The 72,089-nt window shown below is 37.6% G+C and overlaps 1 long non-coding RNA gene across 1 annotated transcript; it reads right to left on the bottom strand.

Moving 5' to 3' along the window:
* Positions 1-26,048: 26,048 nt before the first annotated feature.
* Positions 26,049-47,451, bottom strand: LOC136701681 (uncharacterized). Its single transcript, XR_010803841.1, has 3 exons — positions 47,314-47,451; positions 46,739-46,830; positions 26,049-26,322 (listed from the first exon to the last, which is right to left on the bottom strand). It is a non-coding gene; the product is annotated as an uncharacterized lncRNA (long non-coding RNA).
* Positions 47,452-72,089: the final 24,638 nt, after the last annotated feature.

The following is a 72,089-nucleotide window of genomic DNA, read 5'->3' as shown; positions in this document are numbered from 1 at the left end:
CAGCAGCAATTTAAGAAAACTTCAACTAGTTCAAAATGCTGCAGCTAGGGTCCTCACTAAAACTAGAAAATTTGAACATATCAGCCCAGTTTTATCATCACTTCATTGGCTGCCTGTTAAATTCCGCATTGACTACAAAATTTTGTTATTAACATATAAAGCTCTACATGGGCTTGCTCCTGAATATCTTCAAGATACAATTTCCTATTATGAGCCTCCACGTTCACTCAGATCACAGAATACTGGATTTTTAATTGTTCCCAGAATTCAGAAGGCCTCAGCTGGGGGAAGAGCCTTTTCTTATAAAGCCCAGACTCTGGAATGATCTTCCAGAAAATGTTCGGGACTCAGACACAGTCGCAATCTTCAAATCTAGGCTAAAAACACATTTGTTTAGTTTATCTTTTGGTAGCTAATGCTCCCCCATAGATAAAGGCGGCAGATCTGGGGGGTCCATGGACACAGGGAATTATAGTAAACTGAGACGCTGGTGCTGTCGTCCCGCCGCTTCTCGCGATCACTCAGGTTTGTTGACGGTGGAGCGGAGGGATGCCAGTGTTTCAGGATGCTCCCGTGTCTGTGTGTCCTCCTGGTTCTCTCCTTTTAGTTAAAGCTGTCATAGTCAGATCTGCCGGAGTCATTAGCCACACTCTGGAAATTTTCATATTTTCTACTTTACAAACACAAAACAGTTCAAAACTAATTCCATCCCTTTACATCTTTCCGAGTAAACGACTGCCCACCTGTCTGTCTGGACACTGATGGATGACTGTCGAGACCCTCCTCCACGCTTCAGACCAGCTGCCCACGCTCCAGCCACCACCAAGTGCCTTGAAGCTGTCCCTACACTGAAGTTCTCATGGACTACTAACTATCATCACCAGTAGATTGACCAGAGGAGGATGGCTCACCCCTTGTGAGCCTTGGTTCCTCCCAAGGTTTCTTCCTCAGCTGGGGGAGTTTTTCCTTGCCACTGTCGCCCCTGGCTTGCTCACTTGAGGGTTTACATTTGTTTTTACATTTCATGTCAAATCTTTGTCTTACTGGAATTCTGTGAAGCTGCTTTGTGACAACATCAGTTGTGAAAAGCGCTATATAAATAAATTTGATTTGATTTGATTTGATACCTGGAATCACTGGGCGCAAGGCGGGAATACACCCTGGAGGAGGCTCTCAGAAATCAGAGTGTGCTTTTTACATGAGCACTTGACAATTAACTGCATGTAAACACACTCATTGTGTGATTCGTTTTGGAAAAGAATGCCACTACAAGTCATCCAAGAAATATAGGATAGACCTCGGCTGTCACAGTCCAATGCTCCGTATTACCCTCTAGCAAACCCTTGGCATTGAGCATTGTGACCTTACGTGATGTGCTGCTGGAACAGAGTCTGTTTACCTTAAAATAATAATTTTATGCATAACAGCCCCTGTGTATAATTGAATGAACAGAAGAAATGTAGACATCCATTGCATCTGAGGTTGGCAGAAACACAATAAGCAGAGTCTCATACTGAAACATGTTCCAGCTTTTACAGCTGGTCAGAGACTTAATGTTATTAGTGCACTCAAGCCAGCCTACTGCTTACACATGGCCTTAGGGAGAATATCCTTGCATGTTTCTACATGTTTAAACCTAGTTGGCTCATAACAGTGCACAAAATATTGTTCTCACTGGCTGAGTGTGGGCAAAGGGAGGAAAAGCCATGTGCTTAGCAACACCACTTTTCAGCAGCTGGCCAATGATTAGCCCCACTGTGAGACTGCAAATGAGCACTTAAGCAATATAGCACGAGAAGGGCTGTGTTATCTATAACACTAAAGCTGTGGTGTTACCTACCAAAATGTAAAACCTAGAGTGTTGAATGATTTTTATACAACAATTCTGCATATTAAAGGACAATGTTAGGCAAAGAAATCCCATAAAGTAAAAATAATTGCCTCTTATTCATCAGCTTGTTAATCAGATTTGCCATTCCACCTTAAATGGTACGGCCAGCACAGCTGGTGCTCAGGCATCAGAATGTAACTGATGCAACATTTAAGCCATAATAAAGGCAGTAGAACTGCTGCATAATTTAAGGTGGAATGGACGTACCAGAATGTGACTGCTGCATTATTTAAGGTGGCATGGAAAATTCAGATAAGAAGACTTTTTGAGAATCCTTTCCAGTTGAATGTGTGAAAACCAAATCCAGTTAACAGCAGGATCAGATATAAATGTCCAGCTGCCGTCCCACTCTCTTTAAGAGTCTGAGCAAATAAGCTGCAGGTAAAATTATATCTCATAAATGTATCTAATGTAGGCATCTTTTGTTTATGTACATGGTAAATATGTATATGTACTCTATAATATAATATAAGTATATGTTATTATTCCTGGCAGAAATTATAGAATACCCCCACAATTGTATGTTAAGGAGTCCTTATTTAAAGCAACACAATATATCTGGTTCTTTTACACCTGTTTAATGTTTATTGTTGAGTTTATAAGTTTAAGTGTAAATTTCTAAAATGTCATTAGAATCAGTGTCAGTTCAGCACCATTAAACTGTAAACAGAGCTTGAGCCCCTTTAGAGGCTTGTAAACATTGATTGGTTTGGTATTCAGCAGCACTTTGCATGAAAGAGAAAAGCTCAGAGAAACTAATGTACTCTGACATTATGTAACGTAATAATATAGTAAGTAGTAATGTAATAATAGTTTCCAAGCAGTTAGATTGTTACATATTTGATGTCACTAGGACAGCAGTTGTAATTGAATAGAAGTGGCATTTACTTGGCAGTTAAAAGTGATGTAATATACAGACACACTAAATGGCCTTACCTCCTGAGCTCCTTTAACATGTCTTCTGAAATCAAGGCAGTCTAACACTGACTACACTTGTGGTTTCAGCCAATGAGCATCCAGGACTGGAACAGTCCAATTTAGGCAACGGATTGCCTTTTTTTTATGTAACACAATTTTCAGTAATCCATAATTAATATCAGCTAAAATTCCTTCATACACTATGCTTTATATATGTTTTATAAAGTGTTATATACAAAAAGATTGTCTTGTAATGCCTAGCATAAGCTTGGAGTTTTTACTACATTCAAAACAAATCAAGAGTATGTGAATATCACTGCTGTCCAAGAGGAACAGGAGAAGTGGGGAAACAAAACATCAATGGAAAAAACTAAAATTTCAGTGAAAGTCAGTGTAAAAAAAAGTAATAAAAATAAACAAATAAATAAATAAAAAGGTGGAACGGTGTGTTTGAGGGGGGAAAAACACAATTTTTTATACATGGATGAAGTTTAACTTATCTGTAAGTTTTTATTCACTATTTGAACTCAAGCTCTTAAATTTTGTAGCACTTTTGGTAATGCAGTTAGCTGTCTCTGGAATTTGGAGACATTTCCACCTTAAGTGATCTTAAAGTGGTGTTGCTCAATTTCTTTCTTTGTAAACACATTAGACCAGTTTTGAGCAGGCAAACAGACTGGAGAGCTGGCAAATATCTGAATTTTACGAAAACTGTTTTTTGATTACAATCATGAACTACGGCTTAGTTAAAAGGCATAAAAAATGAATTCCTACATATTTGATTAAAGATCATGCCCATGATACATACAGTGTGTACCAAATGTAGTTAGTCTTTCATGGGTTTACAAATTAATTTCTGATTCTAAACCAAGGTAAAACATGAACAGCCTAATATTTGCCAATAATACAGTCCTAATCCTAGCCATAACCCTAAACCAAGGTCTAACTCTAAGCTCCAAAGGTTAGAAATGGCAGAACTGTCTCCTGTGAGACATTCTCCTACAACAGTTTACAGCACTGTTTCTGTGACTCTTCTTCAGGACAGTTTGCAAAACACTGTGACCTGTGGATCGAAGCCTGCATAGTGATTGTAAAATAATTATGAATTTAAATGAATCATAACGTAGAAATGCAATTGATACCAGGGCTACTACTTTTTGTATCATATTTACTAATATTTGAAGATCTAGTGTATAATGTATTATACAGTATTTATAATAATATAAAATATTATATTTTATATGGTATCACATATTCCATATAGCACATTGTGAACACAGAATTCATAGCATGTGTTACCATAGCGTCTAATGTGTATTTTAGAGAAACAGCGTTTACAGACCCCTTTATACAGCCTTATGCAAAGGTTTGGACAACTGTGGTTCAGTCATATATTTTACAAGAGAAAACGTATCTTCTACTGGAAACATAGTTCAAAAAATATATTTTATACCCAAAAGTTTCAATCGAAACCCCTCAACAGAGGAAATATGCCTTTACTCCTTTACAGAACACATTTAATATCTTTTTTTTCCCCTCCAACATGTTACATTCAACACATTAACAGTCGTTGTTCATTAAAATCTTTAAAATATTGTTGTGTAGATGTGTACTTATTCTTAGTTCCACTTAGACAACCAAAAAACATGTTATTTGACCTGGGCATGGATAGTCCCTCCAATTAAGCCATTGTTTGCTGGAAAACCTGATCTCTTGTCTTTATTGATAAAGTGATGGCTGATGGCAGTAGCACAATGTCCAGAAGCCTCTTAATTGGTTTGATGAAGTGTCTCAGCACTCAGCAGACTTTGCAGCAGTACAGCTAACACTAACTAGGCAAGTAGAAATATATTGTCAGTGGACTATATATACACACAGACACACACCCTAAGTGTTTAACTGAATTCACTCTTTAGGAAGAGTACTGAGTTCTTTTCTACATATTTTGTATGTAGGAGGGTTTCACATTCGCTCATCCCTACTGCGAACAAAACCAGAGTTCTACCGCTCTATCAGCGATGCATTTAATTTAGGGCTGAAAAATCTATTAAACTTGACTGACTGTCAGTCACTTTTCCCAAGCTGCAGTCAGCATACATGTCACTTACTGAAAACAAGATTGACATAAAGCACCTGAAATAAGCAGCAGCTGAAAATGGATGCATTACAGGCCTAGCAGCATGTGACTATTATGGGTTGCATCCGTCAGACAGTTATCAGCTTGCAAGTAATAAAAGAACACTAGGCAGTATTTTACACTAAAGTTACTGCTTCCAAATCATTGCAATGCTCTGGACCCACTGCAAACCTGGTTAACATGAAGTGGTTACAGAAGAATGAATAAATTAATGTTTCAGCTGACAGTGATACATTCAACACTAACCGATGCAGAATATCACATCTTAAACAATGTCAGAATATATACTACTATGTCATGGAAAGAAGGGCAAAGGACTGGCCTGTGTCAAGTGAAAGCAAAATAAAAAAAAAATTTGTTCAAATGTGATTGGGAATAAACAGCTGTGTTCCTTTAAAAAAAACATTATCCAATCAGATAAAAAGGCTTCAGTTTGATAGGGAGAATTAAGATAAGCCTCTAGAGCAGTGAAAAAATATAATGTGGTTTTTTGAGCCTAATTTTACACTATTGGTGTTTTCTGCTGCAACTCTACTCGAATCTACTTGCTTTTTAGGGACAAAACATAGCTCTGTGCATCAGTTCAGACAGATCAGTACAGTTTTCTATTCCTTGTTGCACTGTCCAGCTATCACCGTCTTTCAACAGCCAACAATCAAAGGAGCATTTGAACTGCAAGGCATACAGGTCACATTTAGTCCCTACTCGGCCAAGTACAATAGGTACCATGCAGTGGAAAAGCACCATAAGTGGAAATAAAATGAATTAAACTCTGACAGCATGGAGCAGGACAATGATGAAATTCATCAGGCTCAGTTTGTGAAAGAGTGCTTCTGGGAAAAGTAGGAATCGCATGAATTAGCCACTTCTGAGGTCTGACCGTGAACCCACTGAAAGCCTTTGGGAAGTGCTGGAGAGTAAAGAGGACTTAGTATGCCATCTCAGCCAGAAATTAATTACATTTGTAAAGTAAAATTTTGTGATGTTGCTCAAGTTCATCTGAATAATGCCACAGTGAATACATGCCGCAATCAAAGCTAAAGAATTTTTATTTTATTATTATTTTGGCAATGCTGTTCAGCTTGGTGATATATTAGCATGCGGAGTTGGAACTTTCTATGTTCTGTCATGTTTAATATCACTGTGTAAAAGATGCATAGTGCTGACTTTATTGTTGGAGGCATTGAGTTTCTGAGCTTATTCAGAATAAAACCATTTATTCAATTAGATTAGCAATAAAAGCCACAAGGTACAAATTATGTGTTTGACACAACATTACTGTCACACCCTCGTCCTGTCAGGTCTGTTGTTCCTGCCATGTGCTCACTTAGCACATGGCCCTGTTTGTTATTGTTCATGTCTCCGCCCTATTTCCGCCTATTGTTCCTCCTCCTTGTCCGTGTCTCATTTGTTACCCTGCCCTCTCATTATCTGTTCCAGGTGTGTCTTGTCTGTGTCGTGTATTTAAGTCCCCTTGTCTCTCTTCCTCGTATCGGTCATTTGTTATTATTCCTAGTCATGTTGCTTCTCGTTTCTTTCCGCCAAGTCGTGTTGTTTCACTTCCAGTGTTTCCGTGTCTCTGTCGTTTCCTCGTTCCAAGTCTAGGTTTTGTATTGTTTAGCTCATTAGTCGGTCTCTGCTGTTTCTCGTTTTGTTTCCCAAGTCATGTTTTTCAAGTTTGGTCTGTCTTTACTACTATTTGTTCCATTTCTCAAGTTAATCAGTCTAGTTTGTCTATCTCTGCAGTTTTCCGTTGTTGTTATTGAGTCTGTCTATCTCCACCGTTGTTTGTCTTTGCTTTTGTTATATCTTGTTAAAATAAACATCTGTGTTATTAGCGTGTGTGTCTGACATCCATGAAACATGACAATTACAAATCTATACATATACAGTTGTAGTAGACCATGTGAAAAAATATATCTTTAACTGCCAAAATATAAGAAAGACTAACAGAAAAATCATGAGTGACAGAGTAATCTGTCAAGGCAGACAATTGTTTTACTTGTGCTGAATCATTGTGTACTTGTGCACAGGTCCAGCCCAACGAACTTCAAGATCTCAACACCTTTAAGGCATTCCTGTGCTTAAGGGCAAGGCAGCCCTATACCGCCACTTTGGAGTTTTCCCACATCAGAGGATTCCCTCTCGGATTTCAGAGTTTGAGTGTTCCTCAGTGTCCAGTTGGACTGAATCTGTGGTTGAATAAACAGACCAGTGGTTTCGCCATAGCATAAACAACTAAAGAAACAGAAATAATACAGTTTTGGCTTGGTATTGATGTTAATGGAAAATATCTAAAGGTATGTATCAAAATTAACCTTTTTTGTGTCTCTTTTGGAGCTTAAATTCTATGTTATTTATGTTTGTTACTATATTGGTGGGGCAAATGTTAAAATACTTTTCTCTTGTCATTTTAACATCTATAGCTCATTCAAAAACAATTACAGGCAAGCAAAAACATATAAAGCAAGACATAAAAACTGAAAAGGCTTTGTCTTTTTATACTATTGGCAGCTGCTACAAACTGCATTGGTGTACACAAAGCTTAGCTCCTTTCTTTGTTGAACAATACACAGTGTGAACTGTGTCAGAGAAGTAAATACATAATAGAGAAAGTTGAGAAAGCCAGCAAGGCTCAGAAAGTCTTAAAAAGCACTTGCCAAGCTCAGTTTTCAAGTAAAAATGCCTCAAATATCACTTTAAGGGTCCCAGCGGTGGGCTATCAAAACAATTTAGTGCTTGTCAGCACTTTTGAAACCCTTGGTACACAGATGTGACAACACAGCATGTTGTGTTTCAAACCTTCTCATAATGTGGATATCATACCGCTGTCAAACGTGCCACAAAAGCCCTTCAGATTGCTTCAAAATCGTTCATGCTTTGTGCAACACATGCAGGAAAGCAACTGATGTCGCTGTGTTTGGTGAATTAACCAATCAGGCCAATGTCTTCTGAAGGAGCTCCTTTACATCTGTAGTGTTCACTATAACAAAACACAAACATGGGTATAACAAACCTCATTTTGGAAGGATTGTGAGCCCGATTACAGTTGGGGGAATTGAGCATTACATCTGGAAGATTGAAAAATCAGGGCTATAATAAGATGATTTTCTTTTTTTGTAACCAACATATAAATGTAATTCAAAATTAAAACATTATCATTTTCTGTTTTTATGGTAAATGATACATTCATTCATTTACTGTCTGGAACTGCTTATCCAATTCAGGGTTGCAGTGGGTCCAGAGCCTACAATACACAGAATCCAGTCCTTCACATGGTGACACACACTCAGACATACATTCACTCACACACTCACCTCTAGACACATTTTGAATCGCCATTCCACCTACAAACGTGTGCTTTTGGGTGGTGGGAGGAAACCATAGCACCCGGAAGAAACCCACGCAAACACGGGGAGAACACACCAACTCCTCACCCGGAGTGGGACTAGAACGCACAACCTCCATGTCCTTGGAGCTGTGTGACTACGACACTACCTGCTAAAAGTCAAGAGAAATGGCAAGAGAAAAAATAAACAAAAACGAATTTTATATATATATATATATATATATATATATATATATATATATATATATATATATATATATATATATATATATATAATTTAATACTACCCAACAGTTACCATAAAATGACAAATGAGCTGGAGAATGTTTGAATTTTAAATTACGATTATATGATGAACAAAAACAGTTTAAAACATATTTGTACACAATACTTAGAAGAACACCATCTTCTAATCATTTTCTGGAAGGTTAATTCGTTAGAATATGACCTGTCCCAATTACCATGACATGTGGTAATGGGTAAAACCAATGTTCTTTATGTGGCAGACAAGGGTTTGATTCCTGAGTTGGGTAGGCATTACCATAATAGGTAAGGCAAGGCAAGGCAAAATTATTTATAGAGCACCTTTCATACAAAAGCAATTCAAAGTGCTTTATAGAAGAAACAGTTAAATTAAAAGCAAGAATAAAAATAATAAAAATCCAATAAAACAAATAAAATATTGCAATAAAAGGAAACGCATAAAAAGAGTAAAAGAAAACATGATAAAAATGATTAAAACAATTTAAAATGATACAATAAAATAAAAGAACTAAAGTGTCGTTACTGAATAAAAGTGCAGCGTTTTTTAAACTGAGCCGTGAGCCTGCTCAAACAGAAATGTTTTAAGTCTTCATTTAAGTGTCTAAAATCCGGGCTCTTCTAATATTCTCAGTCAGCTGGTTCTATTTAAGAGCGGCATAGTAACTAAACACTACTTCTCCATGTTTAGTTTTCACCTATTATACAGGCAGGACTAACTGACTAGTTCGTAAAGATCTGAGATCTCGGCTCATATCTTTGTAGCCCATCTGATAAATACACTGGTCCTATCCCATTAAGACATGTATAGACCAGTTAAAACAGCTTAAAGTCTATTCTGTAACAGACTGGTATCCAGTGTAAGGATTTGAGGATGGGGTGATGTGATCGCTTTTAGTGATGGGGTGATGTGATCGCTGCATTTTGAATCAGCTGAAGCTGTTTAATGGTCTTTTTTGGATGTTTAGTTAAAAGACCATTACAGTAAGCAATCCTGCTAGAAATAAAAGCATGGATAAGTTTCACTGATGTTAGAATGCTGATATAGTAACCACTTTAACATGACTACTAAAACAGAGATCTGAGTCCATAATACACCAAGGGTGCGAGCCAGTTCTTTAGATTTGAGGGCTCTCAAGTTCAGATACACAGCCAATCTTTGTCTGTCATTGCTGTTCCCAAGTAGTATAATCTCAGTTTTATCTTTATTCAGCTGCAGAAAGTCATGTCCCATCCCGTTAGTGATGTGTTCAAGACACTTGCTTAATGAATCAACTGGACCAGAGTTGTTTGGGGACAGGGCCATATAAATCTGAGTATCATCTGCATAGCTGTGATAGGACAGCCCATAGTCCTGTAGTGGACCAAGAATAGAACCCTGGGGGACACCACAGGTCACTGGCATGTTCTCTGAAATATTATTTTATATTTCTACAAAGTAGTTCCTGTCTTCCAGGTAAGAAACTAACCACTTCAGGACTGTTCATGAGAGTCCAACTCATTTTGTGAATCTATCTATGAGAATCTTATGGTCAATGGTATCAAAGGCAGCACTAAGGTCAAGAAGTAATAGAAGAGATACCTTTCCAGCCTCATTATTTAAGCAAATGTCATCAATTACCTTGATTAGAGAAGTCTCAGTGCTATGATTAGAATGGAACCCAGACTGGAATGTGTCTAGGCTACTGTTTATGGACAAAAAACTATATTCTCAACGAATTTGCCAATAAACAGTAAATTAGAAATTGGTCTGTAGTTACTTATCCGAGATGATTCTAAAAAATTTTTTCTAGAAGAGGCTTTTCCACTGCAGTTTTTAGAGAGCTCGGAAAGACCCCTGACATGAGTGAGGTGTTAACAATGTGAAGTTGGTCTGGTGATACAGTGTGAAACACACTCTTTAAAAATTTGGTTGGTAGTGTGTCAAGACTGCAAGTGGATAGTTTGAGATGACTAACTGTGTCAATTAAAATTTCACTGTTTAAAGTCCTGTACTCTTTATGAGGTGATGTAGAGGGTACAGATTCATTGTTGGATATAGATTTACTAATTCAGGGCCCATTTGTGTGGGTGAGTTTGTAAGTCTGTCGACCACGGCGAAGAGGATTTTGCTGTTGTTAATGTTGTTGTTGTTGTTGATGCTAGAGAAATAGAATTGTCATGTTTTGCATATTATCGTGTTGTATTCATGTAGCCTGTGTTTGTAGATTTCTTTGTGAATATGAAGACTCGTTTTATGACATCTGCGTTCTGCCTTGCGACATTCCCTCTTTTGGATTTGAACAACAGAAGAATTTCTCCATGGTGCTTTCTGTTTGCAAGACATAGCCATCACTTTACTGGTGCAATCTCATCCATAACACTGACAATTTTGAATTAATTCTATTCAGCAGAACATCAACAGAGTTGGGTTGTTCACATGGTGTAGTGCACATTTTACTCACGAAAAGTGTAGCCGTGCAGTTCTTTTATAATCCTTTTCTTGACACAAACTCTTCTGCCCGTGATGACTGGTGAGGCCCACATATCAAAGAACACACAGTAGTGATCTGACAACGTGACATCCTTCACAGTCGCTGATATGTTGAGACTCTTTAAGATAACGACATCCAGTGTGTGACTATGACAATGTGTACTGCTTGTAACACGCTGTGAAAGACCAAATAAGACAGGTAGTTCCTTGGGAAAATAGTCATTGGGATTGTCAATATGTATGTTAAAGTCACCAGCAATAACAAAATGGTCAAAGCCAGTAGAAATAAAAGACAGCATCTCTGTAAATTCATCAATAAAATTAGCACTGTACTTCAGAGGCCTGTAGACAGTTACTAGTAATATCTGTGGTGTCCCTTTCAAAACTGCACAGAGCTACTTGAATGTTATGAAGTCACCAAATGATAACTGCTTGCACTGAAAAGAACCATGGAAGAGAGCAGCTACAATAAACCAATCACAGTCCTAGGACATTGCTTACATTTGTCTGTATCTGTAACAAGCTTCAACATATTTAAGTTGTTTATGGATAAGTGTCAATCAAAGGCCCCACACATGAATCACATGGACAAGTTTATGAATATGACACACAACACACTGTGACTTATTTCACAATTATTTGGCTATTGATAGTCTCTTGGCAAAATATACTAAGGACAAACCTGTAATCAGTATCATGCCAGGGAACTACCTTCTTGTGCACCATAGATCCAGTGCCCTGGGCCCTGAGGAGCTCTGTAAATCTCAGAGGGTTAAACTTGGTAGGACACATATTTTTAATCAGTTTTCAATACGTTTTTTTCAATATGTTTTTTTTTTTATAAAATTCAAAGAATGTTTCCTCAACATTTGCTACGAAACTCAAAAGCTAGAGTTTCAAATGAGATTCTGTTGTAATTTAAATGTTAAACATGCAGTTTAAACATGCAGTGCTCCTTACGGAAACTTGTACGAACACTTTCCAACTTTAAAAAAGAAATAAAAGAAAAGAAAACTCAAGCATAGCAATGGGTTATGTCTTTAGAGGGTGGAGCTTCTTATTGAGCACATATGGGGGGGGGGGGTTACTGCGTACTGTGAGAACAATAGCTACCCAGAATAATATATATATTGCCTTTAAATGCCAGAACAGCAACCTGTGGACCTTGAAACTGGAGAAACAGGTGGTCTTGCTATCAATTAAGGTCAAGGTTGCGCTTCTCCCCTCAGTTTAGAAATCCTTAGGATGAGACGCATCCCCTTACTTAATGGCAATGCCACCTTTTTGGAGATTTCCCTCATCAGAGGAGTTCTGGGTTTCAAAGTTTCTGAATTCCCGGGGTTCCATGACACCAGGTTTTTCATGTCTTATTTTTCAAAATTCTACAAGGAATCTGGCAAATGAGAAGCTTAGGTCAATTCTGCAGTTTCTTCTCTTGCAATGACGCAACACACTTGAACAAAAATGCTTGGATGATTATGATTGCTGCTTCTGTTTGTGAAATGCTGTAGAATAGTGTACAACTACATCTAAAAACCTCACCTCTGTCAAAAATGTTTGACCTCACACTTAATGGCCAGTAGGGGCAAATATGGGCAACACGTTTTTGCCTGTTGTCATGTGGTAGTGTGCAGAAGGAGAATGATCTAGGAAAGTGTGTGGACACAGAGGTCTTCATGTGTCAGGAAGAGCCAGTGTTAATACATCTGGAATGTAGCAAAACCGCTCTCAGGGCCAAGGAATTCCAGAAGGAGCCTCTGTCTGGATAAATCCTTGTGTGCTCTGCTCACTGATGCTTGTTCATAAGACAGAGGATTGTTCAAATCCCTTCAGTGAAATGATGTGGAAAACCCACCAAGGACCTTGATTTGTGCTAAGCTATTGATGTCCTGTCTTTGAGGTCCATTTTTTGTGTTTCCTAATAATGCATCTGGGGTACCCTTGTTGGTATCATGACCTATTATGTGTTCTTTTTGTGTCTACACCATTGCACTCTAACCACAGACATATTGTCCCCTTGGATTTATATGGTTATATCCAACATTTTTGTTCTCTGTAACAAATCCTTAACATTTAAGGTGTTTTTTTTCTTTCTAAACATTTTTGTATTCTTTATATCAAACTTAAAAATGTTCTACTCTAACTTAGTTCCATACTTTTCTGTCTGTGAGCCAATCAGCACCTCGAATACACAGAAGAGTCCCAATCAGATTATTTGTCATGTGACCACACGGCACAGTGACTGTAGCAAAATGAGTAAAGATGATGAAGAAATTGAAAAATATATAATAATATATTTAATATTATCCATGGAAATATTTCCAATGACATGCTACAATTTTTTAAATAAAAAATGAATCCACATCAATCATTTTTGTGATTTTATATCAATGTTTATAAACCTTGAAACATGAAAATACGTTGCTGAAACTTTGCCTTCCAGTTCTTTAAAATGTCTTACATTTTATATATTTTGTGTCAAAAGGTATACTAATATGGTAATATATTAGTTTAACTTTGAATTCATTGGTTCTGGATTACACACATTCATTTAATTCATTGTATTAACATTCATGTATTTCTTTTTTTTTTTTTAATTCTTCTAAAAGACAAAATATATTTTGGTGTATTAGAACCAACATTTCTTATATAAAACCAAACACAGCTTGTATACTTACATTCTCTGGTTGCTATCTAATGTAAAAGTGATTTAAACTTGTGGTTCCTACATGAAATTGACCTAAACAATGGACAAAATATTTAGAAATTATATTTATACCAACCCTGCAATGCTTTTTAGAATAAAAAAGTATAATTTATTCTAAAACAAGACAATTCATAAACAGTTAAAGGTGAGTTCATAGGATTTCAATGTGCAATTAACCTATTATAAAAACTCATTTACATTTGATAAGTTTTTGAAATTGTACATTCAAAATACATTTATATTTTCATATATGAAAGAGACTTGCAATAGTTTTGCTGTTTTGAATGGATAATTTGGAAGCACAATATCTCAAAACTTCTCGAAACATAAAAAACTGTATAATTCCATGGGCACGATATACTGTATGTGGACTATATGATGTATAGACACAACAGGACCTGAACAAAACATGTGCATCCAGACGCCGTATCCATTGCCAAACATTGGCAAAAGGAAGGTAAAGATTCCCAACTTTGGACTGTAGAGCAGTGCAATTGTCTTTGTTGTGTAGCCCAGTCCAATATATTTGGGATGAAACAGAGTTTTGTGATCGAGAAAGAATCACCCAGTATCATTACCGGACCTTAGTGTTGTTTTGTAGATGAAAGTAATTAAATCCTCCCACAAATGTTCCCTTTTCTCAAATAAACCCATTTTAGAAGAGCAATATATGTATATAAAAACTCTGTCAGACCCCAAATGAAATTCCAGATATATGGAATTTGTGGCAATTTTAAATGATTATGATCCCAACAGCAGACTGCTTTGCCTCTGGATGTGAATTATTGTAATATCGCACAATAATTAATTGTAATCAATTGTGTGATGTGTATATTATGTGCTAAAGTAGGGTCTGACTATTTATTAATACCCTTAATTCTAGCATTAAAATGTTGGATGAGCAAGTGTCCAGAAACGTTTGGTCACAGAGGGTACATATTATACAGCACTAAGTGCCGTGCATTTGCTTCAACGTTAATAAATGCACATGAATTAGCAGGTACACTGTGACAAAGTGCTGGCGTGTGGTTCTGGAGCTAGAAATAAATGTGAGCTTGTGGAGCTGTGAGGAAAAAAAATAAAGCCGCATTTAGGCTTGCAGTCTTTGGCAGTGGATCCAAATAAAGATCTGTTTGGACAAGGAGAGGAATAATCATAAAGGACAGCGAGCTAATGGAATCTAATTAGAATAGCCATCTGGAGTAAAGGTCAGCTGTTACAAAAGCATTGAAGCACGTGCAGCCTCGTGGAACTCTACAAGATTTCCCTGTGTTTCCATGTTCCTAGTCAGTGATTTCAGGCTTGAGCTTCACCTCTCAGAAGGAAAAGATCAGGACATTGGCACATGACACTTTGAAGGACATGAGATTTATAGGAGACTGATAAGAGACTGTTCTAAGAACACTCTCAAATAGAGGCGGGGAGAAAGAAAGACTGCTGTACCTTAATCTGACTTGTCCATTGGAGTTAATTCCAAATATATAGAATCTATTGCAAATTAAAATGAAATCCTTATTGCATTTTAATTCAATGTTGTCTCCTAATCCTAATTCAGTGTTGTCGCATTGAATTGCAGTTAGAACAACAAGTCTCACTTTACAATTAACATCTATTAAAAGTGTAGTAACACATGAACACACTATGAGAGAAAAGATAGAAATATGTTTTTGACACTACAGCACATATTGATATTAGCAATTTCTAAAAAAATTTAAAAGAAAACGGTGTTCCAGTCTAATTACACACGCAATTACACATTATTTCACGTGTAGTAACGTGAGCATAAATATGCTGTTACATGTGTCTTGACACAATGCAAAACTAAAGCTGATACACATTTATAACTGCACAAACTGTACTATTATGTTCTACCTGTAACAGGGACTAGATCACCATTAGTTACACTGTTGTTACACATGAATAATCTGTGTAAATGCACTCACACTACTGTTATTAGACACAACATTAAGTGGGACCAAAATTTAAAAAAAATTGAAATATACTCAATGATTGAGTTTGGTGTTTGGTGACAAAAATGAAAAGTCTATTGCATTGACTGAAAAATCTATTGCATTGATATAGAATGTCATTTGAAGTGAGTGGTATTTGAATCATACTCCAAATTAAATTCCAGATATATGGAATTTGTGCCAAGTTTAAATGATGTGATCCCACCAGCAGATACTCTTGCCTCAGTGGATGTGAATTATTGCAGTGAATTATTGATGTGAATTATTGCAGATGCACTAATGCATTGTGTAATGTGTGCATTATTTGTCAAAATTAATAGACAACTCCTCCAATACAAATTCTAAATAGTGTTTGAGGATGTAATATCAGTGGCGATTGCTCTAAGACTGCAAGGGAAGCTCAGCTTCCCCTAAAATGTAAAAAAATAAGTGATCAAATATATATACTGTTGAGTGTACATGTCATTGAATAAATATGCACTACAACACGCTCAACTTTTGTTCAGAATCAGCTTCTTATCGCTCGTAAAGACGCGGCTTTCCCGCAGTTTCACAGTGCTTTAAACAGTGTGGACTCTGGGCATCCACAGAGTTTAATAGCGAAGCAGCGAGACGAGACAAGTCATTGGATAAATGCTGGGCTTTGTCCCGCCCATCGGATGCTCAGCGTCTCTGGGGGTCTATGGGGCAGTGGGCTGGCCTCGGCTGGCCCGGGCGCTCAGCTTCTGCATGGTGATTGGATAATCTGTCTGAGGCTGAATCCCTTTTTGATTGACAGCGAAATGAGCGAATCAGCGATCCTTTGGTGTAAAGATCCGTGGGAGCACAGGCGGACACACTTCACATGGGCCAAGGCCGTTTAAGCAGCCTAGCTCCGCTGGCCATTGAGAGGACACTAGTCAAGTCCCTGGAAAAGACGCCTTGTTGGTACGACAAGGTCACAGATCATTTTCTTGAGAAGGAACGGAGGGTAGAATTTAAGTATAAATAAACCAACACATTTTATGATGTAGGCCAAAATTGAGCTTCCCCTCCTTGAAAGACCAGCATCCGCCACTGTTTAATATGTAGTATAGTTACAAGTGTTAAAGTTGAGTGTACTAAAATATGCACAGTGCATACTTAAAATCAGTCTATTTTTAAGTATGGTAATGATGGACACTACTGTCCTATAATCCAACAGCAAACAGAATGACAGGAGCTTCTCTGCATGGAACATTTTGGTTCTGTCCTAAATAGTGCCCTACTCCCTACACAGTGCACTTTACAGATTATAGAATCTATATTACAACACACAGATGGTGCAATAAATTTTAAACAGAGGGACAAAGCTTACATCAAATATATACGTTTTTATTATCTAAAATACATTGCACTATTTTTGTGCAGAAACCGTTATTTTATGGCCTACACTGTGCACTACAGAGTGTGGAGAGAGGTATGAGTTTCAGTCTTATATAAATAAAACGGCAGACAGCGCTGCAGCTACAGCTTATTATGACACATGTTGTCATTGCAACAGTACATCACATCTTGTTAGCAAGAAACAGTGTGGTATGTTAATATTGTGTGTGGTGGTCTGACAAACTCAGTATGGATGCACCGATTATGGGGATTATATGTTGATGCAGACATAATACATGTACATATGTACCAGTGCCAATACTGATGCTAATATATATATATATATATATATATATATATATATATATATATATATATATATATATATATATATATAAAGTAGCAGTCACATATCTAACTGTCTAACTGGTCCTTACAGAGGGTGTTCACAGCTTTAAACTCTTTAAAGGATCTACACAAACTAAAAAAAATTTGAATATTAATAAATAATGGAAGTTAAATTAAACAACACACACAAATATATATATTTGTGTGTGTGTGTCTGTGTTGTTTAACAAGTTGAGGCATTAGAGGATTTTGTTTTTGGAAATAACATCTAAACATATTATTTTGATGAACAGAGATGAGTTTTGAGGAATTAAATTTATGACCTGAGCAGGAGTTCAGGTGCAAATTCTCATGTATTATATCTTACTAAAGAGGTCAACAGACATAGCGGTGAGGTCCTGTAGTTGGGGTTGAGCTTTTCATTTTGGCAGCTATTTTGCATTGCATTTTCATGTTTTTCTACTTTCACAATTGCATTTAACTTTGGCCAAAAATCCTCTTCATCCAAAACCAGGGAGTAGTTGTGATGGAATAGTCCGGTGAGTAATAGATTCTAGGCAAAATCAATAATAATCTTTCTTTGAAAATTTTAAGCTAGAACTGTTTTTTTTTTTTTATAAATACTATCTGCCTGGGGATTATGGGAGCACAAATATGAGTAGTCAGCACTCTGGTGGTAGGTAGCGGAGGAAGTCAAGCAGCAAATGTGTGCATTTGAACAGAGATATCAATCATATCAATGCTGTCTTCCCTGAGGGTTTCCAGAACTCCACATGGCTTAATATTACTCTTGACATGTGTAGTGGGCTTCCATTTGAAGGACAGCTACTGGATTGTGGTCCCTCTTTTTTTCCCCATCTCCTTATTTTGACACTTTGGAATTCGTAAAGGATTGATGAACATATACAGGAGCCACACTTATTGTTTATTTTCTTGGTAGCTGTGAATAGAGTATTTTTTATTTTAATTTCACTATGCAACATGTTTCTTGAGGAACTGTCAACAGACAAAAAAATATCTGGAATCCACCTTGCTCAATGCCTAGAGTCAGCTAGAGGGGTACAAAACCCCCAGCATGTACTGTGAAGCAGTGGAACTGTATTCTCTGAAGTGACTGTGCTTCATCCAGTAGCTTTGGGATGAGTCGATATAGTGTTTGTGATCCCAACAAATCACCCTTCACAAGCATCTGACTTGGCTGAATACAATCCAGTCCTCAGAGAAATGTATTAACAGCTTTAACACTGAGATAAAATACTAATTGTTTTCACATTATTTTCAGAATGAGGTAATTATTTCAGACTAAAGTGCCAAATATTTCAAGGTTAATGTCATATTTTCAGATGATGTTTTTTTTAAGATTAAAATAGCAAGTTTTCAAAACTAAAGTAGAAATTATTGAGATTAGTCATTTTTTTCAAGATTAATCATGCAATTATTTCAAGACTACAGAAGGAAACATTTAGAGATTAAAGTAGTATTTTAATATTTTATTTTATTATAAATAAAATAGTTTATTTATGATTAAACCACAGCAATTAAAGTATTTCTAGCAAATCAATATCTGCTCCTTTCACTAAATGCAGGTTTCCTTGCACTTCATAAACTCTACCATAAAGCGTAGACCCACAAGCACAATGAGATTTCCTAAAACGCACTTTGTACAGACATATGTTGAAAATCGATTATATCAAAATATTATGTATTATTTTTATTATACTTTAGAAATTTACCTTCTAACAGCTTTGAAAGCAGGGTGCTGCAGCCAGGGGCATAGTAAACGGTGAGGGGGTGTTTAAAACCGATTAAGATTAAGATGATTGTAAATTGTCAGGTTAAAATATGCTACGCAGTGGTCGGCAACCCTAGGCACACAATTGATCAACAGCCATATTAATAATAGTGTTAGTCTTATAATGTACTCCTTCACACTCACATGTTCACTGAATCACTCATATGCACTCAATCACCCACATACTTAGCGGTCAGGAGCTGCTTCACAGGAGGCACTGATGGTGATTTTGCACTATATGAACATGACTTACATGACTCAACTTGACCATTCTATTAGGCAAATCTGGTACCTGGTTCCTGGAACCGGGTACATTTTTAGTCCAGGCTTACGCCTGGTATGAAGCAAGCTGAATAAAAACTTAATGTGATGTAGCACTGACTCACCAGAGAGACTTGTTTACTCTGTGAAATGCAGACCTCCAGCACAACCTAGCCACTTGTAAAATCTCTCAAGTTACACCAGGACAAACAGTAAGTGACATTTGTTTTTGTCCAACTCACAACAGCAGCTCATAAAATTACATTATCAAGAGGTTTAAACACTCCTTGAAAATCATGAAAATCTCCAGAAAGAACCAAATGTGCAACAAGAGGTGAATACATGAATAATCACCTAATGTTACCATCACCTTTATCATGGTTTTCAAAGCCTGCGGTTTCCATTATAGATGGCGTTTTGTAATGTCACAAGCTACATTTCATGGGACATTTGTACTAGTGGAAAAGCGACCAAAGAAAAGCATGTGTTGCGGCAAGTTGTGTCAAGCTCATGCCATGCAATGCATTAGCTCCATAATTCTCCCATAATGAGTCACATTTAGGAGGTGCTAGGTTCATTGACAATGTGTCCATTTTTTTAAACAATGGAGGTATTTTGGTGGGATGCATTCACAGATTAGCTTTCAAAGGGCTAGTGAATATTAATTCTTATAGCAGGCAAGGGTCAAAATCCAGACAGGAGAATTCAATGCAGACAAATCCATAATTAAAAACTGGAAAAATAAGTTAAGGGTAACAAGTAGAATCTACAACCTAGGATCTGCAATTTTATGCATATCTGTGGAGATGATTCAGTCTGTGAGCACAGCTGAATGTCTCCACTATGGGTGCACTTTGACATAGCTGAATTTGCTAAATGCGATGGGATTGGTGTCTACCAATTTTGGGGCGTATTTAAAGAGACACTTTTTATAGAAGTTCTGTGCATGATGAGAGTTGAATTTTTCCTCACTTCGCCTCCTCATTCCAGGGAATTACCGCTGACAGACAATTCTACATTATCTACTCAGAGTAGCCAAATCAGTCTTTGCCCATTGAAGCTGTCTTTCCATAAATACATATATTCATGTGAATCTGCTGGAGCTACAGCACTTCCTCAATCTTCTAATTTTATGGTTGAGAGGCAAACAGCTTATTTGAATAAATGAATCAATTATTGCTGAGTATAAAGTGTTTGATTAAGCGGGATAATTGTCACCATTATTTGCACAAAGCATTATCATTCCTGCTACATGCATTTCTTTCTGAGTGGCGCTTCCTCCTTAAAGTCCAGGATGAAAGGCAGTATTTTTACAGCAGTCGCACCTTTCATAGCAACTAGGGCAAACCCAGAGCATTTTTGTGCCTGATTAAACACAATAACCCATAAATGGTGTGTCTTAATTCACGCATGGCTTGTGCTGATCACCAAGAGCAACAGAGCCCTGGCAACACACACAGTAGTGTACCACAGAAGCAATTCTAAGATCAGTGCTTTAGGTGTGCTGAGCACCCAGTGAGACCAGACATGCAAAGGGATGACTGTTGTATTTTGTTGTTAAAATAATATGTTTAACCATATGTTTCTATGGTTTTAATATTTTGGCCAGCTTATCAGAGGCAAATTTGCATTAAAAAAGTGCCCAACACAACTAAAGTGTACTGGGAGGTTGTTTATATTTTGAACATTTTTCAAAATAAATGTAGTTACATAGTATGCGATAAACCATACAGATAGTATTGACATGCACATAGGAACATGGATGCAAACTCTTCAGTAATCTGATAAGGAGAAAACTCAGAGTCTATATGAGTCACTCAGTAATCAGATTTCAAAATCAGATCTAAATACTGGACTTATGTATTTATTGTTGCTCAGCAGTTGACAGTTTTAAAGATGAGATATTTCTGCTAAATACACTGCTTAAAAACACTAAAATAACACATCCTAGATTTCAATGAATGAAATCTAGTGAAATGCATTGAGAACAAAACAGAAAATGATCAATGTAAATCAAAATTATTACACCATGGAGCTCTGGATTTGGAATCATACTCAAAAGAAAAGTGTAAAATCAAATTACAGGCTGATCCAACCTCAGTAGAAATCACTCAAGTTAAATGAGTTAAAATGAGGCTCAGTAGTGTGTGTGTCCTCCACGTGCATGTATGACCTCCCTACAACACCTGGGCATACTCCTGAGGAGGTGGATGATGTTCTCCTGAGGGATCTCCTCCCAGACCTGGATTAAAGCACCAGTCATCTCCTGTACAGTCTGTGGTGCAACGTGCCGTTGGTGGATGATGTCCCATATGTGCTCAATTGGATTCAGGTCTGGGGAAGGGGCAGGCCACTCCATAGCATCAATGCCTTCATCATGCAGGAACTGCTAGCACACTTCAACCACATGAGGCCTAGCATTGTCTTGCATCCAAAGGAACCCAGGGCCCACTGCACAAGCATATGTTCTCACAATGGGTCAGAGGATCTCATCCTGGTACCTAATGGCAGTCAGGGTACCTCTGGCTAGCACATGGAAGGCTGTGTACCCTCCAAAGATATGCCTTGCCACACCATTACTGACCCACTTCCAAACCGGTCAGGCTGGAGGATGTTGCAGACAGCAGAACATTCTCCACGGCGTGTCACGTGCTCAGTGTAAGCCTGCTCTCATCTGTGAAGAGGACGGCACCAATGGCGAATCTGCTAATCTTGGTGTTCTCTGGCAAATGCCAGTCACCCTGCATGGTGTTGGGCTGTAAGCACAAGCCCCACTTGTGGACGTCGGGCCCTCATACTACCCCCATGGAGTCTGTTTCTGACAGTTTGCGCAGAAACATTGATATTAGTGGCCTGCCGGAGGTCATTTTGCAGGGCTCTGGCACTGCTACTCCTTACACAAAGGAGGAGGTAGTGGTCCTGCTGCTGGATTGTTGCCCTCCTACATCACAATCAGTGTTGCTTCCTAACTGGACAGGTTGATTTCACAGAAGTGTGATTGACTTGGAGTTTTCATTGACATTGTGTTGTTTAAGTGTTCCCTTTATTTTTCTGAGCAGTGTACAAAAAGTTTAAGTCACTACAAATCGCAAAATTATTAGGCTACAATAAAATACATTTTTAATGTTTAGCATTTTCTAGGAAACTTGTTTTTATCCACATCGGTTGGTGCACATACAGCAGATCTGCAAAACTGAAAGAAATCAGCAAGTATTGACATGCCCTGAAAAATGTATTCCTGTGTTTTAAACCAGTTTAAAAAAAGGACTGAGGGACACCACTAAATGACTGATTAAAACATGAGTTTAAGAATTATTTTATTTTATTACAAGAAGGCTGACTAATAGCCGTGATTTATGGAGCTGGGTTGATGTGGTTGCAGAGGATGATTTACAAGTTCTACAAAATAAAAGACATGAGCATTACAAACCTATCCATTTTCACATCAGGTATAACTAACATGTCAGGTAAAAAAAAAGAAAAACACGAAACAAGAAAAACACTTACATAAGGCATCTCGTCTAGAACTTATACACACCCAACAATCACACTGCTGTAAAGAGGCCTCATGGCTGGAAGTTGACTATCTCTTCCTGTGCTTTATATGTGTCTAGTCCCCACCTACTTTCTGTCAGAGGAACTATGTGTAATGGAGTTCAAATTAAATTTCTGACCTCTGAGATATAATCATTCGATCATTATCTTTAACCGCTTATCCAGTTCAGGGTCGCGGTGGGTCCAGAGCCTACCTGGAATCATTAGGCTAAAAGTTGGAATACTCCCTGGAGGGGGTGCCAGTCCTTCACAGGGCAACACACACATATTCGCTCACACACACAGACACTTTTGAGATGCCAATCCACCTACCAACGTGTGTTTTTGTACCATGGGAGGAAACCCACGCAAACACAGGGAGAACACACCAAACTCCTCACAGACAGTCATCCGGAGCGGTGACTTTCATAATATTATATTTTTTGTTTCTTACTTACTTAATAAATTCATTCTTCTATGGCATTCTTCCAAAAAACTTGTACGCCCTAAGACTGTCAATCGTATATAAACAAAACAAACAAAGTTGTTTTTCACTGTGATTAACTATATTTAAGCAATAATACACAAGAGGGAGTGCTATCATCCATATCCCCCTATGACTATATCCATCCATACGGTGTGTCGAGGTGAGCCCAACTGTATCTACACAGTATCTCTCAACCTCAGTCACCAGTTCAGGCTCCTTTCCCACCAGAGAGGTTACATTCCATTTTCCAAGAGCCAGTTTCAGTAACTGAGTATCAGAACGCCAGGGTCCCCGCCCTCAGCTGCCACAAATCCAAATGGTACCGGACCCAGATTACTACCTCTCCCACAGGTGCTAGGCCCATGGGAGAATGGACCCATGTTGCTCCTTTGGGCTAAGCCCGGCCGGACTCCATTTGTGAAGGAGCCCCCCCCAGGCCTGGCTCCAGGGTGGGGCCCTGGTAACCCTACTCTGGGCAAGGGAAGCTGCGTCTCTGCTGTTCTTTTCATCTGGGTTTTTAAGGATCACTCTTTGTCTGGCCCATCACCTAGGACCAATTTGCCTTGGGGCTATTGCCCCGGACAACATAGCTCCTAGGCTCATGCAGGCACGCAAACCCCTCCACCATGTTAAGAATTATAGATATTACATTATTTCAGGTGATGCTGCACTGACACACAGCTCCAGGGTCTCAGGGTGCTGGGTTCAATCCTCACCTGGTGTCACTATCTATGATGAGTTTGGTGTGTTCTCCCTATGTCTGGCACCTATGAAAACATGGCACACCACAAGCTTTTGGCGGGATAGTGTATGCACTAAGAAAAGAAATCCTAAGTAAAGTGGATGATTTGTTCATAAAGTGGTTTGTATTCAGTGGGAAGCTCTATGCAAAAGTTTGTTGTTAACATAACTTAAGCTGATGTTATTCATCTCTGGTGCACCCTCACCTCTTCTAGCACCTCTGTAATGTTCTCACAGCGTCTCAAATCCTGCCTCAATGTCATGTGCACTACAGACTTCAAAGAAAAAATTACCATCCAAGCATGGTGCAACACACTTCTTGTCTTCTTAAGTTTATCCCTGTATCTAGAACCTTACATATTTCTGCTTCTGAAAAAAACAAGCCAGGAGTGCCTCAAACTAAAATGCTACAAGATCTATTCCAATTTCTCATTCTTTCTGAGGTTATTCAATTTGTGCACTAGTTCTTCCTCTGTCTTCCTCCCTTTTTTAACTTCTTTTTCTCTTTCCCCATCTTCTTGTCCATCACCACTCTGTCCTGTCAATGTTTTCATTGTTCCAGAAGCTTCTATATTTGTTATTTGTGTTCTTCATAAGTTGGTTTGCCAGAGAGAGAGAGAGAGAGAGGAAATAAACTTTTAGTAAGTGATTGTAGATTTTTTGTAGCTGAATTTTTACTTTTTATTCACTGTTTGAATTATACTCAAGCTGTTGTAGCACACTTGGTAAGTATTTACTTGTATGCAAACTTAGCTATGATCTGTCAGATTTGGAGTCCATTCCTCTCTAAGTAATGTAACTTGTTGCATCTGTGAAACAGCAAAAAAAAAAAAAAAGTCACTGTAAGCCAACAGGGCAGCATCCACATCCCATATGAAGGAGGGATTGTGTATGTATGTGTGTGTTTATGTGTTTGAGCGACTGGCTGATAGTGTGGTGCACAATGACTTCACAAACAATACAGATCATGAAGAAGCAGTTACCAAGAATGAATGAATGGACAAATGAATGAATAAATGTGTATGATACCTCACATTAAAACGCACCTATTACACCTAGCAGCCTGGACATTTCAGAGATTCAGTGCTAAACCTACTTTAAACATGGTGCTCTCATATGGGGACTGACTCTATGAAGCATAAAATAGTTCATTCAATGATATACAAAGTTAAAACAAAGCGATTAATTTAACCATTCGTTAGTGGTAAAAAAAAAAAAAAAAACTAAATGTTAGCTACATTTCTGGTGGTAAAAATGTCAATTGTGTACAGAAATCTTCTAGGTCAACAGAGCAATATTATTGCTGGTTAGTGAGGTGTTTACAAGTCCTAGACCCCAGGGTGCAACACCTTTCTTGTTATGGAAGACGCTTTGGGATTTCATTCACGCCCTCAACTTTCTCTGGAAAATGTCATCACCTCAAGATTTATTCCAGTCATTTTACAGATCGGTGTTCTGCATGCAAATGTAATGGGCTCCCACACAGCATTAGTTTATGCAAATGGAATATGAAATGACCAGGTTGTAATCACATTAATGCAGTGCACATATCTGAAGAACCTAACACTGTCATGTCCTGAGTTTACATGTATCTCACATGCATACATGAAATACATTATATATGCATAGGTGCACCTCCATTTAAAAGGCATTATATTGAACATTGACACTTGTATAACTCTGTGTTTATATGTTATAAAATAATAAAATATACCTCATTACAAGAGCATTAAGATTACAAAGCATTATTATCAAAATAGATATTTAAAAGTTTACAAATATAAGTTTTATGGAATGTATTATCAAAATGATCAACAAATATTTCTGTAGGTAATGTTGCTGCCTCTCTCCAGGGTCTCAGCATCCTGGGTTTGAGCCGCTCCTTGTATCTCTGTGCATGAGGCGTCATCTATTCTCTCTGTGTCGGCCTGGTTTTCCTCCAGGTCCAAAAATACATGTTGGTTGTAGGTTTTCTGTGAAATTTTGCTTGGGTGAAAGTATGAGATTTACTGGGTGAGTAGTTGATGCCCTGTGATGGACTGTTGCCCTGTCTGGGGTGTTCCTGCATTGTGCCCAGTGATTCAGGGTGGATTCCAGAGCCAGCATGACCTTGAGCAGAATGAAGTGATTACAGAAGGTGAATGAATGATAAAATATGGTCAGTTCAATGATATGGCATGTGAATATTTTGGTGCTATAACATTTTAAATAAACTATGCACTAAAATTCACTGAATGACATTTCATTGAGTTTCATCTTAATGTCTGCTTCATAACATTTCCTTAAGTTTTCAAATTCAATTAAGAATACCCTTTTAAACAACAACATTAACATTATTTCTGTTTATCTACAGAAAAGTGGCATATGCCAGCCTTCTCTCAATATGAATTTGGACATTTTTGTGCAAAAAAAAAAGCCATTTTCAGGATTCGTAGAATGTGTACAAAATATAATTCACCCTTCATAAATATACATGTGTGACCAATGCCCAGGGTGAAAAATCACTCTAATCATAACCCTAAATTTAATCCTATTCCTAACCCTTAATAAAACCCCAAAGCCTAATGCTTAGGCCTTGCCCTAACACCAATCCAAAAGGTCAGAAGTAGCAGGATTTCCTTTCCACAGATGAGCTATTATACCCTTCTCCCACAACCATTTTCTGTAATTCTTCTCCAAGTACATATCAGACATGCAGTGGATTTAATGAAACAGTGACACCTCTGTAACATAAAATAACTACAAATAATAAATTGTCTTTGTGTTACAAAATTGCACACGACATACAAGTGTGAATATCTCATATATTTCTGAGATCTTATAGCGTGTGCTTATAGGTTTTTACATTTTGAAACATTGTGAACAATAAACCCTCCTCCTTGGATCACCACCTTAACGTGGTGGAGGGGTTTGCGTGCCTGCGTGAGCCTAGGAGCTATGTTGTCGGGGGCAATAGCCCCTGGTAGGGTCTCCCAAGGCAAATTGGTCCTAGGTGATGGGCCAGACAAAGAGTGATCCATAAAGACACGGATGAATAAGACACGAGCATGGACACAGCCTCCCTTGCCCGGAGTAGGGTTACCGGGGCCTCACCCTGGAGCCAGGCCTGGGGGAGGGGCTCCTTGGCGAGCGCCTGGTGGCCGTACTTTCACCTATGGGGTCTGGCCGGGCTTAGCCCGAAGGAGATACATGGGTCCACTCTCCCATGGGCCCACCACTTGTGGGAGAGGTAGCAATCCGGGTCTGGTGCATTGTGGATCGGGTAGCGGTCGGGGTCGGGGGCCCTGGTGTTCTGATTCTCGGTTACTGAAACTGGCTTTTGGAACATGGAACGTAACCTCTCTGGTGGGAAAAGAGCCTGTGCTGGTGCGCGAGGTTGAGAGGTACCGGCTAGATATAGTTGGGCTCACCTTGACACACAATATGGGCTCTGGAACCAATCTCCTTGAGAGAGGCTGGATGCTCTTTCACTCTGGAGTTGCTTTCTCATAGCCCCCCGGCTTAGTGCCTGTACGTTGGGGTTTACCCCAGTGGACGAGAGGGTAATTTCCCTGCGCCTTCGGGTTGGGGAAAGGGCTCTGACTGTTGTTTGTGCTTATGCACTGAGCAGCAGTTCAGAGTACCATGCCTTCTTGGGGACCCTAGAGGGAGTGCTGGAGAACACTCATTCTGGGGACTCCATTGTTCTGCTGGGGGACTTCAACGCTCACGTGGGTAAAGACCTGGAGGGGCGTGATTGGGAGGAACGGCCCTGCTGATCTGAACCCAAGTGGTGTTTAGTTATTGGATTTCTGTGCCCGTAACAGTTTGTCCATTATGAACATCATGTTCGAGCATAATGGTATCCACAAGTACACCTGGCATCAGGATACCCTAGGCCGCATTTCGATGATTATTGTAAAATTATCCATTGTTTCTGAGTTCTTAATATTTTATATATTCTCAAGTTAAATATTAACCTATACTCACAATCAGTATGTGTATGTTCCTTGATTAATATGTGAAACAATACAAAGATTACCTTTGAAATTATCAGTTAAAAAATGATTAACACATTTATAAACATCTTGTAAGCATGCTACACTCTTAAATATAATGGTGCTACTAAGGGTTCTTAGAGTGATGGCATAGGAGAAACACTTTTGTTTCCATGAAAAACCATGTTTGTTTAAGAGTTGTGTGAGTGTGAAGAAACTTTTAAAGGTTTAAAAATCCATCGCTAGATCTTAAACCTTTTTAGACCTTTTGTAGCACATGTATTTTTAAGACTGTAGGGATAGGGCTAAAAAAGAAAGGTTATTCAAGGGTTCTTTAGTAAAGGTTCTATTTAATAATAATAATAATAATAATTCTTTTGGAAAATATGTTTCATGTGCTTCCGGCACCAAAAATTACTCTTCTAATGTAACAAGATAATCATTGTAAAAACAGAAGAATAATTTTGCATTGGGGCATGCAAATGAACCCCATCTAAAGCAGAAGCTTTGCCGTTGCCAGAGAACCCTATTTTATCTATCAGCTGCTTAGTAATAGTTCATTTGATGTTAAGAAGCACAACTTAAGTAAAGATTACTAAATGTAACCAATGGAGTTTGAACTTTTGCAAATAGCTATGGATTGTGAATTTCAAGGCTTGTTCTCCTCCACACACAAGGCACTGTATGGTGGATTAGTCTGAGAATACAGCATAACTAATATCCCTTTAGCTGACAACAGCATAGATTATCCTTTTAGAGAGCTGGCCCAGTGCTCAGAGTCCTCAGTACAGCAGTGTGGCTGCTCCCAGAGATGCGGTATGTGTAGATAATATCACTGAAAGCACTGCTTTGTGCAGGAGGTACATTCAGACTGATCTGCTGCAAGATTTCCTGGCTCTATGTAAAAGCTTATTAAACACTGTGGCCTATATTCATCAAAGTAGCATAGCTCCAGCAGCAGATGTTTAATAAAAAAAAGTAACTACACTCTACCATGTGGAAGACAAGATTGTCATTTTTTATTATTCGTAATCATTGTTATAATTCCATTTAAGCTCTATCTGAACAGCAGATGAGGCATGGCTTGACCCTAACATCAGCCAAAACAACAACCATTGGCTCATGTGCTGTAAAGTGTTTTTCTCTTACTGGCTCAGTGTTAAAAATAATATGTAAAAAAGATAAACTGGGGGCATCTCCTGTGTAATGTCCTTGGGAAAATCCTGTACATGGACTGGTTTCCTTGAACTGAAGTTGTGTACATCCATGAACATCATTTGTAAAATGATCTGTTCTGTAAATAGTACTAATTTTGTATTTGGACACTACTGATCCAGGACAAGAATATTTCATATTTCTGAGGTTAGACTTTTAAAGATGGATGATTTGTTCGAGATACCCGAACCCAGGGGTGTCAAACAGTGGGTAATGGTGGACCTGATTACTCTAAATACCAATTTATTGTTGTCTAGAAATTTGTTAGAGGTACAGAGAGAGAGAGAGAGAGAGAGAGAACCCTGATCCATTTCCCTCAGAGAAAAATGGAGCTTGAACAGTAAATATGCTGCATTAATGAAAGCTAGCTAGCTAGCACAGAATATTTTCCGTTTTATATGTACAGAAGACAAGCTAAAAGGTACAGTGTAAATGTACCTTTAAATGTATAACAGTGGTTTTAAAGTCTCTATGTGTTCCTAAAGGTACATTATGTTCTCTACTCCAGAAGTAGAGGTGAATATGTGTAATATTTTATTATTGAACATAATAAAAGTCCTGGAGATGAAATGAGGTTTATGAAATCAGCACGACTTCAAAATAAAGTTATTGTAGAATAAGTATATTTCCTTACTAAAGGTACAGAATATATACCCTTGAGGGTACCACCACAGTGACAGCAAAAGGTACCACATTTTGTGACATGTTTTTTATGATAGTGCACCACCTTTAAATCAAATTCACAATGTAGCCCAATTCTCTTGCCACAGTAGGTGAAAAAAGCTCACTTGAAGACTTCTTAAACTCAAATGTATGAATATCAGATACACAGCTGGAGACAGTAATATCTAAAGCAATATGTGAAGTAAGTGCTGGCCTACAGCGGTAAGAAACATCAATTTCACGTATAAATATGAAGTATAATGAGCTAATATTTTCCTTTCAACAGATGTGCTCCATATACTATCAGAAATAAATGGTTATTTATCATCAAAGAGCATTCCACTGAAGATCGAGTGGGAGAAGTTTTGCACCCTACACACTCACCCTGTCACTAGGCCCAATTCCATGCATTCATTCTTCATAGCTACATACAACCAATTCATGTTTAAGATGTGTGTGTGTGTAATTTCAGTCTGATATCAATGTGATTTCTGAATGAATTACCATTCCAAGGATTGGTAAAATCCTACGAAATATAGCTCACTTTTCTTTACTGTGGACTTGGATTTGTGATGACTACCATGCATAAAAAATTAACATTCACCCTTATTGATCTCTGACAATAATCATACAGCAGACACTAAAATGAACCCTACACCATTTTCCACCAACGTGGAAGTAGTTGGGTTCCCATTCCTGAACCTAATTTGGAATGGATTGGCATGTTTCAACCAACATAAATTTGTTCATGAAGTTCTTTCCCAGCTGGAACCAAAGAACATACAGTGGCAACTCCTGTCAAATCATTGGTTAAACTAACACTGTCATCTAGTATTTTAATTCTGTGGTCAACTCAGGGAGAAATGCCACCAGTAGCCACAACCATAAAGCTTAGAACTTAATTCTTTCTCTTTATGTACATATTGTACAGTATTTGTTGATAGCTATATACAGGAATTTGTTATTAAAAGTCTTATTTAATCTAATCAGTGCCCTATTCACTATATACATCACATAGTAAGCAATGTAGGGAATAGAGTAGGGGCCATTTGGGCCATGCCTCATACAACCCCAGTTCCAATTAAGTTGGGACTTTACCATAAATAAAAACACAATACAATGATTTGCAAATCATTTTCAACATATATTCAATTGAATACATTACAAAGTCAAGATATTTAATGTTCAAACTAATAAATGTTATTGGGCATTTTTTTTGCAAATATTCACTAATTTGAGCCTCTGCAACATGTTCCAAAACAGTTGGGACAGGGGCATGTTTACCACTGTGATACATCACCTGTCCTTTTAATAACACTCAATAAGTGTTTGGGAACTGAGGACACTAGTTGTTGAAGCTTTGTAGGTGGAACTCTTTCCCATTCTTGCTTGATGTACAACTCCAGTTGCTCAGCAGTCTGGGGTCTCCATTGTCATAATTTGCGCTTCATAATGCACCACACATTTTCAGTGGGAGACAGGTCTGGACCGAGGCAGGCCAGTCTAGTACCTGTACTCTTACTACGAAGCCACGCTGTTGTAACACGTGCAGAATGTGGCTTGGCACTGTCTTGCTGAAATAAGCAGCGAAGTCCCTGAAAAAGACTTTGCTTGGATGGCAGCATATGTTGCTCCAAAACCTGTATGTACCTTTCAGCATTAATGGTACTTTCACAAATGTGCAAATTACTCATGCCATGGGCAATAACACACACCTATACCATCAGAGATGATGGAGTTTGAACTGTGTGCTGACAACAATCTGGCCAGTCCTTTTCCTTTTTGGCCCGGAAGACACGACATCCATGATTTCCAAAAACAATTTGAAATGTGGACTTGTCAGACCACAGGACACTTTTCTACTTTGTGTCAGTCCATCTCAGATGAGCTCAGGCCCAGAGAAGCTGGCGGTGTTTCTGGGTGTTGTTGATATATTGGTTTAGCTTTGCATGGTAGAGTTTTAACTTGCACTTTTAGATGGAGAGACAAACTGTGTTCACTGACAATGGTTTCTGAAGTATTCCTGAGCCCATGTGGTAATATCAGTTACAGAATGATGTTGGTTTTTAATGCAGTGCCGCCTGAGGGATCAAAGCTCACGGGCATTTAATGTTGGTTTTCAGCCTTGCTGCTTACTTGCAAAGATTTCTTCGGATTCTCCAAATCTTTTGATGATATTATGGACCGTAAATGATAATAAAAAAAAAATCCCTAAATTCCTTGCAATTGTACATTGAGAAATGTTGTTCTTAAACTTTTGGATGATTTGCTCACGCAGTTGTTCACAAAGTGGTGAACCTCACCCATGCTTGCTTGTGAACGACTGAGCCCTTCGGGGATGCTCCCTTTATACCCAATCATGACACTCAACTGTTTCCAATTAACCTGTTCACCTGTTATATACCAACAGAGGAAAAAGAAACAGCACTGTAAATTGTTTTGGCAGAAGTTTACAGAGGAGGCAATTCTGTGTATCATCTGATTTTCTTCTGCTGCACCTATATACAATAAGTACCAGAAGGAGCCATTTAGTGTTAGAGAAAAAAATATTAGACAGATAATAAAATATTGTCCAGATGTTTGAACAAAAAATTCCCTTCACAATGAATCCCAAAACACTGAACTATGGATAATCTTTAGATTGAAATTTTTAAATTTTGCTGAATCAATAACAGCTGCTTCACATATTGTACTACTAAATTCACCTGTACTCATAACAGGCACATATATATATAATAACAAAACAATTAGGTTAAAGGTGTCGGCATCAAAAACATTCTGAAGAACACATGCCAGTTTCAGCAGCAGGAGCAGACTTACACTGGCTAGAAGCTGGGTCCTTAGTGAGTTCACTATGTTTCCATTCAGAAGAGTGGAAACTGCAGAGAGGCTGCAGCTGACTTTCCTATTTTGTTGGCATTGAATGAAAATGCTAATAACCATCACAAACCAAACTAAACCACACTAAAACGCCTTATAAACATCAAACTGCATTATTGCAGAAAAATATACATTGATCTATTATAACATTATGACCACCTCCTTGTTTCTACACTTAATGTCAATTATCTTACATCCGCTGATAGGACAGAAGCACTTTGTAATTCTACTGTATAATTATGGACAGTAGTCCATCTGTTGCTCTGTATACACTGTTAGCTCCTTTTCTTCCTGTTCTAGATTAGCCTGCTTTCTAGATCTGTTTACTGTTATATTATAAAATGTGTTGCACGCATAAAAATTTAAATGTGTTTATCTTTACACTCTACAGTCAAACTGATCAGTGAAAACCCTGGAAAGTATTTCCTTGTGGTCATTAAATACAGCTACAAGAGAATGAATATATCACAGATTCTTGGTAATATAGTAATTAAAATATACCCCACTTTCTTGGAAACAGGCCTTGTACATTACTGAGATCGTTTTTTCTTTTCCCTGAGAGCATGGTTAGTGCTGTTCTATTGGAATGTCAGCAATATAGGATATGGTGGTCATGAATCATCAGCGGATGTCATATACTGTTTTTCATGTGTGGAATATGTTCTATATTCAGTATGTCATGAGCAGTGAATCCGAGAATACATTTACAGATGCATCTATGTTGAACAGATTCTTGGAATCAAAAATATATGTGAAAGCCTCAAAGGGTAAACATGACATAGATTTCAGTTCCTGATATGACAACAAATTTAAATGTTGCAATGGCCAAACAATTTTTGACACCTGCTTATCTAACAGGTCTATGGATAGTGAACATATGATAGCGCAGTGAGCCACAAGAGTACGTCTGGTGTTGGATGATTAGTTCTGCATTATATATATTACTCATAGTACCATATTGAACAGTGCTCCATTACTCCAGAAAACTCTGCCTCCCATGCCAGTGCTTTATATGCATTGAAGGAGCAATTGTTGTAATTAACAGCTGATATGTACTGCTCTGCTAAACAAATACATCAGATCTGCTGAAATTTTGAACAAATACCTTCAAATTATCAATATAACTTCTATTGTCAATTGCGCCTCTGCAGTGCCCTCTGGTTCCACTCTGCAATAGGTGCAATGGTGAGTCATTGTCCCAAAGTTGCACATTCTGCAAATCAGTCAACAAATGTTACTGCCTCTGTTGACGCCCACCCATGTTGTGCTCTTAAATATGAGAAGCATTTAAGCTTAGATCATGGGAGTATTTCCATTCAGTTGCCCCTCATGTGTTTGAACGTTTTTCAAAATTGAACGAGGTGGTGGAGTTAGCAGAAATCAGTGGTGCAATGCTTGGCTTTGAACTTGATGGTATTAGACTCATGTTTATATGTCCATATATGATACATACTCTGTAACAGCTTCATCCTTTTCAGGGTTATAATGATTCCAGAGCCTACCCAGAATCATTGGGTGCAAGGCAAGAACACACCCTGGACAGATGCTAGTCTATCACATACTCACCCAGAAACCTACTTTCACACACCTATGGAAAAATTTCACACCACAAACCAACATGTTTTTGGACTGTGGGAGGAAACTGGAGCAAACCAATGCAAACAAAGGATCATCTCAACAAACTCCTCCCAGACAATGACCTGAACCCATAACCCCAAAGCTGTGTAGCAGTGAAAGTGCTTGTAGTGCCACAGTGCTGCCCTTATTATGGATTATCATCACTATCCAATGAAAAGCATGTCCCAAAATAGCTACAGGAGCCAACTGCAGAAAGAAAAAACCTTCTTAACATTCATTGGAAAACATTGAAAAACTTGTAAAAACATTTTATTTTAAGGTATTTTGGAGCATTTCTATTGATCTATTCATCATACAATGTACAGGACAACAGCTGTGTTCAAATGATGTAAACTAAAAATCAACAAAACTGGAGATACATGTTTTAGTTGAAAGTCTAGAAACAATTGAAAATCATCCCTATAATTAACCATAGTCTACATCCAACACGTTTCAATTTAAAAAAATGGCCTAAAATGTAAAGTCATCTGTAAATGGCAAGTGAGAAAAAATTATGTGTATTTATTATTAGTAAGTAGGTAGTGTAAGTAACCTACTTATATACCTAAAATTTACTTAAACCCATCATCATTCGACTATGTGTGCAATGTTTGCATGCACTATTACAAGCGCAGGCTGCTTTTCGAAAGATCACTAGCTGCTTGTGCTCAGAACCACACAGCAGTAGCCTACAACTCTCCCACTGAGTCACTAAATCCCACTCTTCCTCTGCTTTCATCAATCTGTTCATTCCTTTAGTGCTCAGTTTTGATGTGCCTTGAGGCGTGATCTGGAACAATTCTGAGCACATGTGTGTCTATGAGTACTTGTAGGTATAATTTCCCTGTGTTATGAGCTTCAACTTATGTCCAAATGTTTGCAGACACCCCTTACCATTAGTGAGTTCCACTTCTTTAATGGGCAGATGTTCAGTTGTGCAGACTCTGCTTGTAAATTTTTTGCAGAAAAGCATAAAAGAATATTGGATATTCCAGAGCAGTTGAACACAGTATCACCCCACCTAATGCCAAGTGTCTGGATATAAAGTTCCCCATACTGGTTTGTGGAACAGTGGAATTGTGTTCTCCAGCATGACAGATCTCCATCCATTACTTTTGGGGTTAGCTGCATAGGCATGCCTTTTAGTTCTACAATTACAGACTGTGGTCCACTCATTGCCCTGCATGCTTGGTTAGTGGTTGTTCTTAATGATCAGGACCATCCACATGACCTTATTATTTGGGTGGTGGATCATTCTCAGTGTTGCAGCGACACTGAAGTGGTGGTGATGTGTTAGTGTGTGCTGCACTGCTACAAGTGGATCAGACACAGCAGTGCTGCTCGAGATTTTAAACACTGTGTACACACACACTGTCCATTCTGTTAGACAGTCCTATCTCATTGGTCCACTTTGTAGATGCAAAGTAAAAAGCAGTAGCTTGTCTGTTGCTGCACACTGTTAGTTAAGATTAGTGTTTGAGTCAAGGTTATGGTAACAGTTGTGTTATGATTAGGTTTAGGGTTGGATTTAATGTTAGTGTTAGAGTTTAGTTTAGGATTAAAGGTTAGGTTAGTGTTAAAGTTCAGGTTAGTGTTAGGGTTAAGATTAGTTTTAGTTAGATGAAAGATGATCAGACTTGTGGTATGTTATGAGGTTCAAGTTTAAGCATGGAATTAAGGATAACCTCCAGGTTTGCAAACTGCAAGGGAAAGAAACACAACATCATTAATAGACAGAATAAGGGAACAGATTCTATTAAGAGAAGCTTTGACTTTTATATGAGTTTTATTACAATTTAACTTCAATAAGTTAATATTCACCCAACATCTAATTTTTGAGAAACATGATGATAAGTTCATAATCGATTTAACTCACAGATAAATTTGGGTGCCCTTCTCATAACAGAGAAAATCAATATTAAACCACAGAATGATTTTGCATGTGTCTCAGCACAGAGCCTTGAGGGACACCTTGGGTAACAGTTGAGCTAAGGTAGTTTTCTGTGAGAAGTATTCCTTCCAGAGTGAACTCTGTTGGTATTTTGGCTTCTGATTCCACCCTCTATCCAATAACAGTGAAGTTTGAACAGCCCGGGTTGCCAGGTATGACACAATATAGCAGATGCAAGCAGTGTGCAAGTGAAAAGAGATAACATTAGATTTTATCTGACCTATAAAGCCCCTGGGAACCTTCTAAAAATTGTCATGACCAGAGACATGGTAAAACAAGAGGAATTATTAGTGATATATTTAAAAGCTTACAGCCCAGTTTTTGTATTTAATAATTAAAGAGAATACATAATATCAAACACAAATGATGTAGAGGGCAGCACCGTGGCGCAGTAAGTATTGTCGCAATCACACAGCTCTAGGGACCTGGAGATTGTGGGTTTGAGTCCCACTCTAGATTCGGTGGGTCCAGAACCTACCTGGAATCATTGGGCGCAAGGCGGGAATACACCCTGGAGGGGGTACCAGTCCTTCACAGGGTAACACCAACACTCACTCACACCTATGGACACTTTTGAGTCACCAATCCACCTACCAACATGTGTTTTTGGACTGTGGGAGGAAACCCACACAGACATAAGGAGAACACACCAAACTCCTCACAGACAGTTACCCAGAGCTGGACTTCAGCCTTCAACCTCCAGGTCCCTGGAGCTGTGTGACTGTGACACTACTTGCTGCCCCACTGACATAAAGAGTATTATTAATAAAATATTTTGTCCATACTTTGTTGAACTTACAGCCTCTTCTAGAATGCTTTACACAATATATTGGAATATAGATGTGAGGATTTAACAGCATTCAGTAAACTTTAGTGATGTCAGGTATGTGTTTTCAAAGCTATGTTGTACGATTAGATAATTTCTCCACTATGAATCTATTATCCAATCACAGAAGCTTGATACTATGCTGAAGTATTTCCTTATTTTTGAAAAAGTAGCTGTGCCTTTTTCAAGCAGCTGTTTATTCATCACTGTATCTGCTGAGGTGCTGATCTTAAAGACAGCCCTTGTCTAAAGCATCCAAGGCGAGATGAAGCATGCATATGTATGTGGTTTTCCAGAGCGTGACCCTGAAAATGACTGGCAGCGTGACATGTGGAAATGTAGCGTCTCCGTGGCTCATTGTAATTTCATGTGACAACACATTATCCATCCAGTCATCGACACTTCCAGCTGATAAATGACACCGGTCATCAGCCATGAGCCGCTGAATGAGGAATGAGACCGGAGCAGCTCCAGGAAGGAGGATCACTGATTGCCCCCTCATCATTTGCATGCCTGGAGCAGCATTTATCATTCCCCCTCTGATGTAATTGATCTGGCCAATCTCAAAAGGTGATGTAAATATGAAGAAGTGTATAATAACCGGTTCAGACCTTTATAGCTGCAAACTGATTTGGGTAAATGTATTTGATCTGTGTGCATCAGATGTAAATGATTTCAGCTTGCAGCAGTTCTTGTTTTAAAATGACACTGGCTTTACAAAAACTAAGCTTAAAGGGACAAAATTAAATAAAATTAATAATAATAATAATAATAATAATAATAATGGGGGAGAAAATTCAGACAACATGGTTGTGCAACTGGTGGTGTTGCTGTTAAACAGGTCCAGGGTCCTGGGGATGCAGGTTCGAGCTCTGCTCTGGGTGACTGTGAGGAGCTTGGTGTGTTCTCTCTGTGTCCGTGTTGGTTTCCTCCAGGTGCTCTGGTTTTCTCCCACGGTCCAAAGACACAGGTTGGTAGGTGGACTGGCAAAGTGTCCGTGGGTGCAAGTGAATGAGTGAATATGCAAGTGTGTGTCACCCTGTCAAGGACTGGTTCTCCCTCCAGGGTGCTCCCATCTTGCACCCAGTGATTCCGAGTAGGCTCTGGGCCCACTGCAAATTAATCTGTGAATCAGGTTCCATACATGAAATCAAGCAGGCCTTATTTACATATCAATTAAATGAGCAACAACCTTATGCTTATGTTTTGGTAGGGAGCCAATGAAATGATGGGATTCTGAGGGTTGTGAGCAAAGAACTGCACTCATAGGTAGACTTAGAATCAAGCAGTTAGTGCAATGCTCCCCCTACTGACCCCAATTTATTCAGTGGACCGACTGGAAAATGTGATATAAACAAAACTGGCTGAATTGATTTTAGATAGGCATGTGATGTGATTGTTTTGTGAATTTTGTCCTTCAGTATTATTGAGTAATATTGCAATATAAAGCCTCTGTCATTGCAACTCTGGGCTCAACACTGCAGGAACTGCTCTATGTAAGTTCAGGAGGAAGGTAGCAAATCGTTTTCTTTGAATTTCCTCAGAATCACATTATAATCACATTGTACTGTTCTAAAGACAAAAACTTCTTATTCAGGAAGAGCAAGATGTTACAGAGCTGCGTATGATTGCGGCTGACTTGGATGTAGTCGACGTATTTTGAAGAAAATGAAATGCTTGGAGGCCATAGCAGAGAAGATGAGAAGCTAATTATATCCTGATATCTCTGATAATTGAGGACATCTCTTAGATAATGCGGAACGATGTCTTATTGAAATCACAAAGGTAAGCAAATTAATTTCGCATGTTATATAAAATGCCAAGGGAGCTGCGAGATGTGAACAAGATAAACATCAATGGCTGAGAGAAAAAGTAATGAGACTGAAGTGTCTTGATTGGGCGTCCAGAAGAAATCTAATTAAAATGCTTTGGGGTGACGGTCACTTCTGCTCTTATCTAAAATTGACACACAAACTCGGGAGTGCACCGAGGATCCTTATCCATGGATTTATATGGAGAGGAATTATGGAGGGGAAAATATCATTACATTCAAAACAATTCCATTAACAGTCCAACACCAACAGACATATTAGCTGCCTCATTTTGCTCCTGCCACAAGGTCAATGAGATTTTCTTGGTCATGGTCCTTATTAACCATTGTCAGATAGGGATAAAAAAAAAAAAGTATGCACTACTTTACATTCGAAGTGTGTGGAACAGATCGCACATGATATAGTCTTCTGTAATAGGGAGAATCAAGCCTCTGTCATTGCTACTCCAGGCTCAGCACTGCAGAAACCGCACTATATGATTCTAGTGGTGGGTAGGTGAAATAGCAGGGTAAATAGCAAAATACTTAATGAAGATGCACTTAAAAACATGAAAACTGACCAAGGAACTCAATACTTTTAACCTCTGCAGTTTTTATTGTCTCTGTGTTGTTTATCATAGCGGTGGGTGGGGGATAATAACAAAACTAAAAAAGATGCCAAATGCTAATCTAAATGCTATCTAGGCAGTAGTTGGCTGTGCATTTTGCAATTAGGCCTTCAGTGGTATCCTTCCTGAATTCATTATGTTCTTAATAACATCATTAGGGTGCCACAGCTATAGAAAACATCAATAATACACAGAAACTCAGTGAGGGGGCATTGCATCACAGACAGGAACTTGTGTAGTGAGAAGCAAATTCATTACTAGAGCAAGAAACCCAATTAATACTATTCAACAAGTCCCTTTGATTGCAGCCAGTTGCGCCACGTAAAAGCATCAATGCCAAACTAATAAAATGACAAAAGTATATTTAAAAAACACATTACTCATCAAAAATAATGGTTATGTGTACACAAAATTCATCTTTCTTAATTTCCTCAAGAACAGTGCATATCAACACTATCAGAATGGTCATCTGTGCATTTCCGAACCAAGTTTTTTCAGTTGCTGAGAAATGCTGAAAATCAAGTCTGTGGGAGGAAAACGGAGCACCCAGAGGAAACCCACGCGGACACAAGGGGAGAACACACCAAACTCCTTACAGACAGTCACCTGGAGCAGGACTTGAACCCACAACTTCCAGGTCTCTGGAGCTCTGTGACTGCGACACTACCTGCTGCACCGTCGTGCCACCCTTCATTGCCAAATTATTCATATAAAATAAATAAATAAATATAAGCAGTAAGATACTTTATCTATATACTTATTTTTAGGACCATACTATGGCAGGCCAAACAGGAAATATTTAATGAACGCTGATATATAGAATGAACACTGAGATATATAGAATGAACGCTGATATATATATAGAATGAACGCTGATATATATAGAATGAACGCTGATATATAGAATGAACGCTGATATATATAGAATGAACGCTGATATATATAGAATGAACGCTGATATATATATAGAATGAACGCTGATATATATATAGAATGAACGCTGATATATATAGAATGAACGCTGATATATATAGAATGAAAGCTAATATATATAGAATGAACGCTAATATATATAGAATGAACGCTGATATATATAGAATGAACGCTGATATATATAGAATGAACGCTGATATATATAGAATGAAAGCTAATATATATAGAATGAACGCTGATATATATAGAATGAACGCTGATATATGTAGAATGAACGCTGATATATGTAGAATGAACGCTGATATATATAGAATGAAAGCTGATATATATAGAATGAACGCTGATATATATAGAATGAACGCTGATATATGTAGAATGAACGCTGATATATGTAGAATGAACGCTGATATATATAGAATGAACGCTGATATATATAGAATGAACGCTGATATATATATAGAATGAACGCTGATATATATATAGAATGAAAGCTGATATATATAGAATGAACGCTGATATATATAGAATGAACGCTGATATATGTAGAATGAACGCTGATATATATAGAATGAACGCTGATATATATAGAATGAACGCTGATATATATATATAGAATGAACGCTGATATATATATAGAATGAACGCTGATATATATAGAATGAACGCTGATATATATAGAATGAACGCTGATATATATATATAGAATGAACGCTGATATATATAGAATGAACGCTGATATATGTAGAATGAACGCTGATATATATAGAATGAAAGCTGATATATATAGAATGAAAGCTGATATATATATAGAATGAACGCTGATATATATAGAATGAACGCTGATATATATAGAATGAACGCTGATATATATAGAATGAACGCTGATATATATATAGAATGAACGCTGATATATATAGAATGAAAGCTGATATATATATAGAATGAAAGCTGATATATATATAGAATGAACGCTGATATATATAGAATGAAAGCTGATATATATAGAATGAAAGCTGATATATATAGAATGAACGCTGATATATATATAGAATGAAAGCTGATATATATATAGAATGAAAGCTGATATATATAGAATGAAAGCTGATATATATAGAATGAACGCTGATATATATAGAATGAACGCTGATATATATAGAATGAACGCTGATATATATAGAATGAACGCTGAGATATATAGAATGAACACAGATATATAGAATGAAAGCTGATATATATAGAATGAAAGCTGATATATATAGAATGAACGCTGATATATATATAGAATGAACGCTGATATATATATAGAATGAACGCTGATATATATAGAATGAAAGCTGATATATATAGAATGAACGCTGAGATATATAGAATGAAAGCTGAGATATATAGAATGAACACAGATATATAGAATGAAAGCTGATATATATAGAATGAACGCTGATATATATATAGAATGAACGCTGATATATATAGAATGAACGCTGATATATATAGAATGAAAGCTGAGATATATAGAATGAACACAGATATATAGAATGAACGCTGATATATATAGAATGAAAGCTGATATATATAGAATGAACATTGAACACAGTTTTCTTTTTGGGGCAAATTTCGGGCATGTCATTATTGCTCCGGTCGGTAAACGTGTTGCTGCTGCTGAGCGAGAGAGTGACTGTCTCGTTTCCGAAGGCTTTACTGCTATCTGTTTATTGTTGCCATGGAGGCAATCACCAGCCTCGCCTTGAGATCGCGGTGCGCGATTTCAAAATAAGAGCGGACAGCGCGATTGAAAAAAAAATCATAATAAAAAAAAAAAAAAAACTTTTCAAAACAGCTCTCGGGACAGAAATAGATGCTCAATGGGCCTAAAAAGTGCAGGAGGCCACTATTTGAGTATGGGGGATATAGAATGAACGCTGATATATATAGGATGATAATGGCCAAGGACTTACGAACCATTCTGGAGGATCATGTGCATTCAATGGTTCAAACATTGTATCCTGAAGGCGATTCTGTGTATCAGGATAACAATGCAACGAATACACACAGCAAGATTGGTGAAAGATTGGTTTGATGAACATGAAAGTGAAGTTGAACATCTCCCATGGCCTGCACAGTCACCAGATCTAAATATTATTGAGCCACTTTGGGGTGTTTTGGAGGAGCGAGTCAGGAAACGTTTTCCTCCACCAGCATCACGTAGTGACCTGGCCACTATCCTGCAAGAAGAATGCCTTAAAATCCCTCTGACCACTGTACAGGACTTTCTCAAGACGAATTGACGCTGTATTGGCCGCAAAAGGAGGCCCTACACAACACTAATACATTATTGTTGTCTAAAACCAGGTGTTTTAGTTTCATTGTCCAAGCCCTGTATGTCAGCTTTCATTCTATATATATCAAAGTTCATTCTATATATATCAGCTTTCATTCTATATATATATCAGTGTTCATTCTATATATATCAGCGTTCATTCTACATATATCAGCGTTCATTCTATATATATCAGCGTTCATTCTATATATATATCAGCGTTCATTCTATATATATCAGCGTTCATTCTATATATATCAGCTTTCATTCTATATATATATCAGCGTTCATTCTATATATATCAACTTTCATTCTATATATATCAAAGTTCATTAAATATTTCCTGTTTGGCTTGCCATAACTATATAGTAGTTTGATTATATATAGTCAAAATTTTATTTTTGTTTAACATGCCACTGTGTATGTGCTGAACCAGGGGTAGCCAACCCTGGTCCTGGAGAGCTAACAGCCTGATGATAATCATCAACATTAAAAGAAATAAAAGCTTAGAATGCATAACTCTGTTTGTAATGAATCTATATGATTTTCACTTTTTGAATTGAATTACTGAAATAAATGAACATTTTGATGTAGATACAAAGAGGGAGAGTGAGTTATGAGTTTTAATACATTTCAATATAAATGAATTGTAAAATAAACTTTTAAATTACAGTGCGAACACAGTGCTGCATTTACATTACCAAAACAAAACACTAATATGTCTGAGAGTAAAACTATAGGAAGCTGCTCAAGTGTAAAATTAATCTGCATTAAAAAAAGTGAACGTTATGGTTTCCCAGATTAATCATGTTGAGAACTAGTTAAATATGTTTTGTACATTCGTCAGACTTTCACATTATCATTTAGTTTTTCCGGTTTCCTCCCATGGTCCAAAAACACAGGTGGGTTGGTGACTCAAAAGTGTCCATAGGTGTAAGTGAATATGTATCGCCCTGTGAATTTTTTTTTTATTTTTGAATTTCAATTACATTAAGAGGAAAAAAAATAATAATAAAATTACTTTACATCAAAATTTATGGATGAAAAGCTAAACTTACTTTGGTTGTTAGTGTGATTATAATGCTGTTCAACTTAGTTAGCTACACAGCTAGCTAATAAAATAGCTGGACTACCCACAGTAACATACAGGTCAATCACAATGTGAAATGACCCCTCATCTATGGTCTCAGATCCAATTTCAAGGCTGGCGTTACATATGGGCAGGGGTGGGCTCACCCCCCAAACATTGCCCACCCAATCAAAAAATAAGAACTTTTCTATCAATGGCAAAATAGTACAGAAAATACAGTACTATATCTAATAACTTCTGATTGGTTGGGCGGTCTATAAAAATGCCTCCAAAATTACTCTTTGCCCACTGGAAAGAATATATTCTGCATACTTTTTATTCCCATTCCACCCTGCTCTTCGATGGTCAGGACCCCCACAGAGCAGATATGATTTTGAAGGCGAGTCATTTTCAGATTTTCACTAACTTGATGGTGGTGTGTTATGCTGATATGAGTGGATTAGACATGGCAGTGTTGCTTGAATTTAAACAGGCTGTCTGCATTTTTACTTCTTTGGTCCACATGAGGATGTAAAAAACTCCAGAGGCACTGCTGTGTCTGATCCACTTGTTCTAGCCTAACACACCACCACCATGTCAGTGTCACTGCAGCCCACATCATATCTGCTCTTGTCTTGACCATTGGTAAACAGGGTGAAAGGAAGGCAAGCAAAGTATGCAGAGCAGCAGACTACAATGTGTTACTGAATTACAGTGTACTCCTGTGAAAAGTGGAGATGAGAGAATGGACAAACAATGCAGAAAAAAGGATGTGGGCATAATCTTAAGGCTGAAGGGTGTATACCACATGTTCATAACAAATATTAAAGGAATCATAGAAAAGAGTATGTATTTTTGCTTTTGGGCTCCTCTTACAGCTGCAGAGTATAATTCACTTTTGCTGCACTGTTCTAAAATCGAGGAGGGAGGGGCCAGTTTTCTTCCATCCACCAGAAGTTACATACTGCAGTCTCTGCAGTAACAATGACAGTAGTGATTCTCCCCATTCTCCATTTTGTTGTAATTTTAAGGTATACATATTGCCTAGTGTTTCTTAAATACCACCTATAGCAGGTTAAAATTGGCCCTGCTCAGTTCAAAAGACGGTGGAAAAAAACTCATTCTCAGAAAACCTTAATCTTAAGACACTTTGGATGAAAGTGTCAGCTTGTATATATACATATATGTCATATATGTAAATATACCAATTTATACTGACAAAAGTAAAGCAACAACAAGTTCTATTTTAATATGGCTAAGTTTTTTTAATATAGTTTATTATTGAAAGAAATTTAATTTCATTTTTAATGTAAACAGCTTGGTTGACAAATAAAATCAATTAAAATTTTATGTTTTACTTTTATTAGCTTATTTTAATTACATTATAAATTGTAATCAAAAGAAAACCTTGAATTTAAATGGAAGCAATAGTTAAATTTAAAAAAAAAAAAATGTATTTATTGTCAGAAGCAGTCAGACTGAGGGAGGCAGACACAAACACTGTAACAGCACTTTATTTAGAACACATAATGAACTGAGACACTTAAGAGATACTTACAGACCTAGACTGAGAGACAGATACATAAGAGACCTAGGACCAAAAATGGAGGACAAAGGAACTAACAGACTAAGAGACACTAATAGACTAGTGAGAGAGAGAAACAGACAAACCAAAAAAAAAAAAAAAAACACACATGAAGCACAAGGTGTAGAATAACAATAAGAACCAGACAGACCAAAGAAGCAGACGAAAGGAAGGAGAAACAGACCAACTAAACAGGTGAGGACAAGGGAAATATCCAAAAAAGAAGCGCAGACACAAAGGAACTTAAATACACACAAAACACCTGAAACAGATAACGAGGGGGCAGGATTGCAAAGGGGACACAGATGGAGACACTGATGACAGGGTGGAGTGAATGCGGGACTAGGGTGGAGACAACAACAACGAGCCTTGTGCTGCATAAGCACATAGTGGGGACAAGGACAGGGCCAATGCCAGGGCATGACATTTATTTCTTTACAAAAATACTGTTTTTGAAAGTCAATAAGAATGTTCGAAAAAACATCACTGGGCATAACTAGCTTGAGACGTGTTAATTTAATTGAATTATGTGCATGTGCATTTTCAGCCTCCAGGTGGTGCTTCATTGTCAATGAATTGTCCATCGCAATGACTTGAACACGTAATGCCATTTCAAAATAAAGGTTTATGCATAAAGGCAAACGTAACAGCAGCACTTACAATATGGACAAAAAAACTTAAATATACTTTACAGTGCGTGGGCAAAATATGAAATACAGCTAAGTCTTACTGATTTTACTGAGCTTTATCTGAATAGCTGTTTAAACCTTTCTTTCTGACCCCTTTTTCTTGATTTCTATTTGATGTGTAACTTGGTAGTCATGTAGACCCATATGCTAATCAGATCTGCAAATATATCTAGTAAAACCTTAAGCTGCAGGTTAGCCAGAAATCAAGAAAAGCAGGTAGATAATTTTGTTTTTCAATTATTTCAGACCAGGTTAGACTGAATCCTACAACTATGGCAGATCACCCTTAAAACACTGCTATATCACATTCCAAAGCCATAATCCATATTCTTATTTGTGTGAACACAACCAAAAACCAACATACCTTGATGACATCGCCTTGCTTGTAAGAATATTTCGAAAGTGTGGGAACAAGACGAAGTGCATTCCTGATGACTGGGTTAAACTGGGTTTTTCCTGACAAACCAGGGACAGAAATGACAGGAGGGAGGGATGGTGTTATAAAATATATTTAAGTATGGCTCCCCAAAAGATGTCAAAAAGCTATACAAATTTCACAGGCATATCACTATTACCATATTTCACTTTTACTGTTTACTGCTAACTCATTTTGTTAACGTTACACAATAAATCATCTCAAAACTACAAACTAATTAAAGGTTGATATTGTCTGCCAACACTAAACATAAAACATGCAGAATTACATTAAAAGTGATCATTACATTGTAGTGATATAAAGTAATGTTAAGCCACTGAAGTGGTCTGATATAAAATACATTTTTTCAATTAATATAAAAATAAATTTAGGTCAAAACTATTGTTAAGCAATGTCTCATACATTAGCTTGATGTCAGAATGCTACTAACTCCATACAACATATATCGTTTTACTCCCAGCAAAACAGCAGTTATCTGGAAAGAAATAAAAGTAGAACATTACCTTTAGTTGATGCTGAGCATTAAAACATGGCATGAGCAGCGTCTCTGAGCAAACTCTTGTGCAGTATCCTGTGTTTCAGTAACTGAAACTGAGGTTTCCAGGTGGCGCTGGCGCTCAAATTCAAACAAGTGATTCTCGGGCATTCATTGGCTGTACTGTCTGTGACTCAGTCCAGGCAACCACGAGTTTGTCCAGTCACTACACAGAACTGCTTGCCGACATAATTTTCTATTGTTTACGAGTTTATTCTATAAAAAATATAATTCAATAAAATAACTGAGCCAATTTTGCAATTTACCACCTATTTTAAAGAACAGAGTAACAAATTACTGAACAGTTTGACATTATTAAATTATATGATTTTCCTAAACCTAGATATTTGAATGAATGTGTGCTAGGTTTTTTTTAATTATTATTATTGTATTCCCAGTGGGTATTTCTTTGTGTGCACATAAAGGACCAGTGCATTGCTATAAAATAAATAAATAAACAAAAATGTTATGTTCAACATAGATATTAAAATCCTGTCCCTTATGGATTGTTAGATTAACGTCTTGAAGTTGTGGAGCATTGGGCAGCCGATGAAGTAAAGATGGTGGGTGACTTGTTAACCCATCAGAGCCCAGACTCTGTTTACATTAAATGACAAAAAGGTGTATAAAACAGAACAAATGAGCTGTTCGTTAGGACCTTTACTTATTGTGTCAAAGGGATCACGTAGCATATTCTGAAGCTATTTTCATGTTCAAATCCTGATGTGACATGTTAACCATTTTGCTTCATTTCAGTTTGTGACAGATGTCACCATGGGCATACTCTTATTGGATAAAGGAATGTTTTGTCACTACTGTCCTGTAAGACCAAAGAAATTCATTTCCTAAATAGGGGATTTATCCCCATAAATGCTTCACACTGAAGAGATTAACACATTTTTGGGGGGCACTTGTTGTCAAAAAAAGGCATTAAACCTAATCAACTGACCTTAAAGAGTTACAGTTTAGTCACACTGAAGAATACATTTAATTGTTCTGCTTCTGTATTTATACTTTTATTGTTTTTATATCTCACTATATTTTTCATTAAGTGTACTTAATTTGCACGCCATCAAATACTTACTACATATAAATACACATAAATGTCAGTGAATCTTTGTGTAATTTATATAGCTCTTTGTTTAGGGGGAATTTATGGTGAAACAAAGCTCTATTTTAATGAGTGAGTGAGTAGTTGTGCATTTTTTAACAGATTTTAAAGCTGCATGGGCACACAATTTATGGCTAAGAGCATGTTCCTTAAATGTTTTACTAATGCCAGCTCACCATAAAATAGGCTTAAAATAGAAAAAAAAAGGTATTTTGAGCTATGTTTGATGATGGTTGTCTTTAGTGTGTGTTGATTTTTTTGTCCTAATAATGATGTCATTTAAAATACAAGCACTCTGATTTCAATATAATTAACTTGATTTTTATTTCTGATTGCATGCAGGAGGACAGACGCAGTGACGTGACTCGACACATCAGGATCCTGGTTGTCTGTGGTGATGATGGAGAGGATCCCGAGGATGTATCCATCCTTCTTGAAAGAAAGATGTTGCCAGGATGTGGTAGTGGATGTGGTGTGCTAAAGCTTGCTCACTGCTTATGGGGCTAATTTCTTTCTCTTGCATACCCCCAACATTGGGCTACACAATATTACTATTCTTCTTAATTTTGCAAATAACTACCAACCACTTTCGAAAACATTGTTTGGTTGGATTCTCCGTTCACATACCGCTGTTGTCTTTTAATGAACTTCCACTCTTTGGATGAACCTTCAGATGCCATTGTGCAGACACAGACTTGCTATCTTAAGCTTTGCCTTTTCAAAAGACTGTTGTATATTATCTGAGGAATAAATGACTATTTGAAAGGTATTTCATATGTGATGCTGTAGATTTGTCTTTGAGTGTGATAATATTGACACAAAAATATTTACTAACAAAGACATTTGACCTTTGATACAGTATCGTATTTTGGGACAAGAACATTGCATAGGGATGGAAGTGGGTGGGTGAGATATAGACATAGATTTGATGATTTATTTAAGAGACATTGATTGTTAATGTTGCTAAAAGTCTAAAATATAGCTAGCCTTGTATACCGCAGTGATATTAACAGTTTAATTTCATGGTGGCGATTTTTTTATAGAAATGCAAGCACTTGAACTTCACTCATACTGTTTTCTTTTGTTAAAAGTAAAAATAACAGAAGAATTAGGTTCTATATTAGAGAGGGTATGCATGTTTTGTTGGTTAATGCCAGTCTTGCTGCTATTCATTTGTCAGCTGATTTTTTTAAAATTTATTTTATTTATTTATTTATTTATTTTATGTGTTATATGGGCTCCAATCCCACCACCTTCTGCCCTTGAACCTTGAAGGAAATTCCTTGATTAAAATGGTTGAATTGGTGACTGTCTGTGTTGGTGTATTCTCCCTGTGTCTGCATGGGATTCTTCCTGGTGCTCCGGTATCCTCCCACAGTCCAAAAACACACATTGGTAGGAGGATTCGTGACTCAAAAAAGTGTTGGTTTGAGTGACTGTGTCATCCTGTGAAGGACTGGATCAAATGCCTTGCACCAAATGCTTCCGGTTAAGCTCTGGCCTCACTGCCACCCTGAACTAGATAAGGGGTTACAGACAATAAATTAATGTAGATGGTTAATTGGATCAGAAATATTATTGAATTAACTATTAAATGCTTGTTTCCAGACTTTCCCAAGTCACTGTGATTGTGGTTTGTGTGATTTGTGATAAGATACGGACAATTATTTATTTGGTAACCTTTATCAAATGAAAATTATCATAATTTACATCATAATTTTCAGTAATATAACTTGATATAAACTAAAATATCAAATAGAATATAATAAAATCTACTTAATTCATAAAACACTGACAAGCTTTACTTAATATTTTGATGAGTCTGAAATATTTATTTTATAAATAAGTTAAATAGAATAAAGTAAGATTTGCTTAATATTTTCAAATGTTATTTGATGTCAAATAGATTTATTTAACATTTGCAAGTAAATTTGATATTACAACAGTAATATTTAAAGTGTTACAAGTTTTCAGTATGTATTGAAAGTAATTTCATAGTACAGTTCTGTTAAATTGATTTTCTTTTGGTTTTATGATGTGTTTATTATTAATTACAGCAAACAAAAAAAAAACAATATTCTGTATCTTTAAATAAACACACAGAGTACGTAATAATACATTATTGGTCTGTGTTTTTCCACCAATTACTGTTTTTTTTTTTTACAGTGATAACACTGATTAACACTCAAAACCCTTAAAAACCTGCACAGTTCTGTTATAAAACAGAGGATTCTAGTAATTTAAAAATACAGACTGTCACTGTGCTTTTACAGTAGATTTGTTTAAAAAGGTGATTTTCCTGTATTTCAATGGTATATTTTTTACAGAAAAAAATGGAAAAACATCTGTATTTTTTTACGGTTAATGTCTTTTTTTTTTTTTTTTTTTACAGTGTGTCATGCTTTGAACCAAGCCATTTGATCACTCAGTTGGTGATTTTTAGCTCATGGTCACACAGTCTGGGTGTTGATTGAATGATACTCTTTTCTCTTCACAAACTCATTCTCATACACGCTGGGGGCTTTTATCTCGAATTGGGTGCAGTCAATACATCCTATCATGTTGGGGACCCCAGACTCGCTCCTATTGGCATTTGGACATAAAGAAAGCGTGACTTTCTGAGACAGAAAATGGCTGCTCAAAAAAAATCATAGGATGTAGAAATCATAGAACGGATATCATGACATCAGATGCACAGCAGAAACTTTACTGAAGCACTTTAACTGAAACAAGAAAAGTGAGTTAAGGGAAGAGATTTTAAATATAAAGTTGATATAATGCACTTTTACTCAAATACACTTTTTACAGTTTGACCTTGGCAACTCATGATGGCTTAAAAGTGGTTAGATAAAATAGCAAAAAACATACACTATTGGAACCAGTGCAAACAAGAGAAAAGCTATGAAATTAAAAGGAATAAATGATTGAGAATTTTTTAAAACATATTCAGGAAAAAAATATACTAACAATAAGAAATCTAACTTCCAGGTATGGTGTAAGTTAAATACACAGAGGTAATTCATGTGTTCTTTATTAAAGGCAATGGTTCTAATTAGAACCATGAGTTCTCTGTATAACTTGCTGCTTTCAATGAAATGCTTTACATGGTTCTATATATTACTAAATTGAACACATAGTTCAATAAAGAATTATCACTTTTCTAAAGAATAAGAGCGTAGACAACATATAAAAAGCTGATTAAAAAGCAGAGATTTTTGACAATGGCAACAAAAACCTAATGTTAATTTTGCTTTTCTTAGAGTTACAATATGTAGCCCATCTGTTGCTCTGGCCTTTGCACACTTACTGTCCACTCTGTTAGACACATCTACCTGTCATCCACTGTTTATAAATTTAGCAATTGCATCTTTGGTGTATATCTAGACCAAAGTCTTGTGTTTAAATATAACAGCTGAACAATGAAGAAAATTGCTTAATTTGTAGATAAATATTAAATTTTTTTCTATAATTACTTTAGTCATGAAAAGAGAGAAAATGCCAACAATATTAATATAAAAAGTCAATGTATTTATTCGTTTATTATGCTGTGACATAAACAAATGCTCTACTTACTCCATGTTCTGTTTAAAGACAGTTTTCACGATGATTTTATTATATAAAGTACCAGTAAAAAGTTTGGACACTGTTAGACACATCTACCTCATTGGTCCACCTTGTAGTCAGAGACAGTAGCTCATTTGTTGCTGCACAGTTTGTGTTAGTCATTCTCTAGTCCTACACCAGTGGACATGGGATGCGGTTGGCTGGATATTTTTGGTTGGTGGATTATTTTCAGTGTAGCAGTGGCATTAGCTTGAGCTACATCCAATTGTACATTATGCAGTAAAATGTATGTAGGCACACAGGCATTCTACTTTACTTCAATTGTAAGTGTATCCATTGGGAGTTTGTTGCCATGGGAACCACCTCTGCTGTTCTGAGTGGTCTTTCCACTAGATGATAGGACACTGCTGTGAGGATTTGATGACATTCCGCCACAAGAGCATTAGTTTGGTCAATTACTGATAATTGATCTTTTAGATCATAACACCACTTAAACTCATCCTAAAGTTATGGTTATACACCTCTGCCTCCCATAGCAGGGCCCAGATTAACTGAGAATGAAGCAGTTAAAACCACTGCAAGATTTGTTGACAAACACTTGGTCTGTGTGTATATTACTTCTGACAGTTTTAGTAGAGTGGTGGAAAATATGGTTTCTGTCATCATGTTGCATCATAAGAAGAAATGGTATGTGGTACAGACAGAACTTTGAACAATTGTGAGGCAAAGGGAGATGAAGTCAAGAAAGCAAACCCTACAAAAGTCACAGCATGGTGCAATGCATAATTTGCCAAAGTGGAGTTAGCATTTCCCAGCAATACAACAAGAATGCCCAAACAAAACAAAAGCAATGAAATTCCAATGCATTTTTCAACTCATGAGGAGCTTCTCACCAGAGGGAAGCAAGGAATATTCATGAATTTATTTATTTAGATATTTTACTTATTTTTCTACAACATGCAGCTAAGAAGGCAATGAATCACACTGCTTTGTAGTCATTGGATTAACCAGAGCGGAATGTATAGAGTTGACTAAAGTACTATACTTCATTCATCATTCAAGTTGCATAAAATGTTTGTAAAAGGAGTGTTCATCCACTGTTTATAAATTTAACAATTGCATCTTTGGTGTATATCTAGACAAAAGTCTTGAGAGAAAATATTAATATAAAAAGTCAATGTATTTATTCATTTATTATACTGTGACATAAACTAATGCTCTACTTACTCCATGTTATGTTTAAAGACAGTTTGCACGATGATTTTATTATATAGAGTACCAGTAAAAATTTTGGACAAATCTTCATTGCTGGAATTGGGCTATTCACTGTGTAGAACTGTGTACCAGCCCCTACCTCTGCACAACACAAATTATGGTCTCAAATGCATTAAGAAGGCGAGCAAAATTTATTTGAATGCTTAATAAATTTAAGGCATTTTGTTTATTTCACATTCCACTTAAACACTTTACATTTTGGTCAGCATGGGGTGCACAGCTCTGTTCACCCCGTCTAATCTCAGCCCTGTTCTTTTAAATGAGAATGAGCCACAGCTCTGTTTAACATAAGAGCCTAGGAGTGAGGAGCGGGAAGCACACTCTGTTTAGCCATTTTCCCTTGGTTCTCTTTCTTCTGCAACCCTCCTCCAAAAGTTACATAGTGCAGGCTCTGCAGTGCTGAGCCTAGAGTAACAGCAGAGGCTCTATTCTCTATTACAGGTGAATGGAGCATTACAATGATTTTTGAAGCTGTAAATGTAAGTTAAATATATTATGTAGTGTTACTTTAAACAGACCAGGTGGTCTTGCTTGGGTTGGTAACCTCCAGATCCTAAAATTAAATGGTATACTTAAATGTTGTCCACAAATGCTAGGTGTAATAGTGCACGTTAGGCTTAGAATAACAGATCTCAAACATTGCTGTCCTCCCACAATGACTTTTCTATTTAATGTACATCATCTTGTATAAAGCCAGTTTAGCTTACAAGAGCCACTTTTCCAAAGAGTGCTGCTGTGTAAATTCCCGCTGGATCTGAAGCGGAGATGATGTGCTCTGGTGTTCCTGGAGTATTTGAAGTACATATCTAACAGAGTGCGTGAGGCACATTAGTGCATACACAAGCTACTGATTGCAGAGGAGGAGAATAAAAAAGTAGAGAAAATGGAGAGAGGAGAGAGAGAGAAAAAACCCTGGCTGCTCACAGGGGAGTCATTCCCAGGGCAGCCAGCTATTGGCGGAGTAAATCAAACTCAATGTCAGCTCAGGGATAGACACATCCAACAACAAAGAGAGCAGCTCCTCAGATACACAGAGCCTACTATCTGTGGAGCTCATGTTGAAATGCTGGAGATGGGCTGAGTTACTTCAATCTGACTCCTTTTGCAACAGGGAAACTGTTCACTTACACCTATATACATCCAAAACCAGGCACCGCTTATAGTGCGTGGACTCAGGAACACTTAAAAGACTATGACTGTGTCCCAGTTTTGTACAAAACACTAATACTATACAGTATGTACTATATATTAAACTTATAAGAGTGAGTTTCTCAAGCTAGTACATAAAATAACATACTATGCAGTTTTTTCTTTTTTTTTTTTATTAACTGGGTGTAAACTGATACCATGACAATGTAATGTAATATCAAGCTGCAGCTGCAACACTGTCTGGCATTTTTTGCAAAGGCTGAAACTCAAATATCTCCCTCCACATTGCACAGTGCAGAGTATGTGCCATAAAGTAATGGTATCTGCACCAAAGTAGTGCATTATATGTCAGATAATAAAACGATTAGTAGTATTAGTTTTATAATCTGAGAAGTGTTCTAAGTAAGGAGAAGGGCACTACTTCAAACAGTACCAATATTTTCCAGATGTGAGGAGCTTCTCACTGTCCAGTTCCTACTGGATTTTTGGACAACATTGTCCATCATTAACATACTCAAATATTGACTGTTCCTAAGTGGGCAATATGGATTTTTGCGTGTAGTCAACTTTGACACTTGTAAGAAATTTTAACAAATGTTTGAATGTGTAATAGTTATGTATGCACCATTGGGACATAGCTTAAATTATTAATTATTTCATAGTCTGTAACCACTTATCCAGTTCAGGGTCGTGGTGGGTCCAGAGCCTGCTTGGAATTGTTGGGCACAAGGCAGGAGCCCACCCTAGAGGGGGTGCCAGTCCTTACAGGGTGAGACACACACACACACACACACACATTCACCAGTAATACTATACTGTATGACATTGGATTTATAGAAAATGTCTATCTAGAAAAGCACAAAATGCTGAAAATTTTCATCATATGTCACCCACTCCCCATCCGATGTTCCGTCTGTCTGTAAACTCTGGCCGAGAGGTCTGTCCCTCACTGCCCTTGGGTTTAGATCAGCCAGCTGTCCAAGCATATGGTGATCACCAGAAAGAGCCCTTATTTCAGCTGACATTGAGATAGTCATACACGCTCAGGAAGCTTCCATCTCATGTGTGATTAAATGACCATGAAATTCAAAATAAAAGCAGGTATTTAAACAGACTAGACTACTGAATTGAAAAGTATTTATTTTTCTCTCATTTATGTGTAATAACAATGTAACTGATTGCAATATATTCACTAATACAGATGGGTTACAGTACAATTTGATAGAAATGCATGTGTATCAGTTTCCAATTTATATATCATCACTGTTCAATGTAAACAATGTATCTCCATCTCCATCATGTGAACATATCAGCTTCTTTTTTTACTCTGCATGAAAACTTCACAATAGATGGGTGAATAGAAATTAAATTTAATGAAATTTATTTACATTAAATCAAAATTTACAATTTACCATTTTGGACACGCATACATTTTGGACAGTGATGATATGACACTTACTACAGTTCATAGTATGACATAATAACAACATAAAGTTAGTAAACTTAAAGTTGATATATATTTGCCAGATCAATCCTACTGTAATCCATTCAAAACACTGAAGCTATCACCTGTATGTACATTGTTACTACATGCTTTATTAATGTTTAATTACATAGTTATTAGCGAGAGTTATTACAAAGCACAAGCAAATGGTTCATCTTGAGCCCTATAACAACAGAACACCACATCTACTAGCAAAGCACAGTGTGAGTGCATTATCACATTAACCTGAGCCCTATCCTCTGTGCTGAGTAATATGTTTATGTAATATGCAAAAGAGGCATGGGCTCTGACAGAGTGATGAAGGAGAGGGCTGCGAATCAGAGCCCAGATGAGTTATCCCCGGAAAAGTAGAAAGGCTAGGGCTCAGAGAGTCATTTATCATCCACCTGCTGTGCCCACAGTCCTGGAGACAGATAAAGTCCGAGAGGAAAAGCGGCCATACTGTTTTGCTCCAACAAGCTCAGCGTGAGAGGAAGGAATAAACACAGAAGTAGGTCAGGCCATCAGAGCGCTTCATTATGGATTGAAGTCATGTTTTTCCACGTTCCTGTTCTCCTCTGGATGCTCAGAGTGGATTGAAAGAAGTACAAATGTCAGTCTGCAAAGAAATAAAAACACACAACAACAAATGGCTCTAGCCTTTGGTGCTCCATCTCATTTGTTCCTGGGAGAAAAAGACACACAAAAAAAATGAAAGGTTGGTCTCTATGGGAACCAATGTGCACTATGTGGAAGAGTGCCATCTATAATACTTATGCATGTATGATGACAGGAAGAAGCAAAATTTGTCTAAAAAAAATAAATCACTTGCAAAAGTTCTATGATTGTTTTTCAGATTTTAATTGTCACAATTATGTTATAGTGCTTTAATTTTAGAAAGCATCTACCTAAAATTCAAGTGAACCATAGTAAAGGCACATGTAAACATTCCATGTAAACAAAGGGCATTGGATAGTGCCCTTTGTAAAGCATAAAGACATAAGATAGTGATTGAGTGAGTGAGCCATCTGCATGAAGGTATTTAGAGTTCTCCTCAAAGTGTGTTGAGCTGGGTGACATTGTGTCAATAGCAGTTCTAAAAGATGTAAAGTTTGGATTTACATTCACCGGGAAAAGCATGTCATCACTGTTGTCACACAAACTTTATATCTCAAAAAGGGTAACTTTTTATTCAATCCTCTAATCTAACCTCTTCATTTACATTGTAAATGACACTCTTGCTCTACTAGTCCTCTTCTAACTATCAAGCAGTTAAGACAAGCATATGATAAAGTAATCAATCAAAACAAAGACTATATAAAAATTATTTAAATTACAAGTAAGGAAATTTGATAATAAATAAATATCAATATAGATAATAACTAAAATAAAGACATGATAGTTGACTTAATATAATACATTGCTTAGATATTGTGCAAAGAGCATGGCAGTTAAGTGCACACGTGTATATTAGGGCATCACACACTTACCTGTGATTAATTTCACACAGGCAATATATCTACAAACCTGTGTTTAGCCATTGTGGGGGGAAAGCCACACAAACAATGTGGGAGTGCAACCCTGGAACCCAGGACCCAGAACATTTTCAACACAATGTAAAAGCAGCTGACATTTTCCACTTATGTAAAAAATATTTCAGTGGAAACAGACTTCAAATAAAGTGAAAAAATACATGTTTTACCAAAAAAGCATTCCCAGGATTTATAAATTGTGTATGAAGTCCATGCAGATATCTGGCAACCCAGTCTGAAAAATCAGCTTTAAAACTTAATTCCCATAAAGCTAACCCTAAACTTAACCCTAAATAGGGATAATTTAACCATAAAGTCCACAGGGTTAGATACGCAGTCTTGTGCTTGTGAAATGTTATCACTAACAGAATACACTGTTTTGTAACAAAGTGTTAGAGTGTATTTAGTGAACCAGCATTACCAGTCGATATGAACATAAAATAACTATGAATTAAAAGTCTCCAGAATGATTAAACGACAACCTTTCAGTAGGTATGGCCTTTTAGTGAACTGTTAATGTTTTACATGATACAAGATTGAACTGACAGTGATTGATATATTAGAATTTGTCTATTGTCTGATTGAGAGCATGCCCAGCTTGGTAACATGTTATTGGGAAAATCCTAGCTAATGTCAGTGATGAAATTTGCGAAGAAAACTGGCTAAGCATCCCCAAAATAATATATTTTACAGTTTATTACAGCATTTTAGCATTTCTTTTAAAATAATCCTGTCCCATTTTATAATAAATATGCGTAATAACCATATGATTAAATATTAAATACACATGTAATAACTTTGTAACTACCGTTGATGTAGCTACTGACCCAGACAAATTACAGTAGTACAACTTCCATACATACCAAAGATAGCTCTTGATAGTTACAATGTAATTACATGTTATTAAATAAGCAGCACTTCAAGTTGTATCATATGTGCATTTACAGGACCCATACTATGAGGAGTGACTATATCAGCAGTAGTTACAAAGATGTTACATGCATTGTTAATGTAGAATTACACAGCTGTTAAATACATTTAATGTAATGTAGTACCAAGAATTCATTTGTGTCAGGTGCATTTGTACAAAAACACAATGGCCATAGACCCATGAAAACTTTAAATTTCATTGCATTTTGCTCAGTATTGGGCTTCTATTTGGCCATTCTTAGCTCATTCAGTGTAATGTATAGACAGCTCTTAAGCACACAATATATCAAGCTGGTTTGCAGACTTGCCATCATCACTGCTTGAAGGTCTGGAGAGCCAAGCTTCCTAGAGGCCCGTCATTTATCCTCCTTTGTCTGAAACAAAAGCCTCTCAGAATGCAGTCAGAAAACCTGACGGCATGCCAGGGCCTTCATAAATAACAGCGTAACAAAGAGGCGAGAGGAAGGCTCTCACTGATGAGTTCTTGTTTTATCCGCACCATCCACACAGCCGCAGTAGCAGCTGTGGATCACCGAGGATGGCCATTGCTGGGGCGGTCTGGATTGAAGGGGTGGGCGTGCTCAGAGCGGCTGGAATGGCTGGACCAGATTCAGCCCTGATGGCTAATTAAAGGTTTGTGACCATTTGAAAGAGTCTCTACTATTCTATTTCCTCTCCTCCTTTGGCCATGTGTGGAGCGAGAGGGAGTAAAGTCATCATGTCCAATGCCAAGCATCAGCTAGAGGGCAATAAAGACCCCTAGCACTGGACTGTTGTCTGGAGTGATGGAGCTCCATCCATGGAGCTGGAGTGGAGTGATCGAAATTTAATAATCCAACACCAGTAACTGACCTCATTCATGGTCTCATGGCTCAATACACTCAGATCCTCTCTGAAATGCTCCAGTATCTGATGTAAATATTTTGCTGTTCCATTTAGCAGAGCAACTTGCAAAAATATGGAATCACATAATACATTTTTAGCTAGTTTGTGTAGGCTAGAATTCAAAATATACCTCAACAGGCATTACTGTAGAGTTCATCACCACTTTGCAACTCTGCAGTTGAGTAAGCAGAATGTTGTCAATAAGATATTTCCCAAACTGACTTGTTGCAATGGTGGCTACTTCTACAGTACCTTGCTCGAATTCTGTGAGGTCTTTGGAACACCTCGTTCCTTCAAAAACATTTGTAAAGTCAGACTGCAGATCTAGGTGCTTGATTTCATACAGCTGTGGCAATGGGACTGAATGAAACACTGAATGAATACAATGACTAGATCATCTGAAACTCAAATTGCTAATGGTAGCGAATGGATTTAGCTGAGATTTTCAAATACCTCTCAATAAACCAGTAAAGCTCTGCCTAGCATTAACCTGCTTTTCAGTGTTAAGTCTTCACATGACCAGAGACTGACCAAGCACCTGGGTCACCTCAGAAAAGTACAAATTCTCTAGATGTTGTAAAGGACAGATCAAGTCAGGTTTGCAACATGAGTTGAGAATATCTGGTCATCCACATCTTTGGCAAAGCAAGGTGATGTCAGGATTGTGATTAAGACCTGTAGTTTCTGGGATGTAAATCAACTCTATCTTGCTGGGGTTGAGTTTCAGGTGATAGGCTGCCATCCATGACGAGACATCAGGAAGACATGCTGAGATGTGACTTGAAACCTGGGTGTCAGCAGGTGGGAAAGTAAAGAATTGAATATCAACAACATAGCAGTGGTAAGACAACCCACATGATGATGTTACTTCACCAAGAGAACGAGTATAGAATGAGAAAAGAAGAGGACACAGTACTAAGTCTTGTGGAACACCAGTAAAGAGTCAAGGTTGTTACTGCAGCAAAGGGTGGGCAAACGAAAAGGCTGAATGGTGCTGGTCTTTCCTCCTTATGTTACACTGTGTATTGGAGTCTGTGACCAGTACATACCCATTTCATACAGAGAGTCTATCAGGCATTTTGTTGTAGTTAAATTAACCTGCACTGGACCTTACCAATATTACCCGTCATAGTGACCTTCTAATACCATGGTAAATAATGAGAACTTAGAGTGCTATAAAAGAAAGACACATTGCCTAAAGCCACAAAATAGCTTAGTCTGGCTTTGGCAAAGGGGGATGGAGAAGTGGTCAGGTCTGGCCTGCAGCTGTGTGTGGGGGACTCTCTGTCTCTCTCTTTCTCTTTTCCCCATTCTTTCCCCTGCCCATCTCTCTTTCTCTGCCCTTCTTTCTTACCCATCCTGCCTCTTTCTCTCCCTACCTTTCCTTACACCCTTCCCGTTTTTTGGTCTCTATCACCCTGTTGCTTTCTTTCTTTTTCTTCTTATTTCTTATTTCTTTCTCTCTCTCTCTCTATTCATATGTCAATTTTTCTCTCTCTGGTCAAAGTTTCTGGTCATTTCTTTTCCCTCTGTTTCTCTTCCTTTCTTGTCTCTCCCTCTATCATCTTCTTTCCCTCCCCTTCTTTCTTAACATCTCCTGCTCCTCACTCACACATTCTCTCCTCCCCCTTCTTTCCCTGTGTTTTTTCTATCCTCACAGCCTCTCTCTCTCTCTCTCTCTCTCTCTCTCTCTCTCTCTCTCTCTCTCTCTCTCTCTCTCAGGCTGGGGAAATGGCTTTCTTCTGCATCTGTCTAATCATATATTAATTACAGATGATCAGGCAGCTTTGATTGAATTTCGGGCCTGTGTGGCGGACCCCTGCTAATGTGATAAAAGTCGATATCCGGAAGCCGGGGGGACCTTGGATGAAACGACCTCACCATGTCGGATGAGCCCATTGCACATTTCTCACTCCGTTAGCCTTGTGATAATAGTCACATCATGGTAATTATGAAGAAGAGGGAGAGGGGGCGAAAAGCGCTGAATAATCTGAAAAGGGTTAGAGTTTTTAAAATGTATTTATTTATATATTTTTTGCCTGTGAAGCAGTGAGTGCCATGGGTTCCAAAGCCTCCTCAATACACAGGGTTATTATTTGTGTTTGAGTAAGTTATTTTTACCCTTTACTCTTTCATTTGTTATTGCAGCCTTTATATATTTTTATACACCATATGCCAATCAGCCAAAAAATTTAAATCACCTCATTTCTTTATTTATTGTCCATTTCATCAGCTACACTAATCATATAAGTGCACACTGTAGTTCTACAATTACTGACTGTACTTCATCTGTTCTTTCAACTGGCCCGGAACACCCTCCCCCACCCCCACCCCCATTTCCCCCGCCCCCCATACCCCCCCCCTTCCCCATCTTTTTGCGGTGGATCATTCTCATTGCTGCTGTGACACTGACTTGCTGGTGATGTTTTAGTGTGTATTGCACTTGTATGAGTGGACCAGACAGAGTAGTGCTGCTTAAGTTTTTAAACAATGTGTCCACTCACTGTACACTCTGTTAGAAACACCTACTTAGTTTGTCCAGTAAAGTCAGAAACACAGGGACAGAGGATGCTGCACTGGTTGGATATGCTGTGCATCATATTTCATGTTATTAATAAATGTTTGTTGTGCATAAATGATCATGAGCACTTTAAAGTAGCTAAATTGACTAAATATAAGGTGTGTCTACAAATGTTTACACATACGACTTAACCAAACCTTTCCTGAAGCTTACTTTGTCATGCCTACTATCCAATTACCAAAAGATATGTCCCCACTGGCCTCTGGAGCTGTCAACCTGCTAGTGGAAAGCTTGAATTTATCACAGCATGTGCTTTGGCACTTCACCTCCAGTTGTAGAAAATACCAGCTCTCCAGGAGGACTATCGGCTGTATATGCCATCTCTCAACCTCCTCTCCTTAGGTGGCTGTATGGTCTTTTTCTCTCAGTAAAGAGTGGAGAAATTCCATCATATCAAGTGCTTCAGCTTGTGAATACAAGGCTGTTTCAGTCTATTAACCTTCCACACTTTACATGATTGTATTAAGGAATGCTCTAGGACATGTGGCAAGATTTACACAGCAGTTGAACATTCATGTTTAGCTATCTCCAACTGAACAACATCGCTGTCATTCTGCTGGACAAATTTAACATCCTGACGAATAGCCCTCAGACGTCTGTCTTCCACCCACAGCTGCCACACAGTGCCTTTTTTCTCCCTCTGCCACATCCCTCACCAATGAACAAAAAAGCTGACAATCAACTTGACCTGGTTATTCACAGAAAAAAAAAAGAAATCTGACAATGACGTCGTGTGAGTTTCAGGCCACTACTTCATCTTTTACTTATCCCTTTATACAGCCCTGAGCCCAACCATTCATCACATGTGCCCCTAATGCCAACGTAACAATTTTCTCTGGTTTGTTTATATTCAGAATGTCCACTTATTTTAGGGTGGAATGGTATGTTTGAGAAAAAAAACCAACAGTGGTTTGTATGTGGCTGAAGTTCACATTTTCTTTAAGTTTGAATTACCACAAAAACTCTGTTGAATTAATTAATTTTGTAGTGCTTTTAGTAGTGCAGTTAGTCATCTCTTGAATTTGAAGACATTTCAACCTTAAGTAATCAAAAACCAGCAAAAATAAGTCAATATTATCCACCTAGGGTGCAGGAATAGAGCAATATCCTCACCTCGGTTCGTGCTTTTGAATGTTTGGGGTTCTCTCCATTGTCTATAAAAAAATGCAGATGCCTTTTCTGTCCCATGAGCAGAAGGAAAGAGAGAAATACCAGACCCATGGTGAGGAAACATATTCTTATGTATAAAAAAAGTGTTTTGTAATTATAATTGAGGGCATCACAGAGGCGCAGCAGGTAGTGTTTCAGTCACACAGCTCCAGGGACCTGGAGGTTGTGGGTTTGAGTTCTGCTCCAGGCGCTCCAGGTGCTCTGCGTGACTGTCTGTGAGGAGTTTGGTGTGTTCTCCCCATGTCTGCATGTTTCCGCGTGCTCCGGTTTCCTCCCACAGTCCAAAAACACAAGCTGGTAGGTGGATTGGCGACTCAAAAGTGTCTCTATGTGTGAATGTGTGTGTGTGTGTGTTTGTGTGTGTGTCACTCTATGAAGGACCGGTGCCCCCTCCAGGGTGTGTTTCCACCTTACGCCCATAATTTTGAATAATTACAATGATGAAAATCATTATATCAAGCAGCAACCAAAACTTTTCAAACTTCTTTCAACACAATTGTTGTATATTCATTCATTAATTCATTAATTCCATGTTTGTAACCACTAACCCAGCTCAGGGTTGCAGTGGGTCCAGAGCCTACCCAAAATCACAGGCACAAGGCAAGAACATACCCTAGAGGGGACAATTAAAATAATTAAAACATTCAAAATTTTTATAAAAATAAAGGAATAGAAATACATTAAAAAAATAAAAATAAAAGCATTAGAGCATGCCTCAGATTTCACACCTAGCATATTTAGGTGCTAGGTATTCTTGTGGTGACACTACCCAGCTGGCACACTACCCAGTGGGTTCTGATTAGATAGCTTTCAGACTCATGACTTATTTTAACTGTGTTTGTATATTTTTATAACTGCTATTATGAACCAATTAATGGTATATTAATGAGTAGGATACATATTCATAACAGGTATGTATATGGCTGCTGTTGTGGACAAAACTTAAAGATGATTTATGCTGACAAAAATGCCCAGCCTACGCCGTAACCTGTGCAAGTGCCCTACCTACTTGTGCATCAGTGTGTCTGCATCACTTTGTAATCACACCACCAAAACACTAAGGCTGAATCACAAATGTTTTCCTCAAACCTCTGTAGTACCTAAAGTAGTAGTATTCATTTTAAAATCTATGAAGTGCACTATGTAGGAACTAGGTTTATCATGGTTCCAAGCAAGCTGAGCAGGGACTAAAATATAATGTGTAAAACCTGCAGAGCACTGATTGGTCAAAGACAATCTAACCATTTATAAATCTCCAGTCAGTAGAGATCACAACAGCAGCTTGTTAAATTTCTCTGTGGCCTTTTGAACATTCGTTGAATTGGTGGCCTACAAAAGAATCCAACGAGAGCCAGATGGTGTAACAAGAAAAAATAAACTGGTCTGTCTGAACTGACGCAGTTAAGCTGTGTTCAGTCCCAAAAAAACCTTGCAAATAAATGATGAATAAACAATGTTTGATGTTACCACTGCTGCTGTGGTAGTTCCCAAAGCCCACTGTTCCTGATAATTATACGTTTTGCGATGTCACCTGCTACATTTCATAGGAAGGAGCACAGCAGGTTCTCAGCTGGCAGCCTGTCAGCTCTCCTATTGTGGTGTGTAAGTCCACAGCTTGTGGTGGTCAACTCTGTTATGGTGATGAATCTATGATCCTTATGGGTCATCCTACATGGTTCCAGATGCTTGCAAACAAGTAATAGTTCCCTAAATCTTGACACAATACTACAATAAAATCATATACAGACTGAACAGCTGTGTATCATGTGAAAAGAGTATGTGGAGGAAAGTGTTGCGGTTTGTAAACACTGCAACAAGCACAACAAGCACAGCCTCACATCAGAAAAGGCATAATTATCAACAGAATAATGAACATGACAATTAACTTATAATGTGAAAGTTTGGAATGCCTTCCACATTCACACCTGTCCTCCCCTAGTTTTGGCAAATTTCTGAAAGTGAACTAAGGAATACAAGGCCTGGGGGAAGCCTTTCTGCATGGCAGCAAAGCTGAGTCTGTCCATGTACTTTGCAAGAACTGCATTATGGTATAACAGCTGTACTATTTTAAATTGTTTATTAATTACAATGAGATATGAAATGAAAGCATCTTATCAGTCTAAGAGGTCTAAAGCAGAGGTCTGGTCTTCATTAAATTACCATATTTAACCTATATGCCCAGTAAAAACATATAATTAGTTATATACATTGTTTTACTACGTTTGCAGTCTTTACTGTGTCCTGTGTTTAACATACATTCAATTCTGCTTATTAAGGACTCCCCTTAATTTGTCTTACACTCTAAGCTGATGTTACTGTTCTAATGCACTAATGGTATATATATATATAATCTAATGTGATTTTTATGAATAAAAATATACTTTGGTTCTAAAAATCAATTCTCCAGTGTTAAATCAACACTGGTGAATTTGCTGTGTGAGGGACAAACAAGTAGTTTCTCTAAGACATGGCACTAAATGCAGAGCTGTAAGTTCCCAGTGTTTCAGCACTGACCTGTTCTCAGCGCCGCTGAAAAACAAACCCCTGTAGGAGGGACTGTGATTCTATTGGCTGTGGAACTAAATGATAGACAGCTAACTCTGGCTTCTGATTGGCTTACTATTAAGTGACAACCAATAAGAAGCACATTCTCTGTTTGGCAGCCGTGGAGTATCCTCCCTTTGGCTGAGAGAGAGCAGAGGAGTGTTTGTCTCATACAAATTTCTGACGGTTTAATAAGGTGTCAAAATAAGTTATGACAACCAAAAAAAACAGAATCCATAACCAATAAATGTAATTTTATAATCGAGAAAACTCTCATTAATGTTGAGAGTTATAAAAAAACAGGTTGATAAACAGAATATTTCTGTATATAATCGTCTATTTTGAGTTCAATATTCGAAGAATATGAAGAATCTGTTTTTCGCTTTCATTCCGCCTGTTTTGCTTTCGCTTTCTTGCTTTTGACTTTTGACGAGGGTCGGGATCTAGACAGTCATTGGCTGCTGAAGTTAAGCTCTGCCCACAAAGCCGATTCTGCACACCTGTCTATGTCAGCGAGTGCGCCAATCTTACCCTGATTGGAAAATGATTGATTGGCAAACACAGGAAAGCCATATCAACTACTTTTAACAACTATATCTTTTAGTAATGCACAGTTTGTCAAAGAAACTTAGAGTAATTTTCCAATCAGGGTTAGGGTGTGCAGAATGGGCTTGGTGGGTGGGGCTTAACTTCAGCAGCCAATGACTGTCTAGATCCCGATACCATTGAAAATTAAAAGCCATAAACTTCTGGAGGTGAAGGCGAGACTGGGAGAAGCGCAACTGACAAAAGGCGGAATGAAAGCGCAAATAGATTCTTCAGAAACTGAAACTCAAAATAGGCAATTGTATACAGAAATATTCTGTTTACCAACTTGTTTTTATAAATCTCAGTATTAATGAGAGTTTTCTCAATTACAAAATGTAATTCATTGGTTATAGATTCTGCTTTTTGGTTCTCAGAACTTTAGAACCTATTTTGATGCCATAGTTTAACCTCAAAAATAGTGTCCAAATATTGAACGGTTGGCAACGCTAAACATCACCTTATAAGACTGAAACAAGGTTGTGTGTAATTTATCCCAACAGTTGGGGTCGGAAGTCCTGCGTGTCAGTCTTTGTTTTATAAAATGGAAATGGCAGATGGAAAATAGCAGCAAACCTAGTCGCAAAGAAAAAAAAAGAAAGAGAGAGCCCTCCAATTTAGGTGAGGCATTATCCAAAATCTGTGCCAGAAATGTTGCTGCGAAAAGTACATAAATCTCATCTAGCTATCATCAAGCTATCTAAGCTCAACTGCCTCCACTTGCACTTGGAGATCTAATTGACATATACATACCACAAACGTGACACGGTTTCTCCATACACTTAATGTGTCTAATATTACAGGTTTGTAAACTCTCCTTATAATACTTTTAAAGTGGACCCATTGCTGACACAGACATTCAATTGTGTACACACAGCATGCATATTCTTCATATGGTGTCAAAAGCAATAAAAATACGATACTCTGGAGCAGTCACACATAAGACAAAGGATGCCATGCCCAAATGCAAAGTGTTGGCTAGAACATTATGAAGTCTTCCAACACTTGGATGTGTGAAAGCAGTGGTCTTTATTCTCTGAAGTGGTGCTACACTATACAATTCCATTGAGATGAGCTGAGTGGAGTCTAGAACTATAGATATTCCCAGTGTGTTATGAAGAACTGTAGATTGCCAATGCTCCACTTGAGGTGCACACACAATCACAGAATGTATTTACTATAGAATTCATCATTTGGTCTTCTTATCTATGGCTTGTTTATGCACTGGGCAGAAGAAAGGAATCTGAAGGAAAATCAAACAGAAAATAGAAAGTATAAAGCCATGCACTCGAATGCACTAAAAGCAATCGGCTTCCTGGAATAGAGCTGTCTGCATGTAAATATTGTGACAGATGGGTCTATCAGTAGTCATGACTTCAGAATCAGAGCAAAAAATCATCACATAAGAATGTACCCTCTGGATGTTGGCTTATTGCTTAGGAACGCTCACCAAAGAGATGTGGTTGTTTAATTGATTATAAATTTGCAAGTTTCAAAACATCTTAATTCTAGTGAACATTACCAATATTTCTGGTTATGAGATAATGAATAAGAATATATTACTTGTCTATATGGAAATATGGTATATGGCCATATATATACACATTATTAAAGTAGATGTACATATACTCAAATTGTATACCTATACAGTACGAAAATATAATTGGAAACACATGCATAACAGGATCAAACATGTTTGATTGGTAAATACATTCATGTATATATATGTTACATGATTTTGTTTTTATTGTACAACATACAATAAAATTAGAGGAAAATTATTGTACATTGTTTTATATATATGTAATACATATATAGAACAATATATTTATATTACATGGCTGAATATTGGATGTTCAAATGACAGTGGGCCTTACAGTGGGGCACCAGGTAGTGGTGCATTCTTTGCCTCAAGTCCATGCAAGAAGTTTGGATAATACCAAGACGACTGGCTATGAGGACTGAATTCTTTGAATTGGATTATTTTAAAAAGGTATGATTTAGAGATATCACATTTCTCTATGGGAGTTTTGAACTAGATATAGTTAGAGCTGGGCGATATGGCCCAAAATGTTATCACAATAAGTTTTTCTATATTGATCGATCTCAATATTTATTGCAATATTAACATTAACACTGTGACAAATGACATCCTTCTAAAAGGCAGACTGAATACACCAAGTGTTCATTACTATACAATATGTGCACACACACACACACACACACACACACATATTATATATGTATGCACATATTATGCACATTACTCAAATTCACTGGAACAATAACATTTTCTTACCACAAAATAGTAATGATATTCTTGTGTCATGAATATAACCTCAATACATACACACAAGCACTTAAATTAAACATATTATAGTCTAGTTTACGGTCTAATGTTCATGTGGTCACCAATTCATTTATTGTAATAGCATGAGTATACGCGCCTGATAGCATGTAGTTGCCTGTGTTAATGGGGACTAGAAATTAAGGTTTATTGAGATCAATTGCCCAAAGCTTGTCATCATTATCAATTAAAAAAATAAAAAATTAATCACGAAACATATCAATATCATTTTATCGCCAAGAATTAGATATAGGTTTTTATTCCATTGGCAGAAGGGTTTGCATGCTTCAAGTTTTATTCTTTCATTCTCACAAGAGAAAATTTCAGTCTCAGAACAAGCAACAACATATGGGAAATTTAAAATAACTCATGATATTAAAAACAACCTCATAACAAGGAATATTACATACATTTATTAGAATTGAGGTTATTTCATTTGATATCATTTTGTACTGTATTTATTATTTTATTTATTTATTTATTTATCTTCTTATATTTATTTTTGCGCTTCGGGGGGTCTGTTTGTCTGAGTTAGTTATAGATTTGTCCTCCATGCTAATGATGAGGTTAAAGCTCTGAGGAAATGAAGCTGTGATGTCACTGCTGTTTGTTGAACGCTGTAATTGGATGGCAGTAAAAATGGTAAAAGCAGCAGGAGAAGAATGAGTGTTCAGTGCTGGCCGCTGGTCACCAGTCAGGATGCTGGCTGCTTTTACCGTCTGCAATGATGGACGGCCCCTCTGCCTCGGCTCAGGCCATAATGGGGCATTTGTGTCTCTTAAGGCCTAATGGAGCATTATGGGATTAACAGCTAGCAGTATTCCCTCACTCTTTTCCGGTACATGCTTTCCTTCTCTCTCTCTCTCTCTCTCTCTCTCTCTCTCTTCACTCTCTCTCTGTCTGTCTGTCTTTTTCTCTTGCTCTCTCTCTTACACACACATGCGCACACACACACACACACACACACACACACACACACACACCAGTAATTCTATACTGTATGACATTGGATTTATAGAAATGTAAATAAGGATAAAATAAATATAATAACACAAAGGAATGTTTAATAATACATTTTTACTATGGTTTATTACTGCTAAGCTTAAGCAGCCAGGAAGGTTTTACAATATGCATTTTAATCTTGCTGTATGAATTTGATTGTATAATTCAGCTACATAAGTGAGGTACTCAAACCAGATGATTAGTTCTGGATCACAAATATCCCTAAGACTCATGTCAAGGCTATTGAATAGTACTCCTTCACACACTGATGTACTCAAGGATTCATGATGCACCTAACATCCAGGAGAGAGGGGGAAAAGAAGAGGGCAGCAACTTGACCCATTTCCCTCAAGTAACCCAAACCATGCTGTAACAATGAAAGCTATCAAAGTATAATAATCAAAGTTTGCAGTCTATATAAAGGATAAACTGATAGCCAAAAGCAGAGGAATTTCACTCAATGTAGCAATAATCTTTTAGTATAACAGTATTTCTGCTGTCATTACACAACCAAGCCCAGCATCTAAAATGTACAGTGATGTAGTGCTTCTCCACTGCATGGGATGAGGGATGACTCGACACAGCTCAACTTGCTTTTACCTGGTCACTTTTCCACTAACACAGCTCACCCAAGAAATGAAGCAGATAACATCGCAAAACCCTGTCTCTAACAGGAATTGCATGTTTTGCAAACCACAACAATGCCGGCTGTAAATGTAGGCGCTATTCACTCGTTATGTATCCACATGTTGTTTTAGTTTTTTTGACTGAACATGGCTCTGTGCTCCAGCTCTCAATTTTTCTTGTTGCAGGTTCAGTTTCACTGGAGATTTTCATTGGCCACCAACTCAAGATGTGATTGGACTTCTTCAAAACACCTTGAGGTAATGTTATGAATTGCTGTTGTGAGTCGGATAAAGGCAAATGTGAAAGCAACTGTAACTTTAGAGATTTTACAATCGGCATGTTTGCGTTTTGGGTTTGCTCTGCAGGGTTTAAGCATCATGATTTAGGACCTACTTGGCTGGGTTGGAAATACTGGAAAAGCTAAAGAGCCGAGCTGAGTCAAGTCATGTAAGTCTCCATGCAGTTAAAAAGCACCGTTACATATAGAAGCTGCCACCGTTGAAAGATGAAGGTGTCTGCTCTTCAGGATGAAAGAGCAGACACCACTTCTTTTTCTGATGCAGCAGAACATGCCAGTTGAAATGAGCTCATCAGAGCAGGTGGTTATGAAGCGTTTCAGCTCCCAAGAAACCACTTGTTGAACAGTTCAGTAAAGACTACACATTTCAATATCAAGTTAGTTACATGTGTAATACCAGGATTAATAGCTAATATCAATTGCTCTATTTATGCTTGTAGAGGAGTGTTAGAATACCTTGGATGGGTAGTGTCATAATGTATAGGGTGCCAGGGCTCTACGCCCCTACTTACCCCTTAAAGGTGATGTTCAGAGGCTATTTCCTCAGCGCTTGCTAGCTCTTTCCTCTGTTTGCTTGCTGGAAAAACATCTGGTGTTTACGCCACTGGAGACGATAGTTTTATGTAAATAAACATAAAACTAAACAGTTCAAGTTCCAAATGAGGTTCATTCATTTATTCATTCATACATTGTCTGTAACTGCTTATCCAGTTCAGGGTTGCGGTGTGACCAGAACCTACCCGGAATCATTGGGTGCAAGGCAGGAACCCGTCCTTACATGGTGAGAGGGCACCAGTCCTTACAGGGTGAGAGACACACACATACATTCACTCACACCTATGGCCACTTTTGAGTGACTAATCCACCTACCAACGTGTGTTTTTGGACTGTGGGTGGAAACCCGCATGGACATAGGGAGAACACACCATACTCTTCACAGACATTCACCCAGAGTGGGACTTGAATCAACGACCTCCAGGTCCCTGGAGTTTGGGGGGGTTTGGGGGTTACTGTGAGAACAGTAGTTCCCCAGAATCGTTGACGTTGTCCGTAACACAGTATTGACTTATTGCTTTATCCTATACAGTGTTTTATTCACTACACAACCATGATATTGTGTGAAATGCATGATGCTTGAGGAATTTGACCTCTTCCCCCATATGAGAACAGTTGTTTCAGCATTTTGGGACCCTGCCCCCCCCCCCCCCTCTCTTTTACTGATAGAGCTCCTCTCAGTATACTGTAGAAAGGTCATAATTCAACCACACACTGGCCTAAGTTTAGCTCCTCCAATACAGTAGCACTGTACTGCGGCTGTCTCACCATTCCTTTGTTATTTGTCTGTGTGTGAATGCGCCTCTTGTTTGATATTTTGAATGGAAACTCCGTGTTTTTTGTCACACATCAACCATCAGAACAATGACAAGTCTCTTATACGTGGAACATCCTAGCATCTGTGTTCTCACATCCTCAGGGTGTCCTAGAGAGCGTATACATGGCTGTCAACACAGTGAATAGAGTGATTAAGGCAAAGTTTGATTGCGGTTTTGATTACATTTGTGCGATACTGTTCGATTGTCTGTATTCGACAAAGCAGCAATACATTCATTGTCTCATTTGTCTGGAATGAGATAAAGGTTTATTATGCATGCAGACAACTG

Source organism: Hoplias malabaricus, chromosome 7, assembly GCF_029633855.1.
Source record: "Hoplias malabaricus isolate fHopMal1 chromosome 7, fHopMal1.hap1, whole genome shotgun sequence".
NCBI lineage: Eukaryota > Metazoa > Chordata > Actinopteri > Characiformes > Erythrinidae > Hoplias > Hoplias malabaricus.
This window is presented reverse-complemented; position numbering and strand designations above follow the sequence as displayed.